General features: G+C 46.3%; 4 protein-coding genes, 1 long non-coding RNA gene and 1 pseudogene across 6 annotated transcripts; 5 read left to right on the forward strand and 1 right to left on the reverse strand.

Annotated features, from left to right (window-relative positions):
* Window positions 1–9,143: 9,143 nt before the first annotated feature.
* Window positions 9,144–26,490, forward strand: ERBB3 (erb-b2 receptor tyrosine kinase 3). The gene is made up of 28 exons (XM_006908881.3): window positions 9,144–9,416; window positions 12,806–12,957; window positions 13,493–13,679; window positions 14,376–14,501; window positions 15,141–15,206; window positions 15,382–15,500; window positions 15,612–15,753; window positions 16,147–16,260; window positions 16,360–16,480; window positions 18,023–18,096; window positions 18,269–18,359; window positions 18,604–18,809; window positions 18,996–19,128; window positions 19,324–19,414; window positions 19,645–19,799; window positions 20,181–20,234; window positions 20,587–20,728; window positions 21,333–21,452; window positions 21,578–21,676; window positions 21,867–22,052; window positions 22,216–22,371; window positions 22,626–22,701; window positions 22,876–23,022; window positions 23,109–23,206; window positions 23,296–23,484; window positions 23,631–23,702; window positions 23,896–24,190; window positions 24,303–26,490. The coding sequence occupies exons 1-28, from the start codon at window positions 9,335–9,337 to the stop codon at window positions 24,827–24,829; spliced, it is 4,020 nt and encodes a 1,339-aa protein (XP_006908943.1). The 5' UTR covers window positions 9,144–9,334; the 3' UTR covers window positions 24,830–26,490.
* A 410-nt stretch (window positions 26,491–26,900) lies between these two features.
* Window positions 26,901–34,782, forward strand: PA2G4 (proliferation-associated 2G4). The gene is made up of 13 exons (XM_006908883.3): window positions 26,901–27,172; window positions 28,998–29,126; window positions 29,386–29,491; window positions 29,586–29,655; window positions 29,906–29,998; window positions 31,727–31,790; window positions 32,041–32,119; window positions 32,269–32,347; window positions 32,441–32,574; window positions 32,889–32,983; window positions 33,102–33,229; window positions 33,381–33,434; window positions 33,650–34,782. Exons 1-13 carry the CDS (start codon window positions 27,085–27,087, stop codon window positions 33,713–33,715), a joined length of 1,185 nt encoding a protein of 394 aa, XP_006908945.1. The 5' UTR covers window positions 26,901–27,084; the 3' UTR covers window positions 33,716–34,782.
* A 3,104-nt stretch (window positions 34,783–37,886) lies between these two features.
* On the forward strand, window positions 37,887–43,155 carry ZC3H10 (zinc finger CCCH-type containing 10). 2 transcript variants are annotated; one of them, XM_015586984.2, is made up of 3 exons: window positions 37,887–37,951; window positions 38,742–38,805; window positions 40,217–43,155. In XM_015586984.2, exon 3 carries the CDS (start codon window positions 40,272–40,274, stop codon window positions 41,577–41,579), a length of 1,308 nt encoding a protein of 435 aa, XP_015442470.1. In that variant the 5' UTR covers window positions 37,887–37,951; window positions 38,742–38,805; window positions 40,217–40,271; the 3' UTR covers window positions 41,580–43,155. The 2 variants fall into 2 exon arrangements, with proteins under 2 accessions (XP_015442470.1, XP_024900452.1); XM_025044684.1 differs by lacking the exon at window positions 37,887–37,951 and adding an exon at window positions 37,965–38,281.
* Window positions 43,156–43,964: 809 nt separating this feature from the next.
* On the forward strand, window positions 43,965–44,080 carry LOC112477439 (annotated as a pseudogene).
* A 697-nt stretch (window positions 44,081–44,777) lies between these two features.
* On the reverse strand, window positions 44,778–47,098 carry LOC112477412. Its single transcript, XR_003045448.1, has 2 exons — window positions 47,006–47,098; window positions 44,778–45,422 (listed from the first exon to the last, which is right to left on the reverse strand). It is a non-coding gene; the product is annotated as an uncharacterized LOC112477412 (long non-coding RNA).
* Window positions 47,098–59,941, forward strand: ESYT1 (extended synaptotagmin 1). Its single transcript, XM_006908885.2, has 31 exons — window positions 47,098–47,601; window positions 49,255–49,296; window positions 49,486–49,620; window positions 49,740–49,813; window positions 49,936–50,008; window positions 50,169–50,258; window positions 50,412–50,467; window positions 50,884–51,007; window positions 51,096–51,272; window positions 51,385–51,467; window positions 51,748–51,796; window positions 51,931–52,017; window positions 52,118–52,210; window positions 52,442–52,513; window positions 52,677–52,763; window positions 53,448–53,597; window positions 53,930–54,085; window positions 54,203–54,379; window positions 54,548–54,630; window positions 54,758–54,806; window positions 54,916–55,005; window positions 55,141–55,236; window positions 55,549–55,620; window positions 55,712–55,798; window positions 57,617–57,757; window positions 57,857–58,011; window positions 58,118–58,216; window positions 58,300–58,431; window positions 58,510–58,615; window positions 58,825–58,874; window positions 59,076–59,941. Exons 1-31 carry the CDS (start codon window positions 47,212–47,214, stop codon window positions 59,113–59,115), a joined length of 3,315 nt encoding a protein of 1,104 aa, XP_006908947.1. The 5' UTR covers window positions 47,098–47,211; the 3' UTR covers window positions 59,116–59,941.
* The last annotated feature ends 1,106 nt before the right edge of the window (window positions 59,942–61,047 follow it).

The following is a 61,047-nucleotide window of genomic DNA, read 5'->3' on the forward strand; positions in this document are numbered from 1 at the left end:
AATAGGAGCTCAATAAGTATTTGAAGGAAAAATGTTCCAGAAAAAGCAGATGTCTGGAGGCTGAGAGAAAAAAAGTCTCTTTGTGGCAGATACATAAAGTGAAATAGATTATTTGTAAGAGATAAAGCTGGAAGATTGGGCCAGGTCAGTGTAGGGACTTGTAAACCAGTTAAGGAACTTAAACTTTATCCTGAGGGCAATGAAAATTCTTTAAAAGACTTTTTTTGATGTGATCTTACTTATTTTATTTTATTTTTTCTTTAAAATATTTTAAGCAAGGGAATAGTCTGATGAGATTTGGGGTTTTATTTGTTTGTTCTGTTTTGTTTTGAACAAACTATAAACTATATTATAGAGAGTGGACTACAGAAGGTAAACTGGTGACAGGATTAGAATCTATGGAAATAATCCAGCACTGAGAATAAGTGATGAATAAAAAAATTAAATTACAGTAATCTGATTTTCAGAATGCTTGCACAATGGAAAACACAATCAGAATCCAAAAGGCAATAGAATGGCTAGAAAAAGAATTAATCTCAAAATGATAACTTAGCCAAGATAATTGAAAGCTCATTAATTCAGGCCCCCCATTTAAAACCGATTAACAAGTATAGGATGGTTTAATAATAGCTTGTGTTACCTTCCTTTCGGTCTGTGGTCGGCATTGTTGTAAACAAACAAGATAAGGGCAAGATTCTTGCCAAGAGAATTAATATACGTAGTGATCATATTAAGCACTCTATGAGCTGAGGTAGCATCCCAAAACATGTGAAGGAAAATCAGAAAAAGAAGGAAGCGAAAGAGAACGTACCTGGGTTCGACTGAAGTACCAGCCTACTCACCCAGAGAAGCACACTTTGTGAGAACCAGTGGAAAGGGGCCTGAGCTGCTGGACCCCATTCCCTGTGAAGTCACAGCATGATATATATAAAAAAAAAAAAAAGATCTCTAATTGAGTAGAAATGTGGTGTCCCCTCCCCCACAGAAATATTCAAAGAAAAAAAAAAAAGCTTGTGGGAAGATAAGTCAACAGTAACACTACATGAAGTGACACTATGATGAAATTGACCAAAAGTATTAATTTACTATTTTTAAAAACAAAACTATTTTGTGTTTAAAATTCACATTGATATATAATTCATGTATTACATAATTAACCCATTTAAAGTGTACAGTTCAGTGGCTTTTAGTATATTTACAGATATGTGTGACCATCACTGTGGTCAATTTTAGAACATTTTCATCATCTCAAAAAGAAACCCCATACCCAATAGCTATCACCTTCCTAGCCAGCCTCCCATCACCCCTCTCCCCCAACCCTAGCAACCAGTAATCTGCTTTCTATCTCTATTGGTTATCCTTTTTTGGACTTTCATAATAATGGAATCGTATAATATACAGAGTTTTCTGACTGGCTTAAGCATAATGTTTTCAAGTTTAATCCAAGTTATAGCATGTATCAACACTTTATTCTTTTTATAGGTAAATAATATTCAATTGTATGGCTATACTACATTTTATTTATCCATTTTTCTGTTGATAGACATTTGGATTGTTTCCATTGTATGGGAGACAAAACTTTACCTCTGCCCATCATAGGTTCTCAGCTGGGGCTATTTAACAAAAAAGATAGATTAACAAGAGAAAAACAAACAAGTTCATTAACACATGCAGTGCACATCACAGGGAAAAAACCTCAACGGAGATTAACTCTAAGTGGTGGCTGAGAACTCTGGCTAATATTGCAACTTCAACAAAGAACAATAAATTTGTGGAGAAATGACAGGACAAAGGAAAATAGTTTTAGGCTTCTAAGGGTGGCAAACTGTGGGAAGGTAAATATATGGGAGGAAATTAATGGAGCAAGGTTTGTTTGCAGATTTCTCTGCTGCTATCTCTGGGCTGATAAGAGTCTAGAGTGTCTCCAGTAAAGGAGAATTTATATCCGGCCTTTAGGCAAAAAAGGAGAGGGGTAAAGAGTACTTTTCATCCGGAACCACCATCTTCCAGTAATTTGCCAAAATGACCAACACAAAGAGAAAGAGGAGTGGCACCTGCTATATGTTCTCTAGGCTTTTTAGAAAACACGGAGTTGTTCCTTGGCCACATACATGTGAAACTACAGGAAATGTAATATTGTGGACACCAAGGGAATGGGCACTGCTCAAAAAGGAATTCCCCACAAATGTTACCATGGCAAAACTGGGAGGCTACTATGTTACCCAGCATTCAGTTGGCATTGCTGTAAATAAGTTAAGGACAAGATTCTTGCCAAGAGAATTAATATACATATTGAGCATTTAAGCACTCTACGAGCTGAGACAGCTTCCCGAGACATGTGAAGGAAAATGATCAGAAAAAGAAGGAAGCCAAAGAGAAAGGTACTTGGGTTCAACTGAATCACCAGAGAAGGACACTTTGTGAGAGTTAACAGAAAGGACCCTGGGCTGCTGGAACCCATTCATGGCATGATAGTATAAAAAATAAGTTAAAAACCTCTGAACCATAAAAAAATTTTAAAAAAATTTTTTTAATTTGAAAAGAATACAAAGGTAGTAGTCCCCATCATATCTTAATTTAATTCACCAATCTGGTCCCTACAAAAACCTTACAAATCCTGGAGGACGACAGTGAACTGCTACAAACTCAACCAAGTAGTAGTCCTAATTGCTGCTGTTTTGCCGAGTGTGGTATTATTGCTAGAGAAGGTTAACAGGGCCTCAGATACATAGTATGCAACCTTTGATCTGGTAAATGCATTCTTTTCCATCCCTATCAGAAAAGAGAACTGAAACAGTTCACATTCACTTGGAAAAGACAACAATGTACACTTACAGCCTTGCTCGAGGGCTCTGTTAACTCTCCTGATCTCTGTCATAAAATAATTTGAAGAGTCCTGAGTAGCTGAGCATCTCTCAAAACATCATTCTATATTATCTGCTATATTGATAACATTACGCAAATTGGACTGGTTGAGCAGGAAGTGGCAAGTATGTGAGATGTCTTGGTAAAACATCTGCTCTCTAGAGGGTGGAATATTTAAAAAAATCTTTTTCCAGAGTTCTCTTCTGAATTAGCTGAAGCATTGTGACTGCTCAGCAATCCAATTTCTCCTTCCGTCCAATTCTGGTTCCTTCCTTTTCAAATGTTGGTCTCAAGAGCACTCACTAATAAACTGCCTGCTCTCTGTCGCTACTTTAGAATTGGCTTCCTTGGAAATTCAATCTATGATCAAGGGAAAAGCTTTACCAGGCAAAAAATAAATCAAAAGTAATTTGGAATTTTAGTATGTGATAAAATTCAAGGCAAAAAATTATGGAACAAAGGAGAGAGTGTTACATAATAATAAAACAAACAAGAGAGCAAGAAAACATAACCGTCATAAATGTGCTTGGTAATATAAGCTAAAATATATATAAATAGCAGTAGTTAACTTTATTGAGTACCTTCTAAGCACCAGATATGCTCTATAGGTTTTACATGTACTAACTCACACTCTTCTCATTTTATAGTTATAAAACAACAATCAACAAATTTAGGAAAGAAAAAAAAATCAACTTGGAACTGGAAATATTTACATAGCTCTCTTAGAAACATAAATCAAGCGGACAAACAATAAGAGATATAGATGATCTGAATAATATAATTGACAAGCTCAATATATTCTATAGGGATAATTCTACATCTAAGAAACATTTTTTCCAGTACATGTGAAACATTTTTTAAAAAAATGACTGTACTAAATTACAAGGAAGCCTTAATACCACATTTTAAAGAATTAATATTTTAAAAAGAATTAATATTACAGCCTATATTCTATGACTATATTCTATGACTATAATGAGAAATTACTAATTAAAGCATAGCTTTTTAAATCGCCAACTGTCTGGAAACTAAAAACATACTATTAGTAAAACTTGAGTTAAAACCTTGGTCATCACAGGGTAGTGGAAAATATCCAATGGAGGGCGAGGACCCCCATCGGATGCAAGAATGTTTGCAAATGCAGCTACCACTGCCCCACGCACTGTGCCTTTTTGATACCTCCCTTCCCACCCCTCCCCATCTCCACGTGGACACACCTTGCTCAAAGGCTGCTGACTTGTGGGCCATTCATCTACAACCAAGTCCTGATGGAGCAAGAGGCCCAAGCCAGGGGGGTGCAAGAATGACCCATTTCTTAAATGTTACCAGTCCCAGCGACCTTTTGGTGACATTATGGTTAAATTTCCCAATTGAAAACAAGCCAACAGACTCAAACTGGTTGTGTTTAAAAGAAAAAAAAAAGAGGAAGAGAGAGAAATTACGACAAACTTTTTTTTTTTTTAATTATTATTTATGCCTACAGCACCTGGTCTTCCTAGGTGGTCTCCCATCCAAGTACTAACCAGGCCCGTCCCTGCTTAGCTTCTGAGATCAGACATCGAGCTTTGTTTAGAGTGGCATGGCCAGAGACCATGGACTGTAGACCCACTGGGGTGTGAACCCAGGATCTTCTGTGTGTAAAGCAGACGTGCCAACTGCTACACTATAGAACCACGTCCAAGAAATTATGAAAAACTTTAAATAAAAGTTTGTCAAATTTTCTAGGATATAACTAAGGCTTTAATTAGAGAAGTAGAATATGAAATACATTAGAAAGAAACAAAAGAAGTTTGGAAACTAATGAACAAAACATTCAACTCAAGAATATATCAATGATTAGAACTGGAGATTTTAACCTACTCTATCAGAAACAGATAAACAATAAGCTGCAACAGAGAAGATTGGAAGGATATAGTTAACAGGCTAAATCTATTAAGTAGGTGGAGAAGAAATAAGAATAAAAGGAATGAAATAAGCAATGAGTCAGAGAAGAAACAAAGAGAACTCTAGCTAGAATGAAAAAGACGAAAAAAAAATTCAAGTAAGCGAAATACAGAATGAAAATCAGACACAGACACTACAGATTTAAAAATAAACAGTATTATGAATAACCATATACTAATGAATTTATAAACCTAGATGAAATAGATAAATTTCTGGGAAAATACAAACTGGAAAATTGGTCAAGAAGAAATTCAAAACTTGAAAATACTAATAAGCATTAAATTAAAATGTTAATCACTTTCCTACTCAAAAAGTCTCCACCCAGATGATTTTACAGATATGTTCTACTGACTTTAGTCAAGTTCAAGAACAGTTTCTATTCAAGGATGGTCTCTTACTACTTTATGCAAGTTTTTCATAAACAAGAAAGAGAGTGCTGAAATTATTTTTTAATAGTTTGATTAACTAGTATTCTACTTAAGATATTTGTATAGACATATATATATAAGTGAGATGGATCAATAACATTCATTTCATGCATTTTCATTATCCAGCTTTAGAATCAAGATAACTACTATTGATTAATATTGTTGTTGTACTCATAAATCTTTTTTTAATGTTCTTATTACTTCTAATTGTATATGTGTTTTTTGCATTAATCACTGTTGCAGGGGCTATATGTTATATAAAACTTACTTGACATATACATTGTTCTTCGTCTAAGTATTATTTTGACAAGTTCCAGTTAAAAGGTTTGTAAAATATCTCTCCTGAAATTTTCTCCCCTAAAAATAAACACAAATAGTCATTTTTACTATATAGTACTTGTATTTTTCAGTATTAAAAATCTACTACTAACAAATGGTGCTCGAACAACTGGATATATACGTGTTGGGGTGGGGCAGGGGGAGATTCTAGAGATTAGGAGAGAGGGATTACCAAAGGGCAGGAGGAAATGTTCCTGGGTGATGGATAAGTTCATCATCTTGATTGGGTTATATACCTATGTCAAAACTCATCAAATTGTAGACTTTAAAGACATGCAGTTTATTGTTTATCAGTTATATCTCAATTATACCTCAATAAATGTACTGCAAGAGTGGGCAAGAAAGTCTTTAAAAAATATCAAGATCACAAACCATTCAGTAAAATTGACTAATTAGATTATACCAAAATTAAGGACTTTTGTTCAATAAATAAGATTATTGATAGAGTTAATGCTGAAAGTTGAGAAGAAATATTTGCAATGTCTAAAACCAACAAGGGGGGGGAGGGGACATTTGAGATCTTTCTCTCTGGCATGTCATCAGTTTGGCTCAAAATCTTACCAAAATTCTAAAACAAACAAACAAACAAACAAACAAAACCAACAATGGACTAATATCTGAACTACATAATAAACTCCTACAAATTACTATAAAAAATATGGGAATCCCTCTGGGAAAAGTGGCAAAGGAAAACGAATGGGCAATTCATAAAAGAGAAAAAAACAAAAGTAAGAAAAAATTCAGAAGATGCTCAAACATATTAATAATTAAAGCAATACAATAAGACATTTAAAATTCATAGCAAATTTTAAAAAATGGAAACTTGAATAATGTCAAGCATTGGTGAGGAAGTTGGAATACAAAAATCCCACCACTTATGGTGTGACGTTCCAGAGAGTGTGGAGCTCAATATGCCTAAGAAATCATCACAGAACCAAAGGAGACATGTACAAAGGTATTTATTGCTATTGCAACATCTCTGTAGTAGCCGGAAGCTAGAGGCAATCATTGAAGTAATGAACAAATAAAGCACAGGGATCCACATGATAGAATACCTTGCAGCAGTTAGAAGCAAAAGATTAGAAGATCATGGGGTCAAAGAAAGTTTGTTTTGCTGTATTTTTTTAAGATGGCAGATATTATAACACATTTATATGCTAATGAGAATGATCTGGTAGAAGAAAAATTTGAGAACATAGGAGAAATGGGGATAATACAGGAGAAAGGCAAGAAAGAATGGTCTGAAGCGTAGAACTGAAGGGTGAAGAAGGGGTGAGGAATGGGAATGCAGAAATGACAATTGGCTTAAATTGCAGCAAGGACAATTCATTGTAACAAGATGGAAGTCAGGGTATATAAGTGAGGACGGAGGAAAATTAGCCAGATTGGTGGTAGAAAGAGAAGAATATTTTCTTTTGATTACTTATTTTTTCACAGTTAAATAAGAACCAAAGTCATCAGCTAAGAGTAAGAAAAGATAAAAGTGATGCTGGATAACTGCAGAGAACTTTTGTAAATAAAACCTCCTTTCCTTTATTTATTCAGTCAGGGTAGCAACCAACAGAGAGGTTCCCTTACTTGTCAGCTTTATCCAGTGTTTATATCCCTGACATTTCTCTAAAGTATTGAAGAATGGATACCAGCAAACACACCTTGGGACCTAGCTGGGGAGGGGAGGGGTAGGTTTTGTGATAGCTGGAATAAATACAGCTAGCATTCATTGAATGCTTCTTAAAGGTCCAGCCCAACACAGTAATTAAGAGCTCTACTTGCCTCTTCTCATTAAATTCAAACAACAAGCTTTATAAATAGATAGAACTGTTTTGAACAGAAACGAGGGGGCTGGGGGGTTTTCCTCCATCAGAACCAGGGCCTTGAACACTAAGTCGAGGTGGGCAACGAAAGGAAAGGCCCGTTAAAATGGTATTAGTTTAGTTACCTGATGGGAGTTTGCTTCTGAGCAGATGAAGCTCCAGTCTCAGTGTGACATAAGAAATCCTAGGAAAAACCTGAGCCTCTCCTCTGATCACCTTATCCATGGTCACCAAGTGGATGACCTTGGAGAAGTCACATTTCCAGTTCCATAAAATGTAGAGACAGATGTCACCTAGTACACATCATTTTTATGTTAAATGAAACAATCTCTAAGTTGGAGGAAACGCTTGCAAATGTAGTATATGTATGTATATGTTAATGTTTCGCTGATGTTTTTACTACTGTATTCTGATTGTTATGCAAGTGGTCAGGGCAAGGCCAATGCCCTAGGGCAAAGGGAAGCCTCCTGCAGAGAGGTGGCCCTCTAGGGTGTGTATCAATACAGAGTAAGTTTAAAGAATTTTAGCCAGCAGTCTTGGCTCGCAAGCGAGAGGAAAAATTTTTCTTCATCAAGGCTCAATTGTTCTTGACGTCTTCAGGCTAGAAACTCTGGAGAAAATAATTAGGCTCTCTGGGAGAGATCTGAAATGCCAATTGTGGGGCCTCACTGCCGCCAGTTGGGCACCAGGGGGCGCCTGGCAGATCAGTCTAGAGGCTGGTCGCGTTTTGGGCAGCCACTCGCGGTGCACCCAGCCGCCCCTGGCCAAGATGCAGGAGCTGGTGCTGGAGATGCCAGGGTTCCAGGCCATTCGTAGACTCAATCTCTAGTGCCCTCCCTACGTCTTCCTTCACCGCCCCCTCTTCTTCCTTCACAGCGTCAGCCGGGGCTTGGAAGGCGCCTGGGAAGGAGTGAGCGCCTATGGTAGGGACAGTGTGCCCATCTAGGTCCCCGCCGCCCGACGGCTCGGTCAAACTCGTGTGGAAGGAGGCAGCTGTTCTCCCAGGCGGCCGTGGGGGGCAGCAGAGGGGACTGCGACAGGTGCGGGAGCCCCTCCCGGGGTGGAAGTAGAAAGGCGGGCTTCGGGTATGTTCCCAGGCTGGAAACCACCCCCGCCCCCCAACCAAATCCCCGGGAGAGGCCGGGCCGGCGCCGGGTCTGGAGGAGGAAGCGGCCGGAGACAGTGCAATTTCACGCGGCCTTGGGGCTCAGGTTCCTCAGAAGGATAGATGAGTTATGGATTTCGAGGGGTTTCCGGGGAAACTGGGGTGACCTGAGCGTGAGGTAAAAACACCTTCCTCCTCCTCAAAAAAATAAATAAAAAAAGAAAGAAAGCGAAAGAAAGAAAGAAAAAGAAAGAAAGAAAGAAAGAAAATAAAGAAAGAAAGAAGAAAAAAAAAAGAAAAAAAACATTCACATTCAGAGAGAAAAAAAAAATCCCCCAAGTGACCCAACCGGCTAGGGGAGTTGAGTGATTTGGTTAATGGGCGAGTCCAACTTTTAGGGGGCCGGGCTTTGGCACGCTGTCCCCACCCCCATTACCTTACCTCTTTGGAGGCATTTGGGGGCGTTTGGAATCTGGACCTCACTTAGTCCAGCTCCCGAAGAAAAATTGAGACTCATTCTCGATTCGCTTGGCCCAGCTGCGGGGCACCGAGCGTGGGTTGCGCTGGCGGCGGGCGGAGGCTCCCGCAGTCCCCACTCCAGCCTCGCGCCCGCGGGGGCGCGGCTGTGACTCACCCCCTCCTCCTGCACTCTCTCAGACACACACCCCTCCCCTGCCATCCCGCCCCGGACTCTGGCTCCGGCTCCGGTTGCAGTTTGCAACCTCGTCTGCCGCGCCTACCAATTCGCCGGGGGCTCAGGTGGCTCCGCTTGGATGTCTTAGTCCAAGGTCCCCCCCGGGCCGAATACGGCTGGGCTCCGCTCACCCTCCGCTGGAGTTATGAGGGCGAACGGGGCTCTACAGGTGCTGGGCTTCCTTCTCAGCCTGGCCCGGGGCTCCGAGGTGGGCAACTCGCAGGCAGGTAAGCGGCGCGGGAGCACCAACAAGCTGGGAACGTGGGACCCCGAACCGAGTGCGCGGAGTCCTGGAGCAGCGTCAGGAGATCCGGCGGCGCGAGGCTAGGGGTGCTGACCCCGGATCTGCTGGGACCACCTGGGCGGGGACCGTCAGGCTCGGGTTTTCGGCGTGGTTCTGGCGGGGACGGGATTCCTGGACCACCCCCTCCTCCCCAGTGCGTCGCCGACCGCCTAATTTTTCTCTCTCGATAGGACTGATGCTGAAACAGTTCACTTCTTGCTGGGGGGGTCCCTGCAGGGAGGGGAGCTGGGACCGCCATTCGGTAAATGTGAGATGACGGGAGGTGGAGATCTTGGAGGAAGGGGGGTGTCTCAGTTTGCTCCCCAACCCCTTGCTCTGTCCCCCCAATCTGGGTTTCAGCAACGTCCAGTTTTGTTGTTTTGTCGACAGGGTGGAGCTATGGAAGGGTTGGAGGGGGTTGTTGTTCTCTAGTGTTGGAAAAACAAGAGCGGCACCTCCTCTTCCGTGAGTGAGCCTGCCCTGGGGAGGGCTGAGATTAACCAGAGAGCCAGGTCCAGGTGACACCAAGGTGAGGGGCCATGCAGAGTCTGACTGTCCCCTTTCCCTCAAAATTGTGAAGCTGCCTGGTCCCCAGCCTGACCAACTCTTTGTCAAGACCCAAATCAAATCGACTAAAATTTATTGAGCATCTACTATGTACAAGGCCTTGGGCCAGGAGCTGTAGCCTCAAGGACTTCTGGCCTGTGTTTCTCACTATTTGTCTTTTCTCTCCCCAACACGAGGGCTAACGGGGCCTCTCCCACCTTCCGAGCCTTCTGTCCTGGGGAGTCCTTCCCAGACTCAGCTTTTCTCCCACCCCCATTCTGTTTATTGTCTGACTCTGTCTCTAGGAGTCTGGAGGAGTCTGATTGCTCTTCTATTCCTGCTCCCACTCCCATGCCATCTGAGCCCACCCTTTCAGGGGTGTCTCTGGAACCATAGACACCTGAGGGGTGCTGGTGTTGCTGGCATTGGAGGAATCCTGTTGATCTCCCTCCCTCCCCCTAGATCTCAGCTTGGGGTTTGGCACAGCCAAGGGCCCCTTCCCCAGAGTGGGAGTGGGAGAAACACCTGTGCTTCTCCCACAGTTGCTGGGCCTAAATTTAGACCCTGGGATCTTGAGATGTGAAGCTCCCAGCTGGTGAGGGGTGGGGGTGGTGCCTGGGGACTAGAGTGGGAGGGACAGAGTAGAGTGACTCTATCACTGCCCCTTCCAGACCCCTGGAATTTTCAACCAGGAACCCAGGACTCTAAGATTCTGGCGGTCTTCCCTGAGGGAGCCAGGGGCAGGCATGATTGGGTCTCTACCCTTTATCTGGATTCTTCAGCCTCTGGGCATCCGGCCCTGTCTCAGGCCTTCTATAGCCCCTTTGTCCTGGCCGTGATGGGGGTGGGGGATATTGGAGAGGAGGCCTCTGGTTGAGGAGGGGCTGGAGATCCTTGCTCTGACATTGCCCTTCCCTATGCCCCTGGTCCTTGAGTACAGCAATGATTTTTATAATTCCCCTCCCATAGCCCTCCCCCAAGCTGCCTGGTTCCTCCTCTGAGGTGTTCATACTTTCTTCCCGCCCAGGCCCTTTGCTCCCTGTTTATGTAGTATGGACTTTACCCTCCAGGTGGTAGGGAACTGAGACCTCTAACACTGTAGCCTTCCAAACACAGACTCAAAGTCTGTACAATGGGCAGGTGGGATGGATGGGGTCACCTGAAATACTTCCTAATAAACCCAAGGATGGAACCAGTATAGATTTCTGAGCCAGCAGGGGAGCTATGGACATGTTCTTTTGTGTGTGTGTGTGTCTCACGAGTGAGTGCATGCTCACACATAACACACACACCACTTCCCTGTGCAGAAATCTTGGCTCTTCCCTTATCTGGAGAGAAGGATTGGCGCCTTTACTTGGAAGAGGGGGTGTCTTGCCAGGAAGGGGGTAGGGGTGGGGCTGTTTCAGAAATGACTAACCTTTCTAGTCTCTCTCTCTTCAGCCCAAAGACCCTGAAATTCTCAGGCTCCTCTGGGAGGTGCTGGCCTGTTTATCTCTGTTTATCCCCTTCCCTTTGTGGGGAGTGATAGGGAATGGGAGCCCTCAAAGTGGTCAGACTATGGTTGTATCTAGGAGGAGGGGTTGGGGCCTCACCAATCTCCCTCCCTCCATTCCCCACTTCTGCCTCCCATTAAGCTGCTACTGCCTCAGGGAAGGGTGGTTGGAACAGGTGGTATCTCCCCTCCACCCTCCCAACGGTCTTTTACTGTGAGCAAGAGGAAAGAGAGGGATGAGGCTTCAGGGTCAAGATTTCTCATAAATCCTATGGCCTCTGTACTTAACAGGTAAAGCAAACCCCCTAGACTGACATTCCTCCTGGATCTCAAGTCTAGGCTCTACCTAATGCCAGTGAGGATTGCCATGTTGGAAGGCTTTTTAATGAATAAAAATAAGTGGTAGGCTTAGAATGGGGGGATCTGTGGCTGTTTCTCTCCAGGCCTCTCTATATTTGCTGCTGAAAAATACTCTAGGCCCGAAAATGTGATGATGAGGGGGCTGGAGTGTGTTGGGATAGAGGAAGGGAGTGAGGAGGGAAGCCAGAGTTTAGGAAGGGGGTTGTGCAGGATAGGCAACCAGCTCCTTATCTTCCAGCTTTAAAGACAAAGCTCACATTGACCCACCACCACCACCACCACCACCACCACCAGAACTCCCCCTTCTAGTGAGGTCACTTGTCTGAGCCCAAAGCTTGAGGGTGGAGAGGGGGTGCTACTGAGGACAGGGTGTCTGGGGACAGGGTGGGGCAGCCCCCTCCTCTTAGATAGAATCGCCTCATTGTAGGCTGGACTGTGGCCCCAGGCACTGCCCCCTTCCCACCCTCAGTAAACACAATAGGGGCTGTGTGCTAGCCCCAAAGAGATATTTATTCCTGGACCTAGAGAGAGGCGGGGTGAGGGGGAGAGGAGGAAGTGCCCCGGGTGGAGGGGAAGAGGAGGGGAACCAAGTTGTATCTTTTTCTAACTTCTTTCTAGGGAGGGGTAAAAGCCCTACCTCCTCCTTGATTAGTCCCCAAGTATCTGAAAGAGGCACAAAGGAGGTCCTGGTGGAAAAAGAAAACCTTTTCACCTTCCTATTCAGGGGGATGGTGAGGGGATCCTGAGAAAAGAAAGTTCAGGCTCTCAGGCCACCGTAGGCCTTCGTGTCTGTCTCTAGGGGTGAGGGCTGGAGGCAGCTGCCTTCTGATCCTGTTGAATGTCATTGGAAAAGGGCAACTAAGGGGGTGGTCTTGGGGGACGGGGCTGAAAACTTGTGTCCAGCCCTCTGCCTCTCTTACCTCCATTTTGAACAGTATGTCCTGGGACTCTGAATGGGCTGAGTGTGACTGGCGATGCCGAGAACCAATACCAGACACTGTACAAGCTCTACGAGAGGTGTGAGGTGGTGATGGGGAACCTCGAGATTGTGCTCACAGGACACAATGCTGACCTCTCTTTCCTGCAGGTTAGAGTGCCCAACCTCCTTTCTCAACCTGTTCTTCCTTATCCTCCCCATAGGCGCCTCCTTGCCTTTCTCAGGGCTTTCCTAAGGCTCGATAGTCCCCAAGATCCAAACTTATGTGTTTATGGAGACAGTGACTGGAATCTGGGGCCCGTGGTCTTGTTGCTGTAACCAGGGATACACAGGGGCTGGCCATGAGAAGAGGACAGAGGCAAGGTGGTGTTCTGCACCAGGGACTAATGTAGAGAGACACATGAGGAGTGAGAGGCACCTGGGGAAATGGGTAAGGGACTAGACAAGGTCCTTCTTAGTATGAGGAGCTCTGAAATAGAAACGGTAGGAGACTAGAATTCCTCCATCATTTCTGCTGTGTTTACTTGCAGACGGGACACAGTAGTGTGACACCAGCTTTCGCTCCTCCAAAATAGGAATTAGAATTAGAGAAGTTAGGGATTCCTTTATGCCTTAGGGAGCGAGAGGAGATTTCGACTTTCTTGCCCTGTAGTCTCTCTCACTAACACCAACTGCTTCATTACAGTGGATCCGAGAAGTGACCGGCTATGTCCTTGTGGCCATGAATGAGTTCTCTGTACTGCCTCTGCCCAACCTCCGAGTGGTACGGGGGACCCAGGTCTACGATGGGAAGTTTGCCATCTTTGTCATGTTGAACTATAACACCAACTCCAGCCATGCTCTCCGCCAGCTCCGCTTTACACAACTCACTGGTCAGTTCCTGATGACACCTTTGGTCTTGCTCCTCAGCAAGGAGGCAATCGCCTCCTTGAGGATGACCTGAGACTGCTCACTTTTAAGTGCCCCTTTCAGAGTGCCCACCACTTTGACCACAGTGATCTAAAGATCCACTAGTTAAACAATAGAAGGCCCCAGTAGGTAGCTGATGCCCTCTGCCCCAGGGGGAGAGGAGGGTCCGTATGTCCTGGTGGGGCTGGAGTTGGAGCTGGATCTGTTACCCATTTCTCTAAGCATGATGTACCTTGATGTGCCTCTTTCCCCAAGAATGAGAATTCTACCTCCTCCTCCCTCAATTTCTCACAAGCTGGAGGAATACAGGGGTTAAATATCACCTGGCCACCTTCTACTGCTCCTTGTCCTAGTCATTTGGATAACAGGGCGCGGTTAGGGGGATGTTGAGTCAGGAATCTTCTCCTTTCCCTTCCCCTCCCCCACTTGCTAAACCGGATCTGGACAGGTGTCTGAAGAGGCTGGGGTTTCTTTTGGCCTGGCTCCTCCTCTTATCTCACAAGGCAAGCCTTCTCTGCAGTTTGGATTTAATTGGACATATCCATCTGTCCCATTTCCCCTGTTCCCAAGTCTCAAGGGGCCTTTTGACTCATGGGGAGGTTAGGGGAAAGGAGGCCTACTGTAGCCCTTAACCCTGTCTCTTATCTTCCCCTCCTCAGAGATTCTGTCCGGGGGTGTTTATATTGAGAAGAATGATAAACTTTGTCACATGGACACAATTGACTGGAGGGACATCGTGAGGGACCGAGATGCCGCGATAGTGGTGAAGGACAATGGCAGGAACTGTGAGTGATCATGATCAAGACTACTCCCCTGCTACCACCAAACCAGAGTGACTCCTTTCCCATCATCATGTATCCCTAATCTGAACCCACCTCTCCACTGAATAAGTACCTCAGGCCCTAGACCCAAGGAGCCTGCCAGGAAGGAGCAGGTCAGTACCCTAGAATCCAAACCGCAGAAACAGTATGTCAAGAAAAGGGGCCAAAGACTGTATTGAGTGGAGAAGCCAGATATTTGGACTTCACCTCCACTTCTCTTTCCTCAACAACTTCCCTTCTCCTTGGAACCTACCTACCCCTAACTGCAATCTGCTGCTGCCTGTCTGCTCACACACACATAATCCTACAGGGTTCAGCTTGCCAAGGAGGAACCAAGTTCCTGGGTTGGGTCTGGGGCTGAGCTTGGCATTTGCCCAGACCCTCCCCTTTAGCTGCCCTGTGGGTGGTGTGGAGGCGTGGTTCTACCCCTTGTTGATAGGCTCACTTGTTCCCAGCCCTGCTTTGAGAGGGCAAGGAGGGGCACTGCCCTGACTCTTTGCTTCCTGGGACTTGGGTGCCTCTGTGCTGATATCATTCCCTGTTGATTCAAGCAAGCTTTTCTTAGCCCTGATATTCTCTTGTGTTGCTTTTCTTCTCAACCAGGTCCCCTCTGTCATGAGGTCTGCAAGGGGCGATGCTGGGGTCCTGGGCCAGAAGACTGCCAGACATGTGGGTTTACTTGCCTCTAAAAACTTCAAACTCGTACACATTCATATCCCTGCCTATCCCATCCTGTGTCACCACTGGGGGGTAGGGATGAGCCTGACAGGCAAGAGGGTATGCAGTGACCTCAGTATGCAGAGTTCTAAGAACCCTGACAGCTATACTTTCTCTTCTTCCATAGTGACCAAGACCATCTGTGCTCCTCAGTGTAATGGTCATTGCTTTGGGCCCAACCCCAACCAGTGCTGCCATGATGAGTGTGCAGGGGGCTGCTCAGGCCCTCAGGACACAGACTGCTTTGTATGTACTGTTAGCACCATTTACCTGGGTTCTGAAATGGGGATGTGGGCTTCATGGAGGAAATAGGGGTACATACATAACATGAGTTTTATGAGTCTCCTATGTTTCTAGGCCTGCCGACTCTTCAATGACAGTGGAGCCTGTGTACGCCAGTGTCCACAGCCTCTTGTCTACAACAAGCTAACTTTCCAGCTGGAACCCAATCCTCATACCAAGTATCAGTATGGAGGAGTTTGTGTAGCAAGCTGTCCCCGTAAGTGTTTACCCTCAGTGGTTCAGAAAAACAAGAAAGGAAGAAACAATGATAGCAGAACTAGGATTTTAGACAAAATTTTAAGAGGCAGAAGAGATTAAGTTGGGTGGTAAGTAGAGGAAGTAGAGGGCAAATGGTTGATCATCAACCACCCCCAGCGAGTGACCCCTATGTCCTATCCCCCCATATACTTCTCTATGACTTCCAGCAATTGCTTGTAGTTCTACTTCTTGGAACAACAAAGAGCAAAGGGGCTTCCTAATCCATAGGATGGCACTTAAGGAACCTCGGGTGATGTATTGGAACCTCAGTGCAGAGCAGGAGGGAGCAAAGCTCAGTTGGTAGTTGGCAGTGTTCCTCTCTCATCTCTAAAGGTGCCTTCCTCTTTCCTAGATAACTTTGTGGTGGATCAAACGTCTTGTGTCAGGGCCTGTCCTCCTGACAAGATGGAAGTAGATAAAAATGGGCTCAAGATATGTGAACCTTGTGGGGGGCTGTGCCCCAAAGGTAAGAAGGAGATGGTAAGGAGTTGGCGAAGAGACAGCCTTTCTCCTGAGACTACTCAGTCCCCTTCCAATCTGCAATGAGCTTCTTTTTTGTTTGTAGCCTGTGAAGGGACGGGCTCTGGGAGCCGCTTTCAGACTGTGGACTCTAGCAACATTGATGGATTTGTGAACTGCACCAAGATTCTGGGCAACCTGGACTTTCTCATCACTGGCCTCAATGGGTTAGAGATTCTGCTTTCCTTCCCTGATCCCCCACCCCATCCATCCCCTCACAATTCATTGGCTCAACCCTTCTTAAATGAAGCTGATTAGGAATCTAAATCATAAAATCTTAGAGGCCCCGAAGGACCTGACAGTGCTTAACTCAACCTCCCACTCAGAGACATCTCCAAGTAATCTGATACCATCTAGCTGAATGGCAAAGGACAGGGACATTGTGTCTTCCTTTAAGTTTTCTAAAAGTTCTTCCTTAAATTTAGATAAAAATCTGCCAGTTATTTCTAATTCTGTTCCTTAGAACAGAGCCACAAAGAGCAAAGGGTCTTTCTAATCCATAGGCTAGTGCTTAAAGTGTGTGTGTAATATAAGGGCCACCTGTTTTTTTCTCTTTGACAGAATTTTAGCTCTTTGCTAAAGTTGCAAAAATGACATAAAGATTTCCCATACACTCTTTACGCAGATCCCCCAAATGTTAACATTATTCCACATGCTTTATTTTTTTTCTCTATACACATACTATACGAACTCTTGTTTTTCTGAACCACTGAGGGTAAACTTCTAGAAATGGTACCCCCTACTCCTTTTATATTTCAATATGCATTTCTTTAAAGCAAGAACATTTTCTTACATAACCATAGTATAATTGTTTGAATCAGGAAATTAGCATTGACACATAATGTTATCTAATCTACAGACCTTATTTAGATTTCACTAATAGTCTTATTAATGTCCCGGATCACACATTATATTCAATTGTTACATCTCTTCAGGCTCCTTTAATATGTAACAGTTCATGGCGTTAACATTATTGATGAGTACAGGTCAGAAAAGTGGTAGAATGTTCCTCAATTTGGGTACACATGATGTTTCCTCATACTTAGATTCAAGTTATGCATTTTTGATAGGAATACTACAGATGTATTCTCAGTGCATCATATCAAGAAGTCATACGATGTTGATTTCTTGTGTTACTGGTCACGATGTCTCTGGTCACTTGGTTAAGGTGGTATCTGCCAGGTTTTTCTATTGTAAAGTTAACTCTTCCCTTATGGTATTAATTAACAAGTATCTCGTTGGAAAATTTTGCCTGAATTACTTTATAATGAGAGTTGCCAAGTGATGATTTTCTAATTCCATTATTCTGCATTCATTTGTTGGCATTCTTGTTTTAGTAAGAGTCTTCTCTTTCTATCCATCCATTTGTTTATTTAATCCGTCTGGATACCTGTTTTATTCAATGGTTTATAATCTTTTACAATGATTTTGGTGTTCAGTTGTCCCTGATCTGGCTACTGGGGGCCCCTTCAAGCTGGCACCTGTTTTCTTTGGACTCGTACCCTTCATTCTTTGAACCCTTCCTTCCTTTTTTTGCATAAGATGCTGTAGGCTCATGTTATATTTTTTCTGCCCCAGCTATTTCTCCAAGAAACTCTGTTTCCTTTTAATAGAGAATGGTATTTAAAAACTAAGTTCTGAGGTTAGGCATGCCCGTTGCTACTGGGTTATACCTTTTCCTTGTTGACTGGTTTTACTGTTCTCTCCAGAGACCCCTGGCACAAGATCCCTGCCCTGGACCCTGAGAAGCTCAATGTCTTCCGGACAGTACGGGAGATTACAGGTGAGTGGAAGGAGGCGCTTCTCTTTCTGAGAATAGCTCAACTATTGGCACAAATTGCAGTACAACCACCTGAGAAAATCAGGTCTCAAGCAACAGGGGAAGGACTAGGAGAACCTAAGAAAGAGGAAGGGGAGTAGCCTCCCTGTTTATATACTTCTTTTTAACCCCTCAGGTTACCTGAACATCCAGTCCTGGCCTCCCCACATGCATAACTTCAGTGTCTTTTCCAACCTGACAACCATCGGGGGCAGAAGCCTCTACAAGTGAGTAAGGGGTTTAGAGGTGTTAGGATTTCCAGGTAAGGCATTCTTGAGTGAAATATAAGGCATTATCTCATACAGTAAACCCAAAGAATCTGAGAGTTTGATGGGGAAAAGGCAAAAGGAGGGGGAGTCCCTTTCGGTGGGTCCGACTAGCCCAGAGCAAACTGTTAAATGAAAATGAATCCACTGCATGGTCAATTTTCCCTTGGTAGTCTCCTCTCTCATCCTGTGTCTTTGTTCTCAGCCGGGGATTCTCATTGTTGATTATGAAGAACTTAAATATAACATCTCTGGGCCTCCGATCCTTAAAAGAAATTAGTGCTGGGCGTATCTACATAAGTGCCAATCGGCAGCTCTGCTACCACCATTCTCTGAACTGGACCAGGCTGCTTCGAGGGCCTTCAGAAGAGAGACTAGACATCAAGCATAATCGACCCCGCAGAGACTGCGGTGAGGGAAAGGGCCCACTGGGAGGAAATGAATATAAGGACTGTTCTGCTCTGGAATTGGGAGTAGGGATGGGGGATGGAGCCAAGGAGAGGGGGAAGTTAGGCTGGAAGCAGTAATGAGGAAGTGTTCAGGAGAGGGCTTGCTGGGAGACCTCAGACTCCTCCTGACCCTCCACTTCTTTTCCAGTGGCAGAGGGCAAAGTGTGTGACCCACTGTGCTCCTCCGGGGGATGCTGGGGCCCAGGCCCTGCTCAGTGCCTATCCTGTCGAAACTACAGCCGAGGAGGTGTCTGCGTGACCCACTGCAACTTTCTGAATGGGTACAGTGAGGGGAGACAGAGTCAAGAAGGGGTGGAGGGGTGGGGCCCTGGGATGGAGCTGTTCAGGTGGCACCTGAAAGCCTTTAGACAACTTTCTGCATATGCCTTGGTGGAAATGAGGGAGGAGACCCTGTGGTTTGGGCATAAAGGTCAGGACTTGAAAGTGACCCCTCTCCCCTTTGCCCTCCACTGCAGGGAGCCTCGCGAGTTTGCCCATAATGATGAATGCTTCTCCTGCCACCCGGAATGCCAACCCATGGAGGGCACTGCCACATGCAATGGCTCGGTACAGTAGCAGCACCAGGCTCTCTAAGGGATAGATGATGGGGCAACACTGGAGAATCTGGGGAATAATAGGGAATGATATGGCCAAATCTCAAGGCCAGCACAGGGAGGCCAGATAATGCTAGGGTTTGTGGGTGGAGGATCCTGCATGGCTGGGTTGGTCTTTGCTCAGAGATATGGAATTGACCTTACAATCCCATTCTTCCTGACCCTTTTTTCTCTGCCATCTAGGGCTCTGATGCTTGTGCCCAGTGTGCCCATTTTCGAGATGGGCCCCACTGTGTGAGCAGCTGCCCCTATGGAGTTTTGGGTGCCAAGGGCCCCATCTACAAGTTTCCAGATGCTCAGAATGAATGTCGGCCCTGTCATGAGAACTGTACCCAGGGGTCAGTGATGGGATATTAAGAAGAAGGGACGGGGGTCAGGGGGAAAGAAGTGGATGAGGGGAGCAGAAAGAAGAAAGGAACTGTGATTTAAGAATCATTCCCAGCTGTGTAGTGATGGATTGGAGAAAGGGATACTCAATAACAAGAAAATTATGCCACGGTTTTGGGAACCTGGAATAACCTCAATTTAGGAAACTTTTATTCAAGAGAGGGACTCAGGGAGAGTTGATGAGCCAGAGATGGAGGCCATATCTTGGGATATGCTTGGGCTCCAGGATGGGATGTCATGGTAGAGTCTGAAACTATGTTGTAGCTGTTGGAACTGAGTCTCCCATGAGAGCTTCCCAATCTCCCATTTAAAGAGGTGACTTTCTTCTCTAGGTGTAAAGGACCAGACCTGCAAGACTGTTTAGGCCAGACACGGGCATTGATCAGGTATGTGGGCTTGGAGACTTAGGAAGTGAGGGTATTTGAGACAGAGACTAAGGAGAGGGCAGGTATCTGCTGAGAAGAGTTGAGTCTACTCACTCTGGTCTTCTATGTACAGTTCACTTATCACTGGACTTGGGGAGTACAAGAATCCAGACTTCTGGTCTTCCTAAAATTAACTTGCAGTAGCCTCAGGAGGTCCAGATTTAGATTAACTCCTTCAGTGCTCAAGGATATATGTAGATGTGAATGTTGACTTTTTGCACCCAGATCTGCACCATACCTCTAGTACAGGAATAGATGACATTTGTAAGGGTGTTGTGGACCCAAGGTAATGCCGGGCTTCTCTATCCCTCAGCAAAACCCATCTGGCAATGGCTTTAGCAGTGGTAGTAGGATTGGTAGTGATTTTCGTGATCCTGGGCAGCAGTATTCTTTATTGGCGTGGGCGCCGGATTCAGAATAAGAGGGCTATGAGGCGCTACTTGGAACGGGGTGAGGTGAGTGTCTAGCTTACTCTTGAAAGGTACCCTATACTTCTTAAGAACCTTCTCCTTAGAGATTTGATCCCTTTCTTCCAGGAGAGGTAGTATGGTCTACTAGAAAGGACTCTGGCTAGAGAAATGGAAAACATGCATTCTCATCCTGATTTTGCCATTAATTTGCCACATGACTTTGAAGAAGTTAATATCCTTCTCTGTGCCTCTGTTATGCATGTATACAGAGAAAATAATCACACTCATCCTTACCAGGATGGCTGTAAGGGTGAAAGGGGTTAATGTATGTGAAAGTGCTTTGAAAAGCATAGAGAATTGTATAAAAGTACTCAAGGCGATAGTATTACCAACTTTCCATCCTTTCCCCTACCAGAGGGAAAACCAAATCCTCCTGATTTTTGATCTCATGAGCACAAACAACTTCTTCAGTCGTTAGGGTCTGTTATTCTGCAATATGCCTATATATTTTATAAGACTAAAGACTATTCCTCTTTCTGCTTCTCTCCCTCTGGGCTCTGCTGCTCTTGGCATCCACTTATGGTAAGGGGGTTGGAGTGAGACATGGGAATGGGCTTTCCTGAGAACCTCCTTCCCATCTGCTCCTCAGAGCATAGAGCCTCTGGATCCCAGTGAGAAGGCTAACAAAGTCTTGGCCAGAATCTTCAAGGAGACAGAGCTGAGGAAGCTTAAAGTGCTTGGTGCAGGCGTCTTTGGAACTGTGCACAAAGTGAGTGGCCCACGAGAAGTCTGGGGAGGCAAAGAAAGGATCTAGGCCAGAGGGGAGAAAGATTTAGGTAAAGGATTAGCCTGGGGAGAATGATCTTAGGCTGACTCCTGCTTAAAACTTCCCAGGGAGTGTGGATTCCTGAGGGTGAATCAATAAAGATTCCCGTCTGCATTAAAGTCATTGAGGACAAGAGTGGACGGCAAAGTTTTCAAGCTGTGACGGATGTAAGTGAAGGAAGGGTATTCCGTATGCCACTAGAGAGAGGTCAGTGGTACATACGATTATGCAGAAGCATGGTCCTGTGTTAGCAGGTACTATGTTAGTCATACTTATGTACTTGAATGTTGGGGGAGCCCTGGTCTGGGTGTATGCGAACCTCTTTGTTCCTTGGATAACCCCTCTTGTGTCTCTTAGCATATGCTGGCCATTGGCAGCCTAGACCATGCCCACATTGTACGGCTGCTAGGACTGTGCCCAGGGTCATCTCTGCAGCTCGTCACTCAATACTTGCCTCTGGGTTCCTTGCTGGATCATGTGAGACAACACCGGGGGGCACTGGGGCCACAGTTGCTGCTGAATTGGGGAGTACAAATTGCCAAGGTGAGAGGAGCCTGGAGTTCTATGATGGAATTGCCTGGCAGGGTACCGGCAGGGAGGGGACAGGGAGGTTGAAGTGTTCTGAATGGTGCCCTTAGGGTTTTGGGTGGTTCTGGATCTCAGGGACAGATTCCCCCAAACTTGAGAATACTTTCTTCCGATATAGGGTATGTACTACCTTGAGGAGCATGGTATGGTGCATAGGAACCTAGCTGCCCGAAATGTGCTACTTAAGTCACCCAGTCAGGTTCAGGTGGCAGATTTTGGGGTGGCTGACCTGCTGCCCCCTGATGATAAACAGCTACTACACAGTGAGGCCAAGGTAAGGTGACACAAAAGGTTGATAAGGAGGTGGAGGTGGGGGTGGAGCGAAGCATGGGGATAAAGGAACAGTCAGTGGTTTCTTTCAGAGGCAAGCAGACGCAGCATGGTAAGTTCAAGGAGAGGAACCTGGAGATGCCAGAAATATAAGTTCAGAAAGCAATAAAGAAAAGAATGCAGAGAACTTGGGGCTTTAGAAATGCTAAGAAAATTTGTGAAAATAACTGGTGACACCTTTGTCTTTGAATCCTCCAGACTCCAATTAAGTGGATGGCCCTCGAGAGTATCCACTTTGGGAAATACACACACCAGAGTGACGTCTGGAGCTATGGTCAGTCCATCTGAATGCCCTCTATACTATTACTGGCCCAGTTGCCTTTTGAGACTCCATTTTAGAATCTCCAAGCTCTTCAGATAGTTGTGTCAGATCAGGTTCTGCCATCCCTTCATCTTCATGCCCATTTCTGTTATTTTGCCATCAACTAGTCATGTATTCCTGTACCAGGTGTGACTGTCTGGGAGCTGATGACCTTTGGGGCAGAGCCCTATGCAGGGCTGCGATTGGCTGAAGTACCAGATCTGCTAGAGAAGGGGGAGCGGTTGGCACAGCCCCAGATCTGTACCATTGATGTCTACATGGTCATGGTCAAGTGTGAGTTACCTGCTGATGCCAGCTATTTTCTGCCTTCCCTACTTCACTCCCCTCTTATGACTCTACTTCCTACATCTTACCCCCAGGTTGGATGATTGACGAGAACATTCGCCCGACCTTTAAAGAACTAGCCAATGAGTTTACCAGGATGGCCCGAGACCCACCACGGTATCTAGTCATAAAGGTGAGTAGGGTCTAGGAAGTGTCGAGATTTAGAGCAAAGGGGACTTGGCTGGAACCAGGATCTACCTTAACAGTCATCTACCCCTATAGAGAGAGAGTGGGCCTGGAATTCCCCCTGGGGCAGAGCCCCCTGCTCTGACAAACAAGGAACTGGAGGAAGTAGAGCTAGAGCCTGAACTAGACCTGGACCTGGACTTGGAGGCAGAGGAGGACAACTTGGTGACAACACTAGGCTCTGCCCTCAGTCTGCCACTTGGAACACTTAATCGGCCACGTGGGGTAAGGCACTTTCCAATTACTCGAGACTTTCTGCATCTTGAATGCTCTGCACACTAGCGCCCTCATGAACCCTACAGATACCCCGATTAACTACTCAGAGGCCCCCATAAGATTTTTCCCTTTGTCTAAATCTTTTTTCATTTTAGAGCCAGAGCTTTTTAAGTCCATCATCTGGATATATGCCTATGAACCAGAATAATCTTGGGGAGGCTTGCCAGGTAAGGTCTGTCTCTTTTAAGGGGCTGCTGAGAGGCAGAGTGGCAGAATGTTTTAGGATCAGTAAGGCTAGTAATGTGGGACATTTTAGAAGCCTTGGAAGTTTAATCAGTGTCCTACAAAATAGAAGGCGTTGAACAACCTAGTCTTTCGCCATCCCTGTCTAAAACTCCGTGTATTATTTTTCTTCCTTAGGAGTCTGCAGTTTGCGGAGGCAGTGAACTATGCCCCCGTCCAGCCTCTCTGCACCCATTGCCACGGGGACGCCTGGTATCAGAGTCATCGGAGGGCCATGTGACAGGCTCTGAGGCTGAGCTCCAGGAAAAAGTGTCACTGTGTAGAAGCCGGAGCCGGAGCCCACGGCCACGTGGAGACAGTGCCTACCATTCACAGCGCCACAGCTTGCTTACTCCTGTCACTCCAGTCTCCTCACCAGGGTTAGAGGAAGAGGATGTTAATGGTTATGTCATGCCAGATGCACATCTCAAAGGTGCCTGACCCCTCACTCCTCACTGCCTGACTCCCCCTGCTGCCTGACTCCCCCCACTCTCCACTGCCTGTTACTGTTTTCCACATAGCTAGCCTCTCTTCTCAATCCCCAGGTACTCCCTCCTCCCGGGAAGGCACTCTTTCTTCTGTGGGTCTCAATTCTGTCCTGGGTACCGAAGAAGACGACGAAGATGAGGAGTATGAATACATGAACCGGAGGAGAAGGCACACTCCACCTCGTCCCCCTAGACCCGGTTCCCTCGAGGAGCTGGGTTATGAGTACATGGATGTGGGATCAGACCTCAGTGCTTCCCTGGGCAGCACACAGAGTTGCCCACTCCACCCTGTGCCCATCATGCCCACTGCTGGCACAACTCCAGACGAGGACTATGAATATATGAATAAGCGACGTGGTGGTGGAGGTCCTGGGGGAGATTATGCAGCCATGGGGGCCTGCCCAGCAGCTGAGCAAGGGTATGAAGAAATGAGAGCTTTCCAAGGGCCTGGACACCATGCCCCCCATGTCCATTATGCCCGCCTCAAAACTCTACGTAGTTTAGAAGCCACTGACTCTGCCTTTGATAACCCCGATTACTGGCACAGCAGGCTTTTCCCCAAGGCTAATGCCCAGAGAACATAACCCCTGCTCCTTGAGGTACTCAGGGAGTGGTTGATGGCAGCTAGTGCCTCTAGAGGGTACCTCTCTTCTCCCTAGTCCCTCTCTCTCAAAGGTCTCAGCCCCATTTTCCGCTTAGTTCTAGACAATTCCATTCAACCTTTGGAGGCTTTTAAACACTCTAACACAAAATTCTTGTGGTATATAGCCAGCAGTGCACTTTCTTCTCTTTCCCAATCCCTGGAAAGTAGAAGGTTTTCCCTATTTTGTGTGCTCTCTCAATCCCATTCCTCTGCTTTCTCAGGGGAATTCCCTGGAGATATGAAGGATTACTCCTTTATCATATCCCTTTCTCTCAGACTCTAACTTGTTGAGATTAGGCTTTAAAGTGTGCCTTTGTTTCCTATTAGACTCCTAAGGAAAAGAAAAGGGGCAAAACCTGGCAGGGGAAAGTAAAATTTTGGCTTATGACTCTTAATCCCCTGGAAAGAATGGGAAGCTTAAAATCTTGTGAAGAGGTTAGGAGTAGATGTTAATGATTACTATTAATTGAGCAATTTACTTTGTGCCAGGCATCCTGCTAAACCTTACCAACATCATCTCACTAATCCTTATACCAATTCTGTGAGCGAGGTATTAATCCATTTTACAAAGAAACTGAGCCTTAAAGACATTAAGTACATTAAGTGGCAAGTCCAGGATTCAAAATCTTCCAATACATGTGCTCTTACTGTAAGGTTATCAGGGAAAACTGATACGTCAGAGCCCTTGTTAAGGGGCATTGGTCTTGTTTTTGCACTGAATCAAGTCTAACCCCAACGACCACAGCCTCCTACACCCAGACTTCTCATCTCAGGAAGTGGAGGGGAGGGGTGGTCAGAAGGAAAAATAACCCAACATCTTTGTGTAAACCATAATCTACATGTGTTGTAAATGATCTCTACTTCTTTCCCAAAGGACAGTTTTACGAGGGTCTCAAGAGCCACTTTTAGGAGCTGTTCTCATCTAGTAATGAGAAGCTTCCAGCTGAGATAGAAAGAGGGACCCATCTTCAGACCTCTGTCCCATTGGGGTATCTTTTCTATCACTGAAGTTTTTTGTTTTGTTTTTATACGTGACTGAATAAAAATGCCAAAGTTTTTCAGCTTTTTGTCTGTCAAATGAAAACCTTAAGTGTGTGAGATAGACCGCCCCTTTTCTGTGCTATTCAGCAGAGGATAGTCACTTTTCCTCTCTCCTACTTTGTCTTTGAACAGTCCTACTCTGTCCCATACAGCTTTCTCAAGCCCTACTTTGTATTCCCTAAGAGATTCATAGCGCAGTCCCTTTCATTAGTTCTCTACAAGGCGACCAACAAAGTTTGGGGAAGTTAGAAAAAGACCTATAGATGTGCTCCCTCAAGAGGTGGAATACTGAAACTCCCATGTGTTTGAGAACTCATTCTCTTTAAAAACGTCTCCGTGAACACTTGGCTTAGGTGCTATCAAAGCCTGTTGGAACAGTAGTGCCATCTTCAGTGGGAGGCCGGCCTCTAGGTTGGGAGGCTGTAAAATAAATGCATAATCCCTTAAGAGTTTGCCGGCCCAGTTAGTCCCTGCTCCTTAGTCTTCCACACCCGTTCTGCCCCTCCCGGTTCTCCCAGCATCGGAGGACGATTGGACCGGCTGAGCCGGTCCCGCCAGCCGCTCCAGGGATCCGGGGAAGGGCGCACCCAGCCTCCCCGCCTTTAATGTAGTCACCCCCCTCCCCTCCCCGCCAATCGCCTCGGATCCACCCTTCCCCGACGCCTCCAAATCCAGTTCCCTGGCCGTAGCTCCGCCCCCTTCCATTAAAGGTTCCAGCTCAAGGCTCTGGTGGGTACGGTTTTTCCTGTAGAGACCACGCTTCTTAAGCTCTCTCCAACGGCTCCGCCTTCCCGCCGGAGCCTGACCCTTCCCAGCGTGCCCGGCGATTCCAGCGTGCGAGTCTCTCGGAGGGCAAGGCCCCCGGGCCTGGCTTAGGGGCGCGAAAGGCAGGCTGGGAGTTGCAGTTCACGAGTCCATGAGAGCGGCTGGAGGTCGACAGAGGAGAGGACTCAGTGTCCCAGCGTGCCCTGCGCCTCAGCCCGCGCGCTCGCAGCTTCTCGCTCTCGACCGCCCGCTCGCTCTCTTGCTTGCTCGCGCTTTTGCTCGCGCTCTCCTCGCAGATCGAAGGGGCTCTGGCCACAACCTGTGACTGGGAAGGGAGACAGAGGCGGCGGCTCAGGGGAACGGGGCTGCAGTAGTGGTGGTGGCGGGAAGATGTCGGGCGAGGACGAGCAGCAGGAGCAAACTATCGCCGAGGACCTGGTCGTGACCAAGTATAAGATGGGGGGCGACATCGCCAACCGTGAGTGCGGCCTCAGCAGTCCGAGGTTCTAGGCTGAGAGGGAGAGGCAAGCGGGATGGTACTGGGCTGGCCCTGGAGGGGCTGGAGCGGTGGGTCATGCGGAATGAGCTACTGAGGGCCCCGCGCTGGTCCTCTGCTGTGTGGCGTGGTGGGAAGAGTCCGTGTCGCTCCTGGGACCTGAGCGTCCAGGCCTGGGTTGGAGTCTGGAGGTGCGGGCCGGCGACGGGGAAGAGCTCAGAGCAGAATCCCTGGCCGGCGCTAACCCTAGGCGGTTGGTAAGGAGGCAAGGCGCATCTCCTGCGGGTTTTCGCCTCCTTTAATTCTGGCAGCGGCGAGGCCAGCTTGAAAAGGAAGCACCCAGATGTTTGCGACGGAAGCGCCCCTCTATTTTGTTGAGGCTACCCTGGAGTCAGGAGCCGAGCCGGCACGTGTTACTGGGTCCCTGTGCGGATCGTCAGCTGCCTTCCTCTGCTACGATCCCTGACACCAGCTTTCCTACCACGTGCTTTGCTGAAGTCTTTCGTTCTTCAACTCTTTCTCTGGTGGGGGCTCCCTTCTACTGTTGGTCAGCTCAGTGACCGTTGACGGGCACCCCTGGAGCTCCTCACACCCTCTTGGAGATATATCCATGTTTTCGTGAAGTTCTTCATTACTACCTTCAATCTGTGCAGATAGCCTTAGTTTTCAGATTTGATCTCAGCAGTTTGACAACTCTAGGAGTGTTTTTGAGGTCCTCACCCCAACTAGGCAAACTTGTGAATAGTACTGGAACGGGCGTGGGGATTGATGTTAGGATCTCAGAAGTCATCCTTATTAGGACCGCCCTGACTTTCTCAGCAGCTGCCTGCTACTCTAGGCAGATGTCTCACTTTCAGTACTCTTCTATTTCTAATTCAAAACCCAGTCAGGAGGACAGAAAGTGCTTGTGTTTGGGCTTTAAATGGCTTTGACCGGTAGAGAGGTATTTAGGATGTCTCTGGTCCTATGGCTGAAAACCTGAGTTTCAGGCTTCCCAAGAGTCACTAAAACTTAGATCACAGAAATCAAATCTGAAGTTCAGGATGGGCCATGGAGATGCTTTATAACATAATGGACATTTAGTTAGTGCCTCCAGTTTTGGTATATTTTTATATTTGATATTAGTGGTTTGAATCAAATTTTTTTTTCCTCTTGCAATTTCTAATTTCTGAGGTACTTGTGATTACAGATACCACCTTGAAACTCTTTTGGGTCACGTAACTCTTTGTTATCTGCTAAAAGCTATAAACCATGAGCCTGCTGGAGCCCAGGGACCTTAGATTAAGTCTCTTTGGCTTCTACAATTGTGAAGAAGTAAGTCTACGTAAATTGAATTAGTAACAGCTAATTGGAGTGTCTGAGAAGGGAGAAGGTAGCATTTCATCACTCATCAACTTCGAGTCAGCAATTCTGTGTCTACCTTCCTGTTGTCCCCGACGCCTATAACTATCTTTTAGTCTGCGTGTATGTGGAATACCTTGGTGAGGACCCTCTTAAAGTTCATAATTCTATCCTGTCATACCACAGGTGTCAGTTTTGGGAAGTCTCCCTTGTCTGGGGAGACAGATTGTGTATACCCAGTTGTAACATTGTATAAGGAAGGAAGAGAGTGTTGACTTCTTTAAAAAAGAAAGGCAGAAATTTAGAGATTATAGGTAGGTACATTCTAAGAGGCAAATCTTGTTCCTTTTAGCATTAAGGCAGTGGCACTAGGGAATATTAGAAACCCTGGGTACAGCTTCTAGGAATTGCTTGGATTGTAACTTAGACATCACATACAGGATTAACGGTGAGATTCCATCCCCAGGGGTACTTCGGTCTTTGGTGGAAGCATCCTGCTCGGGTGTGTCAGTACTGAGCCTCTGTGAGAAAGGTGATGCCATGATTATGGAAGAGACGGGGAAAATTTTCAAGAAAGAAAAAGAAATGAAGAAAGGTAAAAAATCAATTCCACACTAATTTCCCAGGATTGGCCCTTATTCAGTCCTGTTTGTCATAATGATGCAACCCTCACCCTACCTCTGGTTGAGATATTTGGAAATTTGTAATGACAAGTTGGTTACAAGTAGTTTCCTACTCAGTCCAAACTGACTGAACTGAGGCAAGACCCTGAAGAAAATGGATCCATTTTTCTGAGGGGCAACAGGGCTCCAAGAGAGAGAGCAAGGCAGTAAGGCCGATGATTCTCTTTACAGGTATTGCCTTTCCCACCAGCATTTCAGTAAATAACTGTGTATGTCACTTCTCCCCTTTGAAGAGCGACCAGGACTATATTCTCAAGGAAGGTGACTTGGTAAAAATGTAAGCTTAAACCATTTTAGAGTACTTGTCTTTTTCCTAAGCATTTCCATAGTCTCAGTTGCTAATGCTAACGTTCTCTGCTCTTGCTTTTCAGTGATCTTGGGGTCCATGTGGATGGCTTCATTGCTAATGTGGCCCACACTTTTGTGGTTGATGTAGCTCAGGTAGGTGACCTGCTTTGAACTCTGTTCAGCCTGTGGGGGATGGAGGAGAGTGCACTGTTTCTTGCTTCTTATCCCTACCCCCTACCACCATGTAAGTTTTGAGAGAGTCTCTAGAGAAATAAAAGGAAAATGCGTGTTTTCTCTCCTGCTCATTGGCTAGCTTTTCATAATGGGCACAACGATATTAACTGAATAATCAACCAAGTTAGAGTTTTCCAGGAAGGCACTGATTGCATATCCTTATCTACAGGGGACCCAAGTAACAGGGAGGAAAGCAGATGTCATTAAGGCAGCTCACCTTTGTGCTGAAGCTGCCCTACGCCTGGTCAAACCTGGAAACCAGGTAAGTTGTTTAGTCTAAGTCCAAATCATGATAGAGCCAGAATTGCACTAGGCATCTGCAGCAATTCTATATTGAATTGCCAACTTCTCTCACAGGCCACCTATAAAGCAAACAGCTGTTTAGAATTAGCTACCTCTTCTGATGGGATATCTATAAAAGAAGAGGCAGAAACTAAAGAGCTTAATACTAAACAGCAGTTAACCTCGAATGCCTGCCATAGACAGTTCCATGCTAGGTGTGTAGGGATACATGGAGCCTACAGAGATCCTTCCTTTATTGTATTTTGGATGTGTGTCTTTCCCCCAAAATACTTTGAAGTAGATGGCTCACAATAAAACACATACATTTTAAAACTCAATTTTAAAAGGTTATAAGATAATAATAGTATCAGTAAACTGGTGGTAAAGAGAGGCCAAAAGTTCTATACCTTGCAAGACAATATTGGGAAGCCCAGGGATCGTAAACTTTTCATGAATTAATACAATTTAGAGTATTAGACTATTAGTAGAGACATTTCTCTAACACATATCTTCAGAGACCTGTTCAGTCCTAAAAGTATTGTCTTTTGCTGCTTTTCTGTGCTCTCTTCTTCACACTTTTAATCAATTTATACTTCATCCCCATTATACTTAATTGCATCATTTTCACTTAAGCCTCTTAGTTTTCTTTTTTTCCCCATGTGCCAAGAGCTTCACATTTATTTTATTTGTTTTAAACCTTTTTTCAATTACAATTGACATTCAGTATTTTATACTAGTTTCAGGTATACTGAAAGCATAGTGGTTAGACTTTTATAATTTATGAAGTAATCCCCCTGAATATCTAGTACCTACTCGGCACTATACATAGTTATTACAATGTTATAACTATATTCCCTATGCTGTACTTTACATCCCTGTGAAGTTTTCTTTAATGATACCTACTTCATAGAGCTGTTATAAGCACTTTGAACAGTGCCTGGCACATAGTAAACACCTGTGTTAACTATTTGCATGTTGATTATATTGTGTACCTTCATTGGAAGGTAGTGTTGTCTGTTGGCTACTGAATAGCTGTGATATCAGACTTGCTGGGTTCTTAGACCTATTACTATTTAAAAATAACTGAGTTCAAATTTCTTCATCTGTAAAATGAGAAAAATAAAATTATGCCTTATTCTTACAGGGTTGTTGTGATGATTGAGATGATATATGTAAAGTGATTATCATAGTACCTAGCACATAGTTTAGTAATATTAGCTGTGATTAGTTGTTCACTTTTTGTCTAAGAACTAGATTAGGTGAGGATCAGATCATGTTTGAGAGAGGTAAGGGGAAAATGAGTTTGCTGTACCTTACCAGGTTAGAATGCCTGATATAATGGAATAAACACCGAACTTACTGTCATAAAACAGTTTATACTAGGTTTTTTCAGTTAATTGGTTTAACCTTTGGCATATTTAACCTTTCTGAGCCTTAGTTTCCTCATCTTCTAGACTAATATAGATCTGCCCTATTTACCTTCCATAATTGTCTAATTAGACCGTGTTTGTGAAAGTTTATAAAAGGATATGCAAATGTCAGGTATGTTTAAGTTATAGGGATGATAGGGCTGTGACATTAATAATCAATGAAAATTATACTTGATGGAAGATATTAGAGCTCTCAGTTCTTTTATGCTTCTTATTCTCATGGTAGAGAACTTATTAGCCCCTAGTATCTCACCTTTTATTTGATCTTGTACTTTTAGAACACACAAGTGACAGAAGCCTGGAACAAAGTTGCCCACTCATTTAATTGCACACCAATAGAAGGTGAGACCTCAGATACCAGGGTTGAGGGTCTTAAGTATGAGTAATTTAGCAGAATTAAGGATTTTACTCCTTTGAGGATCATTCCTGGCTCTAGAACAGTCTAAGCCAAAAATATTAGTGCCCTGGGTTTCCATAGCCAGGCACTTTTTTTTCTCTTATTGCCTTCCCCATCAAACTACATAAGTGGGTGGATTTGGAAACCTTTTGAGATTCTAGATGTCTGGTACCATAGGCTGTGTCCTGTGTACAGGTATGCTATCACACCAATTGAAGCAGCATGTCATCGATGGAGAAAAAACCATTATCCAGAATCCCACAGACCAGCAGAAGTAGGTGTCAATTCTACTCTTGTTTTCCACCATTCCAGACTAGTCATGAATTTTATCTTCCATATTCCCAGCCTAATCCTATCTACCTTCTATTCTGAACTCCAGGAAATACTTTTTGCTCTTTATGGTTCCCTTTCTATTCTTTTTAGGAAGGACCATGAGAAAGCTGAGTTTGAGGTACACGAAGTATATGCTGTGGATATTCTCGTCAGCTCAGGAGAGGGCAAGGTGAGGAGAGTGTACCAGAACTAGCAAAGAAGGGAGACTGAGAGTGTGTTCCAGGAGCATCTAAACAAAATGTGACCTAACTTACTCTTTTAGGCCAAGGATGCAGGACAGAGAACCACCATTTACAAACGAGATCCTTCTAAACAATATGGCCTAAAAATGAAAACTTCACGTGCCTTCTTCAGTGAGGTCGAAAGGCGTTTTGATGCCATGCCGTTTACTTTAAGGTATACTGCACTTAGCAAGGACAAAACTTAGAATCACTCTGATTCATAGACCACACACCCAGGAAAACTCTTCCCTCCTCCACCCTTCCTTCCCTCTCCTCTCCTGCCCCAACTTGTAGTTGTAGCCTGCATTCATGCGCTGTCTTATTCTCCCCATCCTAAAAGCAATCCTAAGCATGATTTCTGCCTGAGGGTAGGAGCTGTTTAAAAACATGAGCGAAAATTTAAAAAGAAAAAAAAATAGAAAACACGAGCCAAATGGTAAAACTTGATAGGGAGTTTAAGGATACCTTAATTTGTCTTTTCCTATCCAGAGCATTTGAAGATGAGAAGAAGGCCCGGATGGGTGTGGTAGAGTGCGCCAAACATGAACTGCTGCAACCATTTAATGTTCTCTATGAGAAGGAGGGTGAGTTCTAAAAAGTTTGACTGTAGAGTACTTGGTTATATGGTCCCCTCCTTCCTCCCTATAGCTTACAGAAGAGTATGGCAGGGGAACATTTTATCAAATCATTTCTCTCCCATAGGTGAATTTGTTGCCCAGTTTAAATTTACAGTTCTGCTCATGCCCAATGGCCCCATGCGGATAACCAGCGGTCCCTTCGAGCCTGACCTTTACAAGTCCGAGATGGAGGTCCAGGATGCAGAGCTAAAGGTGAGCTGAGATGGAAAGTGGTGAGCATGTGGCACCTGTCCTGGGAGTGAGGACTAAATGTCAGCAAAGTCCTGAAAAGAAGTATAATATTGAGAGTAAGACTTCTCCACATTCCTCAAAATTTGTTTTTCTTCTTCCTCCTATTTTCCAGGCCCTCCTTCAGAGTTCTGCAAGTCGGAAAACTCAGAAAAAGAAAAAAAAGAAGGTCTGTTATGATCATCCTTCCTTTGGCAGGGTGAACCTGATCTTTCTTTATTCCACTTTTCTGGGTCGTGGCGGGGTACAGATTTCTGTATGTCCTTATTTTCCCCCTTCTCAGCTCTGACGTAGAGAATTAGGATATATTTGTCCTTGGTCCCCCAGATACTGCTCCAAGGTATTGGAAACTGACAAGTCTTCTCTCTCTTTCTATGAGTATAGGCCTCCAAGACTGCAGAGAATGCCACCAGTGGCGAAACATTAGAAGAGAATGAAGCTGGGGACTGAGGTGGGTCCCATCTCCCCAGCTTGCCGCTCCTGCCTCATCCCCTTCCCACCACACCCCAGGCTCTGTGAAGTGCAGTTCGTCTTCTCCACCCAGGACCACCAGCAGAGTGGGGGTCTCCCTGCCCCATCCCAGGCCCCCAACCCAACCCCCTTCCAACAACAACAAGCTCCAACTGACTCTGGTCTTGGGAGGCCAGGCTTCCCAGCTACCGAAGACTACTTTAAATAGAAAAGAAATTGAATAATAAAATCAGGAGTCAAAAATCCGTCGTCTTCAAGCCCCTCTTTCTAGCCTTTTTTCTACCACTCTGCTTGGTCAAGGTTTATGGCCCTACAACAACAGGGAGGATGCTAAAGTAGCCACCACCACTAAAAATTCACCTGGAATTTTTTATCCACTTCAATGTCAGCATTTTCCCATCTGTTGGGGCTTGTTCCTCACTTTTCCTACTCTCCCCAAGTATTCTATGTGGCCTCAAAATAGAGAGGAGCTGTTCTTCAGATTATTTTTATTCATATGTAGCAGATTCCTTTTCTGATCCAGGCTGGTCTGGTCAGGCCACTCCCATTTTTAGGAGCTGAAGCCTGTACTTAAGGGATTTCCATCTATGAAATGGATCCTCATTTATAAATCTTTTTAGCCATTTTTGTTCTGTAGGACTCCCCCCCCCCAAAAAAAAACAAAAACAAAAACAAAAACAAAAAAACCTGTAAAGGAGGAGTTTATTTCAACCTTGTCCATTTCTTTGGAGTCAGTGGAGTATTCCCTTGCTCCATTTTAGAAATCTGAGCTGGAAGCTCAACTGTGGTTTTGTTCTCTGTTTGAAATATTTTGATCCCCTCCCTTGAAAGAAAGACCAGGAACCAGAGGAGCAAACTGATTGGAAGACAACTGGCTTTCTGAAGCTGTGGACTTGAATGGATTGCTAGGGCTTTGTGGAGAGAAAGGTGATGAATTTCGGCACCTCTGGCATGCAGTCCCAGGGAACTAGGGCTCCTGCTAACTTATGAGGTTTTTAAACACATTGAAAATGACATGGCGTTAAAATAAATTTGGATTTACTCAATCCTGTGCCTTTGCTGCTCTTATTTGATGGAAGTGGGAAAGTGTCTGATGAAGTGATGACTGAACTGTTTTTCTGTGTTGCCATATTCTACCTTTTTAAAACAAGGAATTCTTTCCCAACCCAAAGACGTAAATAAGTCCTAGATTCTCTGAATTTAGATAGAGTAAATTTTCTGAGAGTTTAATTTTTCTAAAGTAAAAACCTTGCTGCTGATACTTTGTTCAGGACTAGCACATTTAATGTGCACTGCAAAAAGTAAAACTATACAAGTGTTTGTCTTGATTTAGGAAGCCAAGAAGAATGCCTTTAGTGTTATGCAATTTTTCAGTACCAGCCTGAGATGAATATTAGATTTGAATGTCTTACATGTGAAGCATGCTGATCTAGTGATACTACAGTGAACAAAAACAGGGCTTTTCATAAAAGCTTATAGGCTAGTGGGCAATCAACAGGTGAAATCCTGGTGAACTTGATGTAAAATAGTTACAGGGGTTTTTTTGTTTTGTTTTCGAAACCTATTCTGATGGTGAAAATACTACAACTACTTAAGCCCTAACCTGAAGTTTCAAAAACCTCGTTTTAACAGAATTGAAGGGTGACATGTTATTGCAAATGCTGTAAAGGGAAACCACAGAGGAGGGATTATAATCAAAAACTTTACAGCATCAAAGGTGAAGTCTATGGTTAAGAATTCTTTTCCATCCCTCATAACTCGTTAACTATAGCCAAATCTTTGGATATCTGTATACCAGGTACTTCTGACCTGTCTATACCCTGGCAAATTACCTTAACACGAAATAACATTCTTGCCCTAGAGAAGACAGCAGATCTTGCCCCTCACCATTAGTTTGATTTTTACCTCCAAGTTTAGAGAATTACTGAAGTATTTTCTGAACAAGATGCATTGTGGCCATGAATCTAGTGACATTCTACCTCAGGCATAGTTGGCTAGGAAAGACCATAGTTGGCTAGGAAAAAGTTTAAGTGACAGGTTATTTTTGTAGTGTGACAGCTTTCCTGACTCTCCAACTTTACAGCCTCCCACATTCTGGAACCTTAGGACCTTTGGAGGTTCCGAGATCGATTCTCCCTGCAGCAATTTAGTTTAGCAAATAAGGCAAGCAAGTAAAACAAATTAGAAACTTTTGTACACTCTGCACTTATTCATAATAAAATGGAGGGTGTCTCCGGGAAACTGCAACTCCCATGAAGCAATGAGAGGGAAGGCGGAAGTCGTTATCCTTTCCTCGTCTGCACTTTTAGGTCCCATATAGGAAATAGGTGCTCGCGCTTAAATAATACAGTGTCCTTATAAAACTGGAGACGAAGAATTTTGTAACTCACATCCAAAACACTTCCAAGAGATCTAAGTCGCCAGATACCTGCGGGGGCCGGAAGCTATTGTCACACCCCTTGTGCAGCCCCGCCCCTGGGGAGGTAGGGCGAGGCAGCGGAAGTGACGACACTAAGCGCTCTCTTAAATGGCCGTAGGCGGGCACTTATCCCTCTCTCGGCCTTAGCGCCATTTTCTTAGGTTGGTGTGCGGCCCTCGTGTGGGTTTCGCGTACAATCCATTAACATCTGGTTTCTGCACTTACCATCGTTACAGTAAACTAACTGTACCCTTTTTCTCTTTACTCGTAGAAACCTCCTCGCCATGAGAGCCAAGGTAAGCAGTTCCTGGCAGCTGAGGCTCACTGATGGAACTGATGATTGGGGGTGGAGACCCAAGCAAGGGAAGTCCGCCTTGGTTCCCAAACCGCTGCGTTCTCAGGGGGCCCTCAGAGCTAGTAGAAGAGGTAGGATAGTTTGGGGAGAAGCAGAGGAGGTAGTTGGGTAAGTGCTGTGCAAAAAGAGGGTGAGTAGAAGAGTGCACGCGATGTTCGATGTTTTCTTGGGTTGGGGGTGGGAGGCCAGATTATTGAGATTTCTGTGACTAAGCCCTCATACTTGGTCAGGAACCTACCTGTTACTAAAACTAATGACCTGTTTTTTTTATCGTTGCCTCTGGTTATGATTCAATCTCCAGTGGAGGAAGAAGCGAATGCGCAGGTATGTTGAGACTTTGCTGGCACGGGAAGAGGGAAGTGGAGCATGCCTTGGACAAAATTTGGAACATTTGGTTTAGAAATCTCAAAGAACTTTAGGTGAAAAACGTTTTCAGCATTGACTTGCTAGAGCCAGGTGTTTGACACAAGACAATAGAATGTAGTGCATGATCTTTTTACCACCCTGTGTGTTGTATGCACGTTTAAAATGAAAAAGACAGTTCAGGCTTGTGAGCAGGAAGTATATTCTCGTGTCTGCTTTTCAGGCTGAAGCGCAAAAGAAGAAAGATGAGGCAGAGGTCCAAGTAAACTTGCTAGCTTGTGCACCCGTGGAAGCCATAGCAGAAATAAGGAAAACCAGAGGCCAGGGACGCTGATACAAATTGTTGGACTGCATGCCTGCTGTCTAGAACTTCTCAGTGGATCTAGAACATCAGTCGCCATCTGATCGCTGCCACCGCCTTTTGAGAGACCTGCCTTGCTCGTACAAAAACAACAGTTCCTTATGGTCCTTTGCTCTGGACCTGTGACATTCTGGACTAGTTCTGTTCTCAGTTGTGGCTGAATGTAACGTGTACAATAAATGACCTCACGCTGTCTTAGCTGAAGAGAAAAATCTGTCTGTTTTGTGGTTATTATGGTTCCATTGGCTGGGGATTCTTTATCTGTACAGTCAGCCCTCTTACTACCTGGTACTGTAAAGTTTGTCAAGCTACACAGGAAACTGCGGGGCAGCGGAAAAGTGGGGTGGACCCTGTCCCTAGGTGGACCTAGCCAACATCTGGATTTGAGTATAGGTAGCCCATTCTGAAAAGTATGTAGTGGACGCCGAAGGACAAGGTGGTTCGTGGGCAGCTTAGGGGGAAATGATGTTTCCGCCCTAGCTTCCCTATCTAGACCTAACATTGCTAAATTCCTTTTGGGGCCCCCTTACTGTGCGGTTGGATCAGGTTGCCATAGTGACGCGCAAAGCTTGCTGGGAACTTCCTGCAGTTACCCTAGCAAGTACTTTGCGCACCATAGAGTATAGTTCCGGGTCTGGTAGCTAGAACAGGGTAGCTGCTCTTTGTCGAAGCTAGAGGACCGGCAGGCGGCAGCAGCAACTACGGCGGCGGCGGCAGGTGAGGGAGGCGGGAGACTTAGGTGGAGGCCGCGCCCGGAGGGGAGGAGTCGAGGCTGGCCCAGCGGCTGGGCTCTGCCGGGCTACACAAGGCCCCCCAGGATCGAGCTGGCTCTTACGCCCCAGGGCTGAGCCCGTTTTCTGACTGACCCCGCTTCGCGAGCAAACGACTGCTCCGTGACGTCACAGCCCTGCCCATCCCCTCAGCTTGGTGTCACCTGGAGTCCCTCTCTCTGCTTCACTTCGTGCTCCCTTAGTGTCCTAGTCACCCGGCGCACGCCATGGCCGAACTCTGGTGGCACTTCACAGAACCTGCCAAACTACATTTCCTGTGAGAAACTCCTAGGACTTTCTTCGCAAACTCTCGGGCTTTGCGAAGCGTCATAATCAGCGCCCAAGACTAATATGCCGTCCGACTGCACTGTCAGTCGCTGCCCTTGCAAGACTTCCCATTCGGAGTTCCTAACCCCAACCCTAGGCCAGGGTCTGAACCCCACATCCTCCTTCATCTTGAGGCAGGGCTCCCCCTCACCCTTTGTTCACTCAGGGCTGCTTTTTCGACCCATTCTCCTAGGTTTTCCAAATTAGTTCGATCCCTTAAACTTTTACCGGCAATTTCTCCCTTTGACAGGTGAATTTCAGTTGGAACCCTGAGGAAATCTTGATGTGCTCAGAGCTCTTGCCATTTTGTCAGACTTCTTTCTTGTAAAAATTACCCCGTCGTCTTCTATTCTTACCCTTTCTCCCACCCAAGTCTCTCTCTCTCTCTCTCTCTTTTTTTCTCTATTCAGAACCCAGCAGTGATGTGGAGGTGGAGACCCACAGGAGCCCCGGACTTCACCTGAGCTACCTCAGGTATTGAACAATCCTGGGGGAGTTGTATGGGAGGAGTATCATGTCTGATTATCTGCATCTATTGGAATTTGCAACGTGGGTCAGGCATAGATAGATGGCATTTATTTTTCATCAGGTCCTTTCCCTTTTATTATAAGAGTTGGTATATTTTACCACTCTTTTCCTAGATTGGGACTTACCTCCCTTTGGAGGAAGAGGACCCCTCTTCTTTTACAGAGTCTCTTGTAACTCTGGCCTCTGGTTGGTTTATTTTAGAGAAATGTGAAGGCAAAGTCAAGGCAATGGGGTGAATGGTTGAGGGGACATCAAGGCCAGAGAAATTGGGAAGATTCTCTTATACTCAAGGAGAAACAATATGAAGTTTTCCTATTTGGACAGCAGGGGGAGCCTAAACACTACCTAGGAAAGGCTTAGGAGGTCAGACACGTGGTGGCGGGGACTCCCACTCTTGGGGGTGGGGGGGTGAGGGGAGGGCTAGAACCAGGGCAGTGGACTGACATTCCAGAGCGCTCTTGGGAAAGATGAGACTTAAAAAGCTTTTATAGAGTCTATAAATAAAGAGGATCTTTATGGGGTGAGGAATGGTGTGGTTTGATGTCAGTGGTATCTTCCCATGGAGGGTTAGGAGGTGATAAAATGGGCAAAATAAGGTCACTTGTTCTTGTGAAATTAACTCCTTCCTCCCACCTTGATCTTGCCACAAATGGTTTTGTTTTTTGGGAGTCTATAAGTGGAGATTTCAGCTGTAGAACTCTTCCCTTGAAATAGAGGGGAGGGGGCTAACCACACTAGGGTTGATAGTGGTGGTGAGCTGGGAGAAAATATTAAAAGACGGGTTTAGGGACTGCCCGCAAGCTGGTGAAACACGTCTCTTCACTTAGGATTTCCTGGAGTCTAGAGCTGTATTATTTCACAGAACTCTCACCTGAAATCCCATGGAAAAGGGATTAAGGGAAGTTTTGTCACCAATATCCTATTATTCACAGCCCTAGTAGCTCATCAGCATATCTTTGCCACAATTCCCAGTCTCCTCATAGTCTTTTCAGGCACCTATAGCAGTTTTTAATTTCGCTTTCACAACTTTAATAAGGTCAGTTTAGAAAGGAACATAAAATCCAGTACTATTCTCTCCCTGCCCCCTCCTTGGCCTGTCATTAGTGTAATGAAATGGCTTCACCCGAGCTCCCTCTCTTCTCCTTTAGCCAGGCAAGTGTGAATCATTCTGCCCCAGACCAGGTGCACAAGGGCCTGGGTGGGACTTCTGACAAGCCAGCCAGTCTAGGCAGAATTCTCATCCCTTGGATTCCCCATCTCCAAAGCGTTGCCCCTCTGGCCTTTCTCTTGCTGGGCTGCCTACGCTACAGTCAGGAAGAGTGTAGCCTCTGTTTAACACAGTTCTCCTCTTTCCTAGTGGTCACCAAGGGTGGCAAGAAAAGGAAGAAAGCCCTGAGTTGGGGGGTACCAGGATGCCTGACCGGGACAGCTATGCCAACGGCACTGTGAGCAGCGGTGGAGGCTCTGGAAGCGGTGGCAGCGAGGAAGCCAGTGGGACAGGGGCAGGCAGTGGCGGGACCAGCTCAGATGCCATCTGTAGAGATTTCCTGAGGAATGTGTGCAAGCGAGGCAAGCGTTGCCGCTATCGCCATCCAGACATAAGTGAGGTGTCCAACTTGGGGGTGAGCAAAAATGAATTCATCTTCTGCCATGACTTCCAGAACAAGGAGTGTAGTCGCCCAAACTGCCGATTCATCCATGGCTCTAAAGAAGATGAAGATGGCTATAAGAAGACAGGAGAGCTTCCCCCTCGGCTGAGGCAGAAAGTGGCAGCAGGCTTGGGCCTTTCTCCAGCTGATCTACCAAATGGCAAGGAGGAGGTCCCTATCTGCCGGGACTTTCTCAAGGGCGACTGCCAGAGAGGAGCCAAGTGCAAGTTCCGTCATCTACAGCGGGATTTTGAGTTTGATGCTCGGGGTGGAGGAGGCACTGGTGGTGGGGGCTCAACAGGCCCAGTCCCCCCAGGACGACGTCATGATCTCTATGATATTTATGACCTCCCTGACAGGGGCTTTGAGGACCATGAGCCAGGCCCCAAGCGCCGGAGAGGTGGATGCTGCCCCCCAGATGGTCCCCATTTTGAATCGTATGATTATAGCCTGGCTCTACCCAGAGGGGTGGAGTGCAGACTGCTAGAGGAGGAGAATGCCATGCTCAGGAAGCGGGTAGAGGAGCTAAAGAAGCAGGTCAGCAACCTTCTGGCCACAAATGAGGTACTCCTGGAACAAAATGCCCAATTCCGAAATCAGGCCAAGGTCATGACCCTGAGCTCCACGGCACCAGCAACTGAGCAGACTCTGGCCCCCACCGTGGGCACTGTTGCCACTTTTAACCATGGCATTGCCCAGACTCACACTACTCTCAGCAGCCAGGCTTTACAGCCTCGCCCTGTGTCTCAGCAAGAACTGGTGGCCCCCGCCGGAGCTCCAGCTGCTCCTCCAACTAACGCTGCACCTCCTGCTGCTCCACCACCCCCACCCCCACACTTGAACCCAGAGATCACGCCACTGTCAGCTGCTCTGGCTCAAACAATTGCCCAGGGAATGGCACCCCCACCTGTCTCCATGGCTCCTGTGGCTGTATCTGTGGCTCCTGTGGCCCCTGTGGCTGTATCAATGGCCCAACCCTTGGCAGGAATCACAATGAGCCACACCACCACTCCCATGGTGACTTACCCTATTGCTTCCCAGAGCATGCGTATTACAGCCATGCCGCACTGATGGGGCCAATGGACACTCCCCTGGTATAGTCTCCCAGGGCTGGGGTTGAGGGGCCCTAACCTACCCACTCACCTAGCCCTCCCAGGCCCTGTCTGAAGGGCTTATTCAAGAACTAGGACAAGAAACTACAAGGAGTTTGCTTCTGAGAAGGGGTTGGGTTTTCTCTCACCTCCCTTTTATGAGGGTCCTCTTGTCCATTTTCCTTCAAGTCTCACTGAGGGGGCTTGCATAGGAGTGCAGACTGAAGCCAGCAGAGAGGAAGGAATGACTGAGGGGCTGTATGTCTCCTAATGGGAAGTTGGGGACATGCTTGGTCTTGTCCTTTCTTCTGCACAGCACAGGTTCCAGCACTGGCTTTGGAAGAAAAAAATACCCTGCCCAGAAGGAAAGCCAAGAAAGATTGGGAAGTGGGTGGCCAGGAGAGAGGCCTGATAGGAGCCTTCAAACATTTTGGGATCTAGTTGAGTTGGACAATACAGGAACTGCTCCTGGGCCCATGGGTAGGCAGGGACCATAGTACTTCAGCCCAAAGACTAGGGGAGCATTCATGACCTTGATTTGGCGTGGAAATTCATAGGGCAGGGCCCATCACTTTCCAAAGAAATAAAAAACAATTCTTTTTAACAAATGGAGGCAGTGAAAACTTGCTTAGATATCCTGTGTGGAAGATGGGAGCAGTAAATAGATGTTATGTCAAAATGGGATAGATAAAGACCCCACACTCGCAGAGCTTGGATAAAGTTGGACAGAGGTTAGTGAAGAAGGGTAGGAACCCAGAATAAGACCAAATGGGGCTCTGGGGAAGGCATTTTGTTGGGTAAAAGCACTGGAGTCACCTAGTCTAGATTAAAAATAGTCCCATCTGTTCTGGTTTCTATCTGCATGTACTATTCCTAGGTTGCCTTAGTAACCAGGGCTCCAAGGGTCATTTAGTGGGGCAGGTACTAAGGAGGGTGGATGTGCTGGGAAATGGGAATGGGATATGTATTGACATCCTTCCCTTATTCAAACAAAGCAGGGCAGGTGGCAGTTACTGAGTTATTGATGGCAGTTAATATCCCTCCTACCCAATCCCTTCCTCAGTTACAAATGCCTTAAACCTTCAAGGCTTGGAAGATGCTGGGAAAAGGAGAGTTCTGGGAACACAATTCTCAGGGTTCATCCTTTTTTTTCCCCTCTGCTTCCACACAGGACCACAGAGGTTTTAAATCCAATTAAGAGGCAACAAGCCCGAGTGCCCCAATAGCCAAACCTCAGTTTCTCCTCAGCTCATGGCTGATATAGGGGAAACAACTCAGGTGTCTAGTGGAACAGTGGATTTGGGGGTAGAGAAAGTGATCCTGGGTTGTTTTCCCCAATATATCTCCTGCTGTCTTGTTTGGTTGATCATTCAGGTTACACCTGGGGTTGAGATGGTGGGCTAGGTCAAGGCCAGTCAAAAAAAAAAGGATCTAAAGACTAAAAATGGGCAAATTCTGAAATATTGTTTGTGGATTTTGGAAACCACACATTGATAAGCTAAATGTTGATTTTCTGGCACAATTCTGGATTAAAAAAGATGGTTTATGATTAGAGACAATTGTGATCGTAGCTGCCAACATGAATTTGTCCCAGCAAAATAATGACACTTTTTTTTTTTTTGCCAAGTATCTTTAAAGAGTTAGAAACTACAAATTATATGTCCTTTATTAACATACTCCAGCTAAAGACCACCAGGAATACATCATTTGTTGAGCAAGTTGAGTTTAATGCTCATTGCAATGATAGAGGGTGCCATAGGGAACCGTGGTGTGTCTCAGCAAGAGGGTGTTAGGAGTTACAGGACTTGGACTTTGGTTAACTGATTTGGGGGAAGGCTTAAAGAAGTGGAGCTTAACTCTGGATTGAGTGCTGTCAGGAAAGCAGGGATAATTCTATGATTGGGTATCTTTATCTTAAGTAGAAAAAGGGTAGACTAGAGCGAAGTGAAGCTGTAATTGGCAATGAAGCACCAGTCAGTCACTAGCTGGGCAAGGGGGATGTTGCTATTTTGTGATTTGCAACTGACCTTGTTTTGTACTTAAACAAAATTGTGAAGTGGTCTTGTTTTTTGCCTCACTTCATCACAGTCACTAAGTACCCTTGTCCTATGTTGGTGTTTTATAAGATCGTGGCCAAAAGGAGAGCACCATTTCCTACCTGTAAGCCTAGGTCAGCCCCTAACAACTCCAAAGCCTAGCTCTGTCAGACCAGTTCTCAGATGTCAGGAGCTGCTTTCTTCTTTTTCATCCAAGTCATTACAGATAAAAGAATTATGGGGACATGGTTCCATAGTGTAGCGGTTAGCGTGTCTGCTTTACACGCAGCAGGTCCTGGGTTCACACCGCAGTGGAGCCATGGTCCATGATCTATGGCCATGCCACCCTGAACAAGCCTGATGTCTGATCTCAGAAACTAAGCAGGATTGGGCCTGGTTAGTACTTGGATGGGAGACCACCTCGGAAGACCAGGTGCTGTAGGCATAAATAAATAACTTTAAAAAATAATAATTATGGGTCAGATCGTTTGGTGGAATCCAAACTGAACATTTATGCCTAGTAAACGTTGATTAGTGCATTCATATTAGAGAAATCTCTAATGATATACCCAAGGCCTATGTTTTATTAAAAAAAAAACTTCTATAAAAATATAAACAGCTGTTATCAACAGTAACACTAATACTGAAAGTGTCTGTAACTTGGATTGACTAATTTAAACCAAGGGGTCAAAACGGATCAATTTGGATTGACCATTCCCCTAAAAATTTGCTTGAGCCTGTCTGAGGAACAAATGCAGAGATCTACATTAGCAATAATTCACATAAGAACATGGGACCTCCGATGGCTACAACAAATTAAAACCTTAGTCTTTTTGTCAATTTATAAATATTGAGAGCCTGCTATGTTCTAGGCACCTTTCTAGGAGCTCCATAAGGGTAACAGAACCAGAGTCATGCATTGTAAATATAGCAGTTCTTCCATGTCTGTCTGAGTGGAGCCACTTCTAAAGTATTGTGTGTCGTCCTAAATGTAATTTTTAAAGAGAGTCATTGACAAACCAGTGGGGTAGCTGAAAGAAATTGACAAGACTGAGGGGAAAACCCCATATATGTCTTTGAATATCTGAAGGGCTGCCTAATGGAGAAAAGGTCTTGTCTTGCTGTATAGGAAATAAACAGAGTTCTAGAATAATAGCTAACATTTATTGAACAAGGTACTTTGTGCTATGCACTTTACATGCAATATCTCATTGACACAATGGGTATTATCATACCTGTTTGTAGAGGAGAAAGCACCTTAAAGAGTAATCAGCTCAGAGTTCCACAACTAGTAAGGAATAGAGCCAGGAATCTATTCAGGCAGTCTGACTCCAGACTTGGCATAAGAAGGTTCTAATGATAGAGTCAGCCAACAATGGGACCACTACTTTGCTGTAACTTGCTGGGAATAATACAGATGAAATCTCCAATCTTGCCCATTCTACCTTGGAGAGTGGGCTGGGGCCAGATTACCACAACCAACCCTCTGCCTCCCCTAGGAGGCCATTGTAGTTTACATACAAATGCAGGTTGCAAATCCAGGAAGTGTTGGTACTCTCAGACACTTCTAACAAATAGCCATCCTTTTTCCTGTCACCCATTTACTGCTTATCACCACCAGGTGGCACCAGGCAGCAAAACTGTTAGTGAGCTGGGACCCATCCTGTTTACTAGTTCTGGTGCATTGCAGCTGCTGATTGTGTGGCTCCTGAGCCCCGGCTGAGAAGAGACCTTCCTGAGGATGAGCTTTTTGTGCTCCATATACCATCTTCAGAGGGTGTGGTGATCTAGATGGAGTGAGAAAGGGGAGAAGTTTGGAAAGGGACCACCATACGTCACCCTCTCTATCTCCCAGCGAAAGGGACAGCTTCCCCCTAATCCAGTGCTTGGCAAATTTCAGTTTACAGAGAGGTTTCCCTCCAAGGAGGCTCATCTGTTTTTCTGCTATAGTTCTGCTTCATCAGTTGGCGAGCAAGATTGCTCATACTTCCTCCAAACTCCTTGAGCTCCTTTTCTACCTGCTCACCTCTGCGACTATGGAGGACATAGGAGGCAGATAGAAAATTGTTCCTTATACCATTCTGCAAACTGAATGAAGCAGTCTAAATATTGTTAGCCTCAGGAAAGTAGAGAAAAGGAAGTAAGAAAATTTAAGTTTAAGGGAGGAAGGCTGGGCAGGGATAGATTTTAAGCAGCTTTGATGAAACACAGCCTGATGAAATCTTTGCCTCGCAGAGCCAGATAAAATTATCAGCTGTAGATACAGTCTCTCCCCAATGATCAACCCTAGTTCCCCTGCTGCATCAAACAATAACGCAAGCCCCTCAAATACTTCACTAAGAGGTAATCATCTTAATATATATGTTAAAAATCTAAAAAAAGAAAAGGTAATCATGACCAACTCCTCCTGGGCTTCCAGTTAGTCTAGTAGTTCTAAGTCCCTGGAGAACACTCCACCTCTAAGTTCAGTTAACAAGTAAATGGTCATCATCAATGTACCCTGCACTTTTCCCTCTCTAAACTTGTACAATACAATGTATAACTGCATTAATTCTACATCTGACTGTATCCCAAACCTTCTAGCTCTGGCAAATGAGAAATGGAATCGTCTTGTTACTCTTGGTTTCTCATTGTAGTGTCCTTGCAGTCATTGGGGGCACAAAATTCTTGGAAAATTTAATCATTTCTGCTGCAGCTGAGCCTCTCTCACCCACTCTTTGGAGCTGATTTAGTTTTAATCTGCCCTCTATGATATAATGTACTAACTCTTGGAGATTTCTCAAAAGAAAGCCTCACTTCCTATTCATTTAGCTCCCCCACCCCCTAAACTCTTTTCTCAGATTCTCTAATTTTCTCTAGCATCTGTCATTACACTGCAGACAGGGAAGAGGACTGGGGACAGGATAGGCAGGGTCGGTTACAGAACACTTTCATTCCAAATAGGGTAATTTCCTTTCCTTTTGTAAGGACAGCCAGGGAAAAAATGGAAGGAATGTGCTTAAAATATGAAAACTAGGGAAAGCTGACAAATGCACATGTTGGAATCTCAGACCAAATCCTGCCAAACCGAATGGAGTGAAAGGGGATCCTGACCTTCCACAACCCAACTTCACATCTCTAGCTCCTTCTAAAACCCAGTAATTGGAAGTGCGGCTATGAGTGTCGTCATACCACAGGCACTCCAGTCCCACGTGGGGAGGTCCTCGTCCCGCCTCTCCTCTTTAAATGGTAACCACATCGCCTTCTCTTTCTGGCCAATCCAATGCCGCTCCTTAGCCTCTTTTCTCCTCCCCCACCCCATCACAGACCGCCCATTTTGGCACTCTGGTCCAATCAGGGAGGTCCTGCCTCCCCGGAGCCTTTCCCTTACCCGCGGGAGGTGGGCGGGATTTCGGCCTTTTGACTCCACCTTGGTTTCTGCGGCGCCGACCAATCCAACCTTCAGAAAGAAAGGGTGTGGCTTGAAGTCCCCTCCCCATTTGGGGGTTTACGGTTTGCTGCGGGGTAGCCACTCTTAATACTAGGCAACCTCGAAGCGGGTCTCTGGGCTAGACCGGTCTTCCGAGACGTGGCACCATGGAGCCTTCCCCTGGAGACGACTCCAGCCCCAGTTCTGTCGACCAGCCCTCTGCTCCTTCCAGCCCCCCTGGCCAGCCTCCCACTGCTCACACAAAGCCGGACCTGAGTTCTGGGAACCAACCTGCAGGTCCAGGCGCTGCGGGTGAGGCCCTGGCGGTGCTGACTTCGTTCGGACGGCGGTTGTTGGTGCTGGTGCCGGTGTACTTGGCCGGAGCAATAGGACTCAGTGTGGGTTTCGTGCTCTTCGGCCTCGCCCTCTACCTGGGCTGGCGCCGGGTCCGCGACAAGAAAGAACGGAGCCTTCGAGTAGCGCGGCAGCTGCTGGATGACGAGGAGCGCCTCACAGCGAAAACACTTTATATGAGCCAGCGAGAGCTACCTGCCTGGGTGAGCGACCACCCTCAATCCTCAGTGCAGCATAGCCCCCTTCTAGCCTCAGTTCTAGGGCTCTCCATCCTTGTCCCTAAAATTGTCAGCTCCCTACTTTAGTACAATGGGCCCCGCCCAGACTTTCCCCTCTCGCCCCACTAGCCTCTTGTCTCTTGGGACCGACCATCTATCCATCCCCTTCCCCGCTCCCTGCCTTTCCGCACACGCAGATCCTTCCACAGAATAAGGGCTTCTTCCTCTTCCTCTAAAGCAGTACTAATTCTGCCGTGGCTCTCCCTCCTGCTAGCCAAGCTCTTTTTTGCTTTTGATGCCACTCTCGCCTTTGCTGCTCCTGGGCATCCGCGTTTCTGCAGCTGCTCAGAGGGTTCCCTTGTCTCTCCTGTCCTCCTCAAGACTCCCCCGCCCCTATTCAAGGCCATAAGATTCTTCTCCCTTTTCCCGCTCTTATCTCTGGGGACATGCTGGGACCCAGCCTCGGGAGCGCAGCACAGCCCAGCTCCAGCACCTGGCCAGACCTTCCGGCCCTCGCCGCCTTCCAGCCTTAGGCATCCGGGCCGCAGTGCAGGCAGGCGGCTGCTGGATGAAGGGCGGAGGTGCCGGGGCGGTGTGCGTGTAGGGGTGGGGGGAGCAGTTGAAGCGGGGGGAGGGAGCGCGACTGCTGCAGTGCCCGCTGCCCACACTCTACCTCCTCTGGCCGGCCCCACCCTTTTCCGGACTGTGGGCTGCGCTTACTTGGTTGAGGCCGAGATTCTTATCTCTACACTCCTTTCCTTAGGTGGGGGGCCGGATGCCTTCTCTCAGGCCTTGCAGAGACACAGCCCGTTACCCAGTCCCTTCCTGCTCCTCCCTACCTGCTCCTCCCAGCAGAGGTGCCTGTCTAGGGGGACAATGGCAGCAGAGAAGAACCAAAGTGGACACTAGGCAGACACAGCTATGCTACCTAGGCCTAAGAATGGAGAGGGGAAAAGGGTAGAAATAGTCTCAAGGGAATTGTAGCCCAGGCAGCAACTATCTTTGTTCTTCTTACTCCTCAACATGGAAACTAATCCTTCAGAAGCAACTAACCTTTCTCTTCCCCCAGTACAAAGCACAAGTGTCCTTCTTTCCCGTAAAAGGAGTCACACAAGTAGAAAGAAAAAACACAGGCCAGGGCCTAAATAATTCTTTTGGTCCATTCCTGACTTAAGGAGCTGCTTCCCTCTTCACCTTCCTGGTATAGAAGCCCCAGTCAGAGGAGAGGGGGAAAGGCTCCAAAAGGGAACCAAGCTTTCTCCAATCCCAGAATTTCCTCCTTAAACTCTGACTTGGCAGGACCTCCCCCTCCAGAAAGAATGTGTCCTTCTCCTCCCGCCTCCTCTCTGCCCCAGCAGCTGTCATTTCACATCCCTAAGCTATCCAACAAAGCAACTTAATGTGGCCTACACCCTGTCAGCTCTCCTTGTCAGAGAGACCTCAGTGCCCCCAAACCTTGTGGAGGAATGAAACTTCAGGACATCGCAGCCCCTCCCCACAATCCCTGGTTGTGAGGAAGCCCTGTCACACTTAGGTTTTCTTTTCTCTGTGGGTATCCCAACCCCCACCCCAGCATCTTCATAGGAAACCACAGGCAGGAGGGTGTGCTCATTACTATCTCTGTCTCCTCACCCCCAGGTCAGCTTCCCAGACGTGGAAAAGGCTGAGTGGCTAAATAAGGTGAGGGTTGTCTTGATTTTATTTTTCATGGGTAGGAGAATGGGGTTTGCTCCTCTCTCCAGACTCTTGCCACACACTTCAAATCTTGGCCCCAGCCTAGTCCCCAGTGCTTTCTGTGGGAGGATTCTGAAGGACTTGACTTTAGAGGGAGGATTGGGCTCTCCTATGACCCGCTCTCTTTCCTCCCAGATTGTGGCCCAGGTCTGGCCCTTCCTGGGCCAGTATATGGAGAAACTTTTGGCTGAAACTGTGGCCCCTGCTGTTCGAGGATCTAACCCCCATCTGCAAACATTTACATTTACACGAGTGGAACTAGGTGAAAAGGTATGTGTCTAAAAGGGAAAGTAAGAGAGAGGAGGAGATGGGACAGGGAAGGTGGGTGACCCTGGGGGCTGAAGTACTCCTCGCTTTCCCTTCCTTCTCAAGAATTCATCTCTTTCCAGCCATTGCGCATCCTAGGAGTCAAAGTTCACCCTGGTCAGAACAAAGAACAGATCCTGCTGGACTTGAACATCAGGTAACACCACTCACCACTCTTCCCACTTTGCCCTCAACAAGATCTTGGCCACTCAGACTACTTCACTCCCCCTACCCCCAGTTCAGCCTAGTACTAACTCTCTTTGTTCTGTTCCTCACCAGCTATGTAGGTGATATACAGATTGATGTGGAAGTGAAGAAATATTTCTGCAAAGCAGGAGTCAAGGGCATGCAGGTGGGGCAGATGTCAGGAGGGCCCCATAAAGGAGACTTTGCCCTAAATTTCCTCAGATATGGGCAAGTGGGAGGTTGCAAAAACCAAGGATGGCAAAGTCTGGGGAGAAAAAGAAGGCCTTTTCTGAGGAAAGGCTTTGGATCTTCTCTTCTTGTCCCAGCTACATGGTGTCTTGCGGGTGATTCTTGAGCCACTCATTGGAGATCTTCCTATCGTGGGGGCTGTGTCGATGTTCTTTATTCGACGCCCGGTAAGACAAAATGTTGAGGGGATTGAGTGAGGGTGCCCAGCTATGGGGAATGGGGGAGGGAACTGATAAGAAGGCTGAATTCTGGGAACTATTCGATGGATGTGACCATACTACCATATGCTCTGTCCCAATTCCCCTGCTCTTTCCTTCCAGACCCTAGATATCAACTGGACAGGGATGACCAACCTGCTGGATATCCCAGGACTCAGGTATCAAGGATTTACTGAGCACCTACTGAGTGTTCCAGATTGGCTTGGGGGTTTAAGGGTTACAAAGTAGTAAAAAATGCAGTGGTGCCTTCTAGGAGGCTTGACCCCAGTTGGGGAGATAACACAAATATCCCTGAAAAATACCGTGCTGTGATTTTTCTTCTCTGGGTTGGAGTGGGCATTTTGATGGAGAATGAAGAGGGCTGCAGACTGCTCAGCAGGGGCAAAAAGAGAAGAGCTGGGATGGCAGTGAAGGGACAGAGCAGTAGGTGACAATTAGGGTAGAAGAGTAGCATAAAAGGATTTTCAAGGACTTCCTTCTAGCTTTAGTTTCTTGGTTGTGGAAAACATAGTTGGAGTCAGGGGATATTGCAAGTTGGGGCCACCCTCACCTTCTTTTCTACTCCTCCATTCAGCTCACTCTCTGACACTATGATCATGGACTCCATCGCTGCCTTCCTTGTGTTGCCCAACCGATTATTGGTGCCCCTTGTGCCTGATCTTCACGATGTGGCCCAGCTGCGTTCCCCTCTTCCCAGGGTATGGCCTCTCTCCCATTAAATAGATCTTTCTTTCAGAAACCCTGTGCAGGACCCTTAATTTCTCACTATCTGATTCCTACCCTCAGGGCATTATTAGGATTCACCTGCTAGCTGCTCGAGGGCTAAGCTCCAAGGACAAATATGTGAAGGGCCTGATTGAGGGCAAGTCAGACCCCTACGCACTTGTGCGAGTAGGCACTCAGACATTCTGCAGTCGTGTCATCAACGAGGAACTCAACCCTCAGTGGGGAGAGACTTATGAGGTGGGAGAGCTGAGGAGTGGGGCTGTGTGAAATGGGGAGGCCTCGGGAGGTTGTGAGAGAAGATGCTGATTAGATGCAGTTCATGAGAGCTTTATCCTTCTGTGCTCTTCAGGTGATAGTACATGAGGTCCCAGGTCAGGAGATTGAGGTGGAAGTGTTTGACAAGGATCCAGATAAAGACGACTTTCTTGGCAGGTGAGACTCTACCTGTGTTAGGATTCTAAAACCCCAGTGCTACCAAGGGCACGAAGGTAATTATAATCCTTTTCTAGGCCTGGGAATTGTGTATCATTTTCCTTTCTCACTTCTCCACCATGCACGAAGTCATGCGCGCATGCACACGCACGCATGCATGCACGCACACATAAATACCTCCTGAATATAAGGAGAAGGGAGTCTGAGATCTGCCAGTTATTTCTGGGTGGTGAAGGGAGGACCAATGATACGCTACTAATTATTCCCTCTCAACTTCCAGAATGAAGATGGATGTAGGGAAGGTATTGCAGGCTGGAGTACTAGATGATGTAAGTTGAGAGAAGAGGAAGGTGGAGGGTGGTCCTGTTCATTTAGCAGACAATAAGTTGCTACATTGGCAGGAAAGAGGTTAGGTTGCTGTCTGATCTCTACTACACTTCATTCTTTTCTACTTTTTCTTCAGTGGTTCCCTCTACAAGGTGGGCAAGGCCAAGTGCACTTAAAGCTAGAATGGCTGTCACTATTGCCAGATGCAGAAAAACTAGAGCAGGTAAGCAACATGGGAAGCAGGAAGCTGGCAGGGGGGAAATAGGTATCTGGAAGTATAGGGGACTGCAGGGACCAAGATCTGACCATTGCCATCCCTTCAGGTTCTACAGTGGAATCGAGGAGTCTCCTCTCGACCAGAGCCCCCATCAGCTGCTATCTTAGTTGTCTATTTGGACCGGGCCCAGGATCTTCCTGTGAGTGTGGCTTCTGAGGGTGGGTGAACAGGGAGCCTTGGGTGCAGCATTCACACAACCTCTCTTGCCCCTGCCTGCTTTGCTCCAGAAGCAGCAACATCTAACACAAGGGTTCCAACAAGGGGATCAGAGCCACCTCGGGGAAAAGATTCTGATGAGAGCCCACCTTCCTTCACTGAAACAAAAACTAAAACACCCATAATAGTGACTTCTGAATTCTACATCCTACAGCTAAAGAAGGGGAACAAGGAACCCAACCCAATGGTACAACTGTCAATTCAGGATGTGACCCGGGAAAGCAAGGTAAGGGCCAGGATGTCACTGTGGGAAATGTCATGTGTGGGAGGCTGGGGGAAAGGAAGACTGTTCTTGGGATGAAGTCTCCCTTTTGGAAAGCCAATAAAGCGCTTTCTGGAGAAACAGGAGTGGTACTGTGGCATGTACCCTTAATCCTGTACATCTCCAGGCTGTCTATAGCAACAATTGTCCAGTGTGGGAGGAGGCCTTCCGGTTCTTCCTGCAAGACCCTCAAAGCCAAGAGCTCGATGTACAGGTGAGACGATCACTTATTTGCCCCCTCCTAAACACCCTATTCTGTCTTCCCCGATGGGTACCATTTCCTCTCTCCTTGTTCTCCATCGATCTCTGTTTTCAACCCATCTACCCAGACTCTACTTCCTCTACTCTCTCTGCTGTTCCTCACCTATCTAGAATCATTGTTTTATAATTGAGAATAATACACTTAAAATGAGTGACTATGGTATGTAAATTATGCCTTAATAAAATTATTTTTTAAAAAAGAAGATATTGAGTACCTATTAAGCACCTAGCATTTTAAAGGTCATAGAAAAAGCATGAAACAGTATCTGCTTTCATGAAGCTTACTAGCTAGTTTCATAGACAAGATACACATATACAAAACCATCCAAGAACAATTAAATATTAATTAGCATGAGTAAAATACCTGTAAGTATAGTGCTAAGGATGGCCAGAGAAAGGTATGGAGTTTGGAGTAACTAGAGATTTTGTGAGAGAAGTAGGATGGTAATGGGAACAGAATGAGCACAGGCGAAGGGACCATGAGGTGGGCAAAGGACTGTAAAAAGATGGCCCAGAGTGGAGCAAAAGGTCTGTGATTGGCACAGAGAGAATGAAGCTAGAGCCATGTTATAATTTCTCCAGGATGCCTCCTTTCTCCCTAATCTCTTTACCACATCTCCTCTTCTTGTGCCTATAGGTGAAGGATGACTCTAGGGCCCTGACTTTAGGGGCACTGACCCTGCCTCTGGCTCGCCTGCTGACTGCCCCTGAACTCACCCTGGACCAGTGGTTCCAGCTCAGCAGCTCTGGCCCAAACTCCAGGCTCTACATGAAACTGGTTATGAGGGTATGGACATGGAGAAGGTGCTAAGGGTGTGGAAGGGCCTTGTAGATTCCTTGGTATTAAGAGTAAGGAAGGGGACTCCTCTAAGATTAAATGAGCTAGTATATGTGAAGTACCTAGCAAGCACACAAAAAACGTTTGTAGATCTAACTGGGGAAAGAAATGGTATACAAGTAAGATGAATGTGGAGGGAACCCTGCAGAGATGAGCCCAGCCAAGGCAGGGACCTGGTTTCCCCATCAAAGCCCTTGCTCTGCCCCCCTCAACTCCCACATACCTGCCTGCTGGTGGCTAGCTGCACTTCTTTGAGTTGACAATCACATTCTCCTTCCCAGATCTTGTTCTTGGATTCGTCAGAAGTGCGCTTCCCTGCTGTGCCTGGTACTTCTGATGCTTGGGACCTAGACAATGAGAGTCCCCAGACAGGCAGCAGTGTGGATGCCCCACCTCGACCCAGTCACACTACTCCTGACAGTGTCTTTGGAACTGAGGTGAGTGTATAGCTGGAAAGGACTGGCGTCTGTTTGCCCACCCTAAGTGTGCAAAGGGTTCTGACAGCTTTCTCTCTCTTTGATGCCATCTGGTGCCCCTACCTGCCTCTCTTGCAGAATGTGCTTCGGATCCATGTATTAGAGGCCCAGGACCTGATTGCCAAAGACCGTTTCTTGGGGGGACTGGTGAAGGGCAAGTCGGACCCCTATGTCAAACTAAAGCTGGCAGGGCGAAGCTTCCGGAGCCATGTCGTTCGGGAAGATCTCAATCCCCGCTGGAACGAAGTTTTTGAGGTCAGAATTGAGTGGCTAGGACTCCTCCCAGTTCTGCCCCATTCTTCCCCTTAGCTCTGAAAGTGGTCCAAAAAAGCTCTGGGGTTCATTTAATTGGATGGGGGTTTCCAGTCGTTTGGAAAAGAAAAGGAGAAACTCCCCAATATCTGCACTATTTTCTCACACTAGGTCATCGTCACATCAATTCCAGGCCAAGAGTTAGAGGCTGAGGTGTTTGACAAAGACCTGGACAAGGATGACTTTCTGGGCAGGTGAAGAGAGTGGGAGTCCAGTGGGGGAAACAGGCTGGGCCTCTGTAGGCCTTAGAAGTGTGGCCTCAGGGAGACAGAAACTTGGCTCTGACCATCGACCTCTTGTCTTAATCTTTCTCCTCTACAGGTGTAAAGTGAGTCTCACTGCAGTCCTAAACAGTGGTTTCCTTGATGAGGTGAGCATGGAAATAAAATGAACAATCCTTCCCAATCTTGACCCAAGTTTCATTCTCATAGTTCCTCTGTCCCCACAACCCCAAGTCTTAACCCTGCCTGCTACCACAGTGGCTGACCCTGGAGGATGTCCCATCTGGCCGCCTACACTTGCGTCTGGAGCGTCTGACCCCCCGTCCGACTGCTGCTGAGCTAGAGGAGGTGAGGAAAGCTACAGGAGGAAGGAAGGGACCCCAAATGGGTCAAGATGAACACTTCTCTATCAGCTTTCAAGGCATATGTCAGGCCCCAGGATATTAGTCACTACTCCTCAAACACCTGTGTGTCCTTCCCCAGGTGCTGCAGGTAAACAGTTTGATCCAGACTCAGAAGAGTGCAGAACTGGCTGCGGCCCTACTATCCGTCTATCTGGAGCGGGCTGAGGACCTGCCGGTGAGATCTGCTCCCTACACCCCATAGCTCCCTGGCCCTTCTTCTACCTCCCTCAGGTTTGGATGCTCCTGATATATTTGGATTCGTAAATTCCAAATTCTTCTCTTTCCCAGGGAGGTGCTAGGGTGGGAAGAATTGTCTGTCCAAGGAGGGAAGTGGCTGTTAAGTGATAATGAGGACATGGCTGCTGGCCGTGGATATAATTTGTGACAAGAGGCGGGGATATGCCTAATTTGGTCCAAATTTAAGACAATTTTAATATTTACATTAAATACTAAATATTCAATATTTAACATAATATTCTTTTTCTAGCTCCGAAAAGGTACCAAGCCTCCCAGCCCTTATGCTATTATCACTGTAGGAGATACTTCTCATAAAACTAAGGTATGAGGAAATGCTGCAGGGCTAAGAACGGGAGGGATAAGAGTAGAGAAGAGAACATCAACCACTGATCATCACCTCTCATCTCCACCAGACTGTTTCCCAAACTTCAGCGCCCATCTGGGACGAGAGTGCCTCCTTTCTCATCAGGAAACCAAACACTGAGAGTCTGGAGTTACAGGTACTATAGTCGTTCTACAAACATTTTGCAGATTCCCATCATGGGCCAGGCACTGAACCAGGCAAAGGGTATTTATATATAAAAATATCTAGTTCTCATCTTTATGGAGCTCACACTCATTTGGGGGGAAATATAACCAGAAAACCTCCAGACTGATAACTGCTGGGATAAAGGGCACTATGGGGAAAAAAGAGAGGTTCTAACTCAGAATAAGGGAAAAGGTGGAGGTATTAAGAAAAATGTCCTTAAATGACGTCTGAGCTTATGGGTAAATAGGCTCTGGCCAAGAAAAGAAGAGGAAGAAAACTCTTCAGGCTGAGAAAAGAATGGAGGAGAAAAAAGGCAAATTATAGATTAGAGAGGCAGGCAGGAACAAGATCACAGGAGCTGTTGAATATTATGCTAAGAATTTGGATTTTATCCTTAAGGCATTAGGAAACATTTGAAAGAATGAGAAGTGACATATCCAGATTTACACTTTAGGAAGATCATGCTGAGAGCAGGGCAAAGAATGGACAACACTGGAGGCAGGTAGATCAGTTAAGAGACTATTAAAGTAACTGAAGCAAAAAATGACAAAGGCCGGATGGTATCTGGTGGTTATTTTGACATAGATTGGGAGGAGGAACAAAGAAAAGCCTAGATGCTAACTCCTGGGTTTTTAGCATGGGGTGGCTAGACAGATAGAAATGCCATTGCCAACATAGACAATGCACGAAACAGGAATTTTTGAATTTGAGATCTCTGAGGGACAACCAAGGGAGATAGCCATCTAGAAGGTAGATATATGGCCCATTATCGTGTTCCTCCCTTTCCCTTTTCTTTGAGCATCATGAGCAAGAAACAGGCAGCAACTGTAGTCATGAGTGTGAATGAGATCTATTAGGGCATATGTAGAGTGAAAAGAAGACAAAGCATGGCCATGCTAGGCACTGTAACAATGAAAGGGCAGATGGAGGAAGAAGAGCCCTTTAAGGGCCTGAAGTAGCCAGGACAGTGGGATCCCACCAGGAAAGTGGGTTATAGATGCCAAAAGAAAAGTATTTCAAAAGACAGGAAGTAGCCAAATATTGCTGAGAGGTAAAATTAGATGATTGAAAACTATTTGTTGACATTGACTAGGAGGTCACTGATTATTGCAGCAACTTCAGTGGCATAAACAGAGTAGAAACTAGATTTCAATGGCTTAAAGGATGAATAAAAAGTGAAAAGGTATGAGAGGTAGGAAGAGGAGAGGTGGAAGGTAATATAGGTAGGAATGCAGACTTTCTCTTCTTATGGAGGAGCAACGAATACCTTCTAAAGTCGACAGACCAATAAGTAGAGAATTACATGACTAGAAACCAATAGGATTTAAAATAATGTAACTATTAACAACACTAGCAGAGGTAGAGATGTAACTGAGCTCAGTTCCTCATCCTGCATAGCAAGGAATCAATGGATACTAACATTGGTAAATTTTGAAATAGAGATATAGGCATATTAGAATTGTTAGAACAAAGGAAACAGGGTTTAAAGGTTGTTACATTTGGAGTATGGAAGTGAGGGTAGGCTGGGCAAAAAACAATTACTTTAATTTTAATACTGTTCGTTTCTCCTCTCTATGCAGATATTACTGGTATAATTCCTAAAGCTTAGGAAGTAAAAATAGTATGGTGTGCTCTGGTTAAGAAAGGAAGGGGAGCAGCGGGACCGGCAACTGTTACCAGGGCTTCCCTGCCCTTCACAAAGGGGGGCTCTCTCACCAAAACCACCAAGAGTCCAGGAACACCAGGATTAAATCCTTTATCTCATGATCACGGTCCTGTTATTCCACAGGTTCGGGGTGAGGGGACTGGCACATTGGGCTCACTCTCCCTGTCCCTCTCTGAGCTCCTCGTGGCTGACCAGCTCTGCTTGGACCGCTGGTTTACACTCAACAATGGTCAAGGGCAGGTGCTACTGAGAGCACAGCTGGGGGTGAGTGCCAGGACATGGTGGGCAGGAGGGAGGGCAGACAGGAACAGAGGGCCATGTCTTCAGAGCAAGGGAGCAGAGCTTACAGTTTTCTTGTCCTAGATCTTGGTGTCCCAGCACTCAGGAGTGGAAGCTCATAGCCACAGCCATAGCTACAGCTCCTCATCTCTGAATGAAGAACTAGAGGTTTGGGTGGGGCTCCCTCACACCACCTCCTCAGCCCCAGAGCTCCGGCAGCGCCTAACACATGATGACAGGTAAAGGGCTGAGACGGAAAGATGGGATGCAGTCAGAAATAAAAAGGATGAGCTACGGGTTCCCTATGTATTACCTTCTCCTAGACCTATCTCTATCTCTCCACAGTCCCCTTGAGGCTCCAGCTGGGCCTCTGGGCCAGGTAAAACTAACTATTTGGTACTACAGTGAAGAGCGAAAGTTGGTCAGCATCATTCACAGTTGCCGGTGAGACCCTATCCATCCGATCCCCCAGGTTCTCTCCATCGCTCCCCTTGGGTTGCCTTATCACCTACATCCTCTTGTTGCAGGGCCCTTCGACAGAATGGACGGGATCTTCCTGACCCCTATGTGTCACTATTGCTACTGCCAGACAAGAACCGAGGCACCAAGAGGAAGACCTCACAGAAGAAGAGGACTCTAAATCCTGAATTCAATGAACGGTCAGTCAGTGGGCATTCAGGTGGAGAGATGGTAGGCTTGGGAAGGACGCCTGCCTCTAACACCCGGTCCTTCCCCAGGTTTGAGTGGGAACTGCCCCTGGATGAGGCCCTCAGGCGAAAGCTAGATATCTCTGTGAAGTCTAGTTCCTCCTTCATGTCAAGAGAGCGTGAGCTGCTGGGGAAGGTAAGAGGGTGAGGATGGGCAGGGCAAAGGTGAGAGTTAGAAGCTTCTGGTATCAAGGCTGTAGTCCCTGAGGAAGCATCCCAGGTGACATGACTTTGTAAATGACCCAATCACCTCTGCACTGGTTTGGGACCAGGAATGTGTGATGATGGGATGTGGTCTGTGGAGATATCAAAATAATATCTTGCCTCAACCATCCTCCAACACAGGTGCAGTTGGACCTCACTGAGATAGACCTTTCCCAAGGTGCAGCCCAGTGGTAAGTATCTGGGCTGGACAAGCCGGGGATGGGCCTGGATATTAAGTAGGAGAAACCCCAATCATAGGAAGAGAAAAAAGATTGCAAACTGACCTGGGAACTATTGATTCTTTGAAGTATAAAAGCCCTTGGAATGTGTCTTATTTATAAGAAGACACAAGAGTCAATTCCTACCTGAGTGTTCTCTGCTTGTTCCCATAGGTATGACCTTATAGATGACAAGGACAAAGGCAGCTCCTAGGAGCTGAGGATTATCAATCTGACTGTTGTCTCCTTGCCTCGCCTCATGCTGTATCATCGCCTCAATGTGATGAGCCAAAAGCTGGGACCTAAAGGCAGAGCCTTTGCCCCTCAGCTCTCTCACCTCCCAGGCCCATGCTAGGGCCTTTGCCTGACCAAAGAGGAGGACCCTATGTCACCCTTTCTTTACTGCACGACCTTTATCCTCCTGGGTTCCTGGGGCGGGGACCTGAGCTGGCTCTTTCTTGCTCTGCCTGCACATTCTCCTTTCCTCCTAACTCCTCAGGGCCTTCTCTGTGCCTGGCCACTGGCAGCACTAGCAGTGGCATTAGCTTATGCCAAATATACTTTTGGAAAGATCTTTTTTCATAATCAGATGGTCATTTCCTTTCCTACCATAAACAGTCAGGGACGGTAAGCACATGGGTGGGAAAGTGGATAGGCTAACCACTCAAGCTCTGAGCCTCTCAGACCATTGCATGTAGCGAATGTATAGCAGCCCAGGCCCTGGTATCCAGTTCTGTCCTCAGTTTCTTCAAGCCTGTCTTGAAAATTATATCTGTTATGATGACTGGGGACAGCCAGTCTCCTGATTCACTCTGGAAAATGGGAACACTTGGATTCTATCCAAGCCTTCAAGTAGCAGATATCAGTCTTGGGGCCTCTAGCTGGTGCTGTGAAGAGGGCCTTGGAAGACTCAGGACAGTGGGGGCAATCTTTCGTCCAGGTGCCTAGGCTGTTAACTCACTGACTAGAACTGAACCTCTTCGTTTTGTACCAACTCTGCCTATCCACTGTAACTTACATTAAACATTATACTCAAACCAGTTGTGGCTCTTTTCCTCAAAGACAGAGAATACAGCTTACCCATCAGATATTTATTGCATGTCAAAAGCCTTTATTCAATTCACAAGTCATGTTGGTTTACTTAGTGGTCAGAACCTACTGTGGTTGCAGCCACCAAGAATGTTGGTTCCACTGAGGATGGTCCAGGGACCTGTGTGAAGTAGCTGCTGCAGAGTTTCTGGTGAGATTCATTCCCAGTCATGGTGATGAAGTCTGTAACCCACTCAACTTGTCTGCTGACCATTATCACCTCTTGAGCTTTCCAAGGAAAAGATTCCCAAACCCAGTAAACCTGGAAGCTCTGCGCCTCAGTACAGGCTCACAGAGTATCTCCGTGGTATGTTTAGACATAACCAAAAAGGCTTCAGGCCCACCCCATGGGCTCCTAAATAAGTTTTTTTGTACCCATTCAGATCTGCTCACCTTGAACTCTGCTCCTTTCTGGACCCTTCCAGGAATGCAAACTATAGAAGCTGTGCTCCATCTGTTCTACCAACCACACGAAAGGAGAGTGAGATAAGCGGGACTCTATCATGTTCTCTAGAAGAGTATAAACCTTAGGATGCTGTCTACAGGGAGGAGAAGAAAGGCTCAGGGGAAAAAACTAAACTCAGCTCCACAAATTATTGTCAAAATTCACCTTATTAGGAAAAACTAAATTTAAACTCCATGCCATCTACTAACTTGGCTCCTATTTCCAACCCGCTCCCCCCCCCTCCCCGGCCCCCCGCCAATCACTCCTTTGTATTCATTGGTACTTCTATCATCTCTACTTGCTATCAATTTAAGAGTATCCCAAGCTTTGGCCATGAGCAGTTGCCCTCTCCCCAACCCGGAAATTAGTTGGAAAACCCCCCAAAACACAGGACAGAGAAACATTTCTAAGGACTCTTGTTTTATTATTTAGTACTTGGCATGTAGCCCAAGGCATGTTCTAGTTGGCTCAGCTAATACAACCAGGGATCTTGCAATGTGTGATTTTAAGAAACACTCTCCTGAATGAGTTCATCACTTCAACTAATCAACATTTCCAGAAAACCAGAGGACATGGCACAACTTCTCCCATTCCAGAAGGGTCCCTACTCTT

Source organism: Pteropus alecto, unplaced genomic scaffold, assembly GCF_000325575.1.
Source record: "Pteropus alecto unplaced genomic scaffold, ASM32557v1 scaffold433, whole genome shotgun sequence".
NCBI classification, from domain to species: Eukaryota; Metazoa; Chordata; class Mammalia; order Chiroptera; family Pteropodidae; genus Pteropus; species Pteropus alecto.

What these genes read in the sequence shown, in the direction of transcription:
- ERBB3 (XM_006908881.3), top strand. Translation starts at nt 9,335, where the DNA reads ATGAGGGCGAACGGGGCTCTACAGGTGCTGGGCTTCCTTCTCAGCCTG. An exon ending in CTGCCACATGCAATGGCTCG is followed by an intron (nt 19,415 to 19,644) that starts GTACAGTAGCAG and finishes TCTGCCATCTAG; the next exon opens with GGCTCTGATGCTTGTGCCCA. An exon ending in GTTTTCAAGCTGTGACGGAT is followed by an intron (nt 21,677 to 21,866) that starts GTAAGTGAAGGA and finishes TGTGTCTCTTAG; the next exon opens with CATATGCTGGCCATTGGCAG.
- PA2G4 (XM_006908883.3), top strand. Translation starts at nt 27,085, where the DNA reads ATGTCGGGCGAGGACGAGCAGCAGGAGCAAACTATCGCCGAGGACCTG. An exon ending in TAATTGCACACCAATAGAAG is followed by an intron (nt 31,791 to 32,040) that starts GTGAGACCTCAG and finishes TCCTGTGTACAG; the next exon opens with GTATGCTATCACACCAATTG. An exon ending in TCAGCTCAGGAGAGGGCAAG is followed by an intron (nt 32,348 to 32,440) that starts GTGAGGAGAGTG and finishes TTACTCTTTTAG; the next exon opens with GCCAAGGATGCAGGACAGAG.
- ZC3H10 (XM_015586984.2), top strand. Translation starts at nt 40,272, where the DNA reads ATGCCTGACCGGGACAGCTATGCCAACGGCACTGTGAGCAGCGGTGGA.
- ESYT1 (XM_006908885.2), top strand. Translation starts at nt 47,212, where the DNA reads ATGGAGCCTTCCCCTGGAGACGACTCCAGCCCCAGTTCTGTCGACCAG. An exon ending in ACATGAAACTGGTTATGAGG is followed by an intron (nt 53,598 to 53,929) that starts GTATGGACATGG and finishes TCTCCTTCCCAG; the next exon opens with ATCTTGTTCTTGGATTCGTC. An exon ending in AGCGTGAGCTGCTGGGGAAG is followed by an intron (nt 58,616 to 58,824) that starts GTAAGAGGGTGA and finishes CCTCCAACACAG; the next exon opens with GTGCAGTTGGACCTCACTGA.